The sequence below is a fragment of the Homalodisca vitripennis genome, chromosome 8 (genome assembly GCF_021130785.1).
Source record: "Homalodisca vitripennis isolate AUS2020 chromosome 8, UT_GWSS_2.1, whole genome shotgun sequence".
NCBI classification, from domain to species: Eukaryota; Metazoa; Arthropoda; class Insecta; order Hemiptera; family Cicadellidae; genus Homalodisca; species Homalodisca vitripennis.
The window spans coordinates 103,181,957-103,254,045 of NC_060214.1; the positions used below are offsets into that span (position 1 = coordinate 103,181,957).

Here is a 72,089-nt window from a genome sequence, read left to right on the forward strand (position 1 = left end):
GACTTTACAATAATTGAAACTTCAAGTAGAAATAAGTTTAGCTGGGTCATTTGACTGCGCAAGGATCAGGCAGAATAAAGAGTACAAGGTACTGATAAAAGGTTAAAAGGTTATAGAGGATTTAAACCTGCGGTAACTTTAACTCGGATCCAAATGTGTCAACTGAGACTGACTGGCAACCAGCTCTCCACTTACACGAAAATTACAGAACCTTTCAGACATGAAAATCAAGGGGTGCCTTAGTAAGTAAACAAAGCTAGGACAAACAGAATAATGATATGAAGGTATTTATATGGATGGACCAGGGGCATTGGACGTTCTAAGGTGAAAATAACCGGAATTGGAAAAAAGTTGTTATACATACAAACTATCATTTCCAAAATACTTTAGAAAGAGTTTAAGTAAACTCGCTCAGAATATGCTGTTCTATGCTGATGCTCATCTAATACTGTTGATGGATGAGACAATGGGTCCTGATAGCATAGTGATGTTCAATACAGAACCATCTGTCTTCCTGTCAGGCATCGTCCAATTGTTTACGGTTCATTCTTAGAGCACGGGTCCTTTTTGCGTTCTTTGGTTTTAGCACGGTTCCTTTTTGTGTTAGTTTTAGCACGGTAATTTAAAATTATTTTCTTTATACTAATCGTTTTAAACGAATTTTATCCTATTAAAACAGCAACGCCTCTTTACCAATTACATAATCTTCAAGTTCTTCCCCGTATCTATCCTAGAATACAGAATTGGAGAAGTAACAAAATTTGAATTTTAGTTGACGAAATACTAGTTTTAGGATCACCAGTGTCAAAAAAAGGGGTTTGCTCAAAATAAAATAGTGGAAATCAATTTGATTTCCAGCAAAGTCCTCGATAACTCCTATATGGTAGTTTGGAAGTAACCATTGAGCGTTTGGTCCTTAGATTACGTGATCCAGAAGACTTGATTTTCTAGTTAAAGAAGGCATTCTTAAACTTAAAACATTTTTTCTAAGGAGAGGCCGATCCCCTTTTAAGCCTTATTCTGCCCGTCCTCATAGGCTACTGGCCTGTGCGAGGACCTTATCAAACAGAATAAGGGGGAGAGTCGATACAGTACAAGATCAGTGGTACTGATAAAAAGTGCAATGGTCACAGACAGGATTCGAACCTGCGTTATCTCTAACTCACACCCAAAGTCCAGCGACTTAAACCGCTCAGCCGTCGGCACTCCCTGAATTCATTGTCTGTTCATTTTATAATTGATCTCGCAAGCGGAGACAATAAAAATGAATCACAATTAATTGATAGTGTAAAACAATACAGCAACATTTGAAATGTACAGAAATAAACGTATCTTTTTATCTAAGATTGACACAGATTAATTTTGGTAATTGTGGCTGGCTCTCAGAATAAGACACTTACAAAAAAATTGTCTACGAAAAGTGGAATAAATCTTGAGATGTTACACTTTATAACTATACTTATTTATATTTAATTTTTACTACTGCAGACGAAGACTATCAAAATATAAATCAGAGGTCTTAACAAAAAGATGTGTCCACAGTTTAAGTGTGTTAGAAGGTGAAATGCGTAAGTTGGAGATGTAACGCATAAGTTAATTATATCAAGTACACAAAAAAGCAATTTTTACTTGTTACCAAACTTTTATCGCAGGTTACGTCAGATAAACTAAAAAATGTGCATTACATTCTTTCAAATTAAGCTATCATTCAAACAGTGGAGGAACTGCTTAAATTTGGTATTTTTAGTGGATTTGTCAAACAAAAGGGATAATTTTGAAATCTATTCCTACGATAAACAACAGAACGGTGTGGTTTAATCCACGATTTTTTACGGAGTTTATATTACTATACTATTTGTATTTATATGTGCACTCATTTTGAAAAAATGTTGAGTGAACATTATATTTAGGAATACCAAAATCATCCTACACACCTTAAGGAAAAGTTAGGTGGCCAAATATATTCATGAGTCAAAATACTATCTATTAAATCATTTACTCATATCCATTCATCGAAATTTTAAGTAATATTTTGCCCTCTAGTGGTCAGAAAAAAATACTCCTACTTATCTCTTTAAATCCCTTGGATTAAAACAATTCATAAATTTAAATATATTGTTATGTATTATCTAAAGTTATACAAGTAAATTTACACTTATATTATATTAGCTACTAAGTCAATGTGAAATAAATGTTAATATATTAAGGGTGTTTAGAAAGGAAAAATAAGATTTCCGTCAAATAACCTTCCAAATCGCTGTAAGATGACCAACCTAAACTTTAATGGTCAAAATTACCAGAAAGGTCCAACTTAAAGGCTTAGCGAGAACAAATGTTCATCAGTTAATCAGTGTTAATTATAGCATCGGTTATCAGTAGAGCAGTAGCCAGGGATTATCAGGGGGCAGTTTAACCCACCACCCCCTCCCCCACTACCCTCACAGACCAGCTTAACTCCTGGTTATTTATTCTAAACCCTCGCCAACTACCCCTGTAACCCGCCTTAAAATGGTAATCCTTTTAAATCTGAGAATAATTTAATCTTAAAAAATGTATAGTCTTCAGTGAATAATATTTAAATGTATGTCTAATGTAAAATTCAAAATACGATTGTCAACGTGGTCCTGTAATCTAAGCATAGGCAAATCGGAATTTGAAGACGGTTTAAGATTGCAGTAGGTCTACATTGGCATTGGGTGCCATATTTAATCTTTTTTAGTATTATTGTCATTACTAAAAATTGCGAAAGGAGTGAAGTTCTAGCCTGAACACATTTATCAACCAGGAGATTATTTATTAGCGTACAAAGACGTAGTACTCACACGGGGATTCGAACCCGTGTCCTTGAAGTGGCAATATCTAGCTACTTGGGACAGCGAAGTTTCGTTTCACCTGAAAATCACTAAATGCTTCGACTCTATGAATATCGTGTTTTTCAGTTAAGATATTCCTCTTGTCAAAATAAGTGAACTTGTATCAACCAACTCCTTAAGGATAGTAAATTTGAGTGTAAATCCTGTAGTAATAAGTTATTCTTTAACCTCTAAATAAACTGGGACATTCAAAATAATTAAGATTTTATGTTAGTTTATTTAGATCTTTTCGTAATTTTAAGTATTAATTTCCAACCTTTTTAGACTGAACAAGCGTGGAAATCATTTCAAATGTTTTAAGATACAAAATATGAGAGATTAAAAGAGTTCAATTTTAGTTTCATTTATGAATACAATAGTAAAAATTAACTAAAATCAAGTTCCAGTCGAATAAGCTGCTTGCACTGTAGACGAAAGACCTAACCAATATAAAAATAGTTTAACTTTATTCCTAAAAATAGTTTAAAACATTAAAAACAATATAAAACTGGCCTGTTTTTTGTCTGCACTTTGCGTATAAGTTAATTTGCTATAGATTTTAATTGATAACGGCAAATGTTTTCATTATCATCACTTTACTATTTTTACAAATTAAAACTTATTTTGTAAACCGTCGTTTTAAATAAAGTTCAAACGACGAAAATGAAAGGGAAGGTAACCGGCATCTTTCAAACAAATCCAGAAATATTTACTCGTTTTATTAACTGTGGTTGGGGCTATCAGAGGCAACCAGACGCCACGATATTCAGCCTGGGATTATAAAAACCAATTAAGTAATCAAAGAATTAATTTCACTCATTTTAGCCCTTTAAATCCATTCTGAAGTTTAGATTTAATTAACAGTACTTCCCCTCAGTAGACTGTTACAGTTAGCGCGTTACTTGATGATTTGATATTCTTTTTTTATTTAAAAGGACATCTGAAAGGAAAATCAATTTAATTAATTTAATAGACAATTCTCAACTGTTTTTCTCGTGTATTGCTTATTTAATTCAAATTAAATAGTCATAATAAGTGGAGTGATTAAAAAGTAGTTATTGCTACCACTTCAGTATTTTATAGTTAGAGCTTCACTTAATGTGATTAAAAAAGAAGCTAGAACTACCCCCTGTAGTTGTATCTTAACTTTTCTAGAATAGAAGTTGTAACTTCACTTTTGGTGTGATTAAAGTATAGTTACATCTACCTACCTATAGATATATCTCCATTATTTTGGAGTCTGTAGATAGGCACACTTCACTTTTATGTCTTGCGTGACTTTTAATGGCGATGTTTATGCAAGTACGGGAAAGAAGAGTGTACGGTGAAAGAAGAGTATTGACTAAGTGCAAGGAGCTGATGCGGTTTGAAAGTGAGAATATAGACTTTTTAGCAGAACAATTTCTACCGCCTAGTGACGAAACTCGGGGGAAAGCACTCACTCCAAGACAACGATTGGAGATTTTTCTTCGTTATACAGCTGATCCGGGGTTTCAAAGTGGTGTAGCAGAAGATATTGGAGTGGACCGTTCGACAGTTTGTAAGAACATTAATTATGTGATGAACTGTATTTTGGAAAACGCAGACAACTGGATACATTTTCCTTCTACAGTACAAGAAATAAATAATGCAAAGTTGATGTGGCAAAGAAATTTTGATTTACCAACTGTTGTAGGTGCATTAGATTGCACGCATATCGAAATAAAAAAACCATCAATGTTCGGTGATGAGTATATAAACCGGAAGGGTTTACCCCAGCATCAACGTGCAAGCAACATGTGACAGTCAAGAAAGGTTCACTAGCGTTGCTGCAGAGTGGCCAGGATCAGTGCACGATTCTAGAATATGGAGAAGGAGTCCTGTTCGGGATATTATTTCTCGTTATGACGGTGCTGCGTGTTTACTTGGTGACTCTGGCTATGGTATTTCTCCTTGGTTAATCACCCCGTTCAAACCTCCTCAAACCGATATTCAGCGTCGATTTAATCGTGTTCATGCAAAGGAAAGGGTGGTGATAGAAAGGGTGTTCGGACAGTTAAAGAAGAGATTCCCGATACTTGGCAACTGTGTTAGATTGTCTCTAGACAGAGTACCAAAAGTAATTGTCACCTGTACTGTGCTGCACAATGTAGCTAAACACCTCAGAGATCCTTTAAATTTTGAAGACGACGCGAATGAAGATGGGTGTAACGAGGATGAAGGAGGCGAAGAAGTGTTCGAAAACCAAGCAACAAAACAACGTGGCGAACAGAAGCGGAATGAAATGCTGGGTTTTATTTAAATGTAAGTAAATTGTACAAAAAATAAAATTGTTAAAAAGTAAAGAGACTTTTTTGAAAACCTAGATTAAAATACAACCATACAAATACAAATAAAACCATAGGCCTAGTACAAATGTGCAGGGCCTTTGACATAACCCACAGCTCAATGAACACTGTTGGCAGGCATGCACATAACGTACGTGGTGCATTCATGCCATGTAAGCTATAAATCTTTTTTTTTTTTTTTTTTTTTTTTGTAGCTGCATCTACACTAGAGTTGTATCTACCCATAGTTGTATCTATTTTTATAGAATAGGGTAGTTGCAACTACGGAGTGTTAGCGCGTGTTTTATCACTCCAGTTTGAGATAAAGCTATCACTACACTGTAGTGTCTACTATGAAGTTGCTACGTTTTAATCACTTCACTCAATATATTACAGTGGGATATGTTGTAAGTCATATTGAAAACTTTTGTTTGCACACCAAGTACATTTTTAATTCAACGATGAGTCCTAGATTCCTTGTAAAAGTCTATTTTACAAAAAAGTAAAACACTTACTCGTAATCGTAAGTCATTACGTACTTTTAGGACTACATCAATTATAATTTTTTTACGAATCACTATTGCAATAAAATTTGGTTAGGCAATTCTTTTAATTTAAAAATCTCAGCTCTTTAAGATAATTTCCCATCCATTTTGTGTGTGTGTGTGTGTGTGTGTGTGTGTGTGTGTGTGTGTGTGCGCGCGCGCGCGTGCTGTGCGTGCGTGCGTGCGTGTGCGTGTGAATTTTTGGAGACGAAATTTTAAAATTAAGTTTTAATCACAATCTTTTCATAAAATATTGCTTTTGGACATTTGTACAGATTAAAATTGTTATATGCTCCAGCTAAAAATTCATACCTTTATTTTTACTTATCAATCGTTTTCCTTTGAGCCTGGTAATAAGATACCTTTAATGAGACTTTAAATGCCTACATCTCATCGTGGAACTACAAACAAAATTTTAATAGTTTTTTTGTCTTCAGAAGAGGAAAGAGCTTTGAAGTGTGGTGAGCTCTTCATTCAAATTCATCCCCACCACAGCAAAGTCCTAGTTAGGCCACTCCCATAACTATACAACAGTGAATTGAAAATGCACAATTTAATGTTCTTACCAGTGTCGCTATCTGTGGTAGCAAGAGCGTGTTTGATTCAGACAACGTCGGCCATCGATAGAAGCAGGTCTCATCGCTGTAACTCTGTAAGTAATTTGTTTAATTTCGATACACAATCTATTTGTCTTGAGATACATACACTGTACATTTCGATTTATTTCAAAATTATAGAACAAATGCTTCCCTGATGAACAAAAAATAAATGCTGAACGTAAATAAACCATTTTAAACCCGTGAAACTTGCAATATTTGTTTCAACCTATTATTTATTGTAATTTAATATTAGACAGTGCTATGTTTGTACGTATCTTACAATAAATATAAATTGGGGTATTAGGTGGGGTTTGGGGTGATCTGGTATCACGTATTTCATTTTCACGTTTTCTTGTATTTTTCCCAGCTTTGAGAACACGAAAGAAGACGGTGACACTTCCTGTAGCAATTTTAGATAAAAGTAGGTATAATTTTTATTTTAAATGCTTAGCCGTAGTGGGGAGGAGAATTGCGTTAAGAAATTTGTTAAGAACATTGAAATATAAAAACAATTTCCTTGAAGATTATAAAGCTGATTGTTTTAGTCATACAAGTATACAGGAAGACAATGTTTTAACTGTAAATTGCAATTATGCATTTCAGTAATTGTGTGGTATGGGGGACTATAATAGAATATTTTTGTCTTTATAAATAATTACTTCTCTTGTCACCAATTCTCTCTGTGTAACGATGGCAATATTTTCGTATAAGTTTATTTAGGGAGAACCGCTAACTCTGAGAGAATTAATTTTATGACAGTGATTGTGGGGGGGGGGGGTGTAGGACTTGATTGTTCGTGTTGAAATTGATCACTTACTTTTCAATTATGAAGAAATCACATATTGCTTAAGGTCTTCTAAATTGAGAAATTAAAAGATTAATTGAAATCAAAAGTTAATGGGATAGTGAAAATGAGGAGCAAACATTCAAACAGTGTATAAAACATTCTTTAAAAAAATGATACATTTGAAAAATATATGATAAATTACAATGGAAACTGTAGTTTATTCAACCAAATCGTGTTTTATCAAACTATAAAATACTAAGAAATGTTGAAGTTTTGATCAAAGAGTGATTTCTCTGGCTGCTCCTTTTATCAAACCATACCTTTTCAAACAACTAATAAAAAACACTCTCATTAGTAAAATTAAGTCTTGTTTTTTCTATCCTTACTAGGTTATGTTCAGAGTGAATTTTTTGTAAGAATGGAAAAAAATCAACCCTAGATGTTTTTAATTAATACAAACATTATACGAATTGCTTGTCAGTGCTGAAGATAATAAAGTTCAATATGATTGCTTGGACGATTATATCGTTTTTAAAGTTTTACAATTTTACAAACACTTATGTATTTTAAAAGGTTACATACTATGAGTTATAAATCGTACGACCTAATTTTTAATTTTATTTTAGAATTTTTTTAAATTTGACATGAAATATTAATTGAGATCTGATTGGTGAATATACTCTTATAAAACTAATAATTTCATGTAATAGCCCCATGGAAGGTTTTATATATATATACATATATGTGTATGTGTGTGTGTGTGTGTGTGTGTGTTTGCATAAAATAAGGTTGGAATTAAATTATTTACAATATTTATTCTTTATGTAAACTAAACAGTGGGCCCACTTATATATAACATTATATGTGTGTGTGTGTGTGTGTGTGTGTGTGTGTGTGTGTGTGTGTGTGTGTGTGTGTGTGTGTGTGTGTGTGTGTGTGTGTGTGTGTGTGTGTGTGTGTGTGTGTGTGTGTGTGTGTGTGTGTGTGTGTGTGTGTGTGTGTGTGTGAAAAATAAACATTGTTACTGGATTCCTGCACTCTGTAAATTAAATCCGGATGCATAGGCCACACCCATGAGATGGATAAAGTATAAAGAAAACTCGTTAAAATAGTTGATTAACTTTGGTCATCGTTGAGAATGTAGCTCAAAACACATTTTTAAATCCGCTTTTGACACAAGTTCAAATATTTATCTGTATCTTACCATAAAAGGAGTGTTTAGTAACAGACCTGCGATAGGCGTGTATAAATTAGACACGCCTAGAGGTATCGTCACACAACTGTTATATCCTGATGATCCTTCATGTTGACCCCGGAAGACTTATTCCCTCGAGTGGTTTTGAAGCCCCTTACTTAGCCTTCCTTTGAACAATGAATCCTCAGTCTCTAATCTCATGAGATAATAAGTCCATTGTCTCGCATTGTCTGACAGCAGGAGATGAGCGGGAATCTCGTAAAGTCTGGGATTACAGACGACAGGCTGCTCCTGCTTTATTGTCAGCCCCTTCTTGTCACGTGACTGGTCTGGTTCTCGTTTAAATCTACATTACAAATGAGACTGCTTAAACAGAACATTTTTTTCGCGAACGTTATCAATATTTATTATTTGTACATTGTAATAAGTAAATATACAAATGCACATAGTGTTTATTACAGTCTTTATATATATATATATATATATATATATATATATATATATATATATATAATATATATATATATAATAATATATATACAGTGCTGGCCAAATTATTAGACTAAAGTACATTTTTGTGTTTTTTCTTCTCAATTTTTACTAAAAAAATTTTTAATTTCATTTTGGTACATGTTAAAGTATATACCCTCATTCGTGTGTTACTTTAGAATAGTATTAGCAGAAAATTTGGTCATTTTATGTTGGCGGGTGGCAACACTACCTGTTTTGTTTATAATCTGCCTTTACAAATCTACCAGCTCCATAACCACAATCAAGTTACAGTTAATTTTTCATGTGGTTAACATGTTTTAGGTTCAGTAGATCTTTCTATTAGTGTGTTCTGTTATTATTAAAGTAAGTTTAAGGTCATTTGTGAGTGTATGAAACCACTTTTTTACTTCCTTATTGGCTATTTATAAAATTATCAGGAAATGGGTAAAAAGGCGGACCTTTCACCAAGGAAATGTGCTGTGGCCAAGGTTCTTTTGGAAGAACATCATTACACACAAACTGAAATAGCACACAGACTAAATATTTCACAGAAGTCAGTTAGTAGGATCAAGAAAACACTTGATATCAGTGGTATTTATAAATCCAGCTGTATCGGAAAATGTGGACGGAAGAAAGCGTTAAGTCCAAGGATGGCCAGAAAGTTGAAAAACATGACACTAGTCAATAGAAAAATGACCAGCAAGGTTCTTAGTGACCAGTTAAGAGATTATGACACAAATGTTTCACCCAAGACCATCAGAAGAACCTTGAATGGACAAATTCTTCGAGCATGCAGGCCTACAAAAAACAACAAATAACACCGGCAAGGGCTAAGAAGTGATTGGAATAGGCCAAAGGCATTCAGTTCACTGATGATGATTGGAACAAGGTACAGTACTCTCAGGATTCAGTAGAGAACTGAATCCCTTTCACCCATTCCAATCTCTTCTTAGCCATTGCTGGTGTTATTTTTTATGTTTTTGTATGCCTGCATGCGCGAAGACCTTGTTCATTCAAGGTTCTTCTGATGGTGCCATAATCTCATTTGTGAGTACAAATGACCTTAAACTTACTTTAATAATAACAGAACACACTAATAGAAAGATCTACTGAATCTAAAACATGTTAACCACAAGAAAAATTAACTGTAACCTGATTGTGGTTATGGAGCTGGTAGATGTGTAAAGGCAGATTATAAACAAAACAGGCAGTGTTGCCACCCGCCAACATAAAATGACCAAATTTTCTGCTAATACTATTCTAAAGTAACACACGAATGAGGGTATATACTTTAACATGTACCAAAATGAAATTAAAAATTTTTTTAGTAAAAATTGAGAAGAAAAAACACAAAAATGTACTTTAGTCTAATAATTTGGCCAGCACTGTATATATAAAATATATTATATATATATACACACAGGAGGTGTGTATGTCACTGAACACCTCCTAAACGACTGGACCTATTTTAATGAAATTTTGTTGTGTGTCTTCAGGTGGATTCGAAAATGGTTTAGATTTACAATTCGGTCCGATTTAAATTGTTTATTTAGTCAATTTTTATTTCTAAACTGTTGTTGATTTTGGAGTGTTTTATATTGGATCCGACAGACTGCGCTACGATACAATACAACGTGAACTGATACCTAACAGCTGTTAACACTTTCAACTGAAGTTCATTAAAGAGGCAGACAAAATAGTTTACATTACAATTTTATAATTTTTTTACTTTTTATTCTCATTTAAGCCTTAGCTCTTGGCTATGCTGACTTATTTTGGGTCACTGTGGCTATTATTCCTACCATGATTGGACCTCCTCGGGATTTGAACCCGTGATCTCTCAGTTAGAGAGCCTTGGCTGTATCCACTAGTCTACGGAGGACAAATTTATTATTGTAAACTGCTTGATCAGTAGCGTAATACAGATTGCAAAGACGAAGTTATTATCCAATTTTGATTGCGCCAATGATCAATAAACCATCTAATGCCATGGAAATGCTATTTATACGCTGTAACCAAAACTACCTTATTGTACAAAGCTGTGAATTTTTGCACGTAAGGTAATCGAATCTGGTTAGCTCCTTTGACATTTTGAATAGCTTTTTTTCTGTAGTTAAATAAAATCAAATGGGGAACACACTCTTGCCCTTATACTAGAAGCATATGCCCCTTATAAATATTTATTAATCGGTGAAAATATCAAAATCACTTAAGCACCAAAATTGAATCTAAGTTGGATTCCGAAACCAACATATGAGACAATTTTTTTTGTTAGTGCAACAGCATAAATCAATTGTGGAACCGTAAATAGATTACACCGGAAGTGAATTTAAAAGACCGGAACAGACTCATATTGACCGCAGCGACTTTTTAGATGTGCGATACACTATTGTCATTGAGACAAAGAGGCAAGCTGTTATTGTTATTGAAATCGTCGAAGAACTTCAATAAATTATTATGGCATGTTGGAGGGAAATACGAATCTTATGAAAACTGTTTCAATATACGACTTCAGGATCCCAAAACACTGTTCTTTAAACTTAAATCTAAAATGGATCAGGAGATTGGAATAGCTTTGAATTACTACCGATTATCTCAGAACTGTTTTTTATGTCATAGAAAAAGAATACTTGAATGTATTGTCCGGTTTTTCAACAAGAAATTGCGTGCGAAGCCGCGGGCAACTGCTAGTAATTTATAAATATATTATGTGTATAATTATTTAAATAATAGTATTAAAAGAATTGAAACACTGGAAGAAATACAACATGGGGAATGATAAAATGTTAAAAAAATTATTTTTAATAAAGTTGTTTTGAATTTGAATTTAAACAACATTGCGAATTCAGTTTTGAAAATTTTTTTAGCCAGCACAGTTTTGCAAATGACACAATTGTAGGGATCATTACGTCCATTACATAGGCTACATGTGTCATTATTGCAATCAATCTGATTGAAATTCATTTACCATGCCGTTTTCCCATTACCATCATCATGGTAATATACAACACCAATGTAAAGATGTTCAACAACACTTATACAAATCCCGTGGATGTCAAGTCCATCATCAAACACAAGATATCGTGCACACAGACAGACAGACATTTTTTCAATCCCTCCAGTGATGCTTCACCAACGCTCAGCCAATAGTGAGTTGTGAGGCTTTCTGGTATGTACTATAAAACTTTTGCTGTATTTGTAAGCACCTAGTGTAATAATAATAGTCTATGTATTTACTATGATCATTAACCATGCATAAGTAATTGGAATCGGAATAAATATTATAAAGAATACAATGAAGACGTATAAATATGACTAATTGGGTATTCCAAAAGAATATTCTAAATTGAAATTTTTTTAATGTAGTCTAAATGAATATTTGTTGTATTCCTGATCATTTAAGAATCTATCAATGGTGTAGTAAGATTTTAAATTAGTAGTTTTTGAAAGGATAACAGTTTTTTGAACATTTGTTTGAAGAATATAATAATGCTTTATAGTGAGAATAGAGAGATAACAAAATGACCAAAATCTGAAATCTTGTCATCGTTTCAAATCATCTACTGTCAATAATTAGTTTTTACACAAATACAGTAATTTTGTTAGTCATCTTGTAAGTTGTGTAAAATTTTCTTCAAGTTTTAATAGTTTGGAAAGTTTGTTAGATAATAATATGTATATAAAACTTTTCTTATAAAATATGTCTAAATAAGGATTGTAAAATATTTTCTCTAGCAACAACATAACTGTATTCTTTGTGTATTCATAAAAAATTAACAAAATACAACTTTTGTTAAACAACACTTCATTACTTTAGTTGTTAAATTTTCAAAACTCAATCCTATATGACTCATTATGAAAATGGAATTGCATCAGCAGTGGTCCCAATTGTATCTGTGCAAACAGGGATGGTTCGATTACTCCAATGATCGTTGGCCCAACGACCCTCCTGGAAGAAATTTAATTTGTACAGAGGGTCATTGGCCCAACGACCCACTTTATAAAGGTATAGAGGTTTGATTACTCAATGGCTCATTGGCCCAACGACCCTGTTTGTTTCATTTCTGTAAATTGTAAAAAAGGTTTGTTGGCCCAACGACCTGTTTTTATTTGCAACAACCCTCTTATTTAAAACACTAATGTTAGGGTCGTTTGGTCAACGATCAGTGGAGTAATTGAACTAGACCCATGCAAACTAAGGCCAGATTTTTTTACCATATTATATATAGCCCAGGAGCATGCAGCCTTGTTTTTCTTGAAATTGATAAGGGAATTTTTTCTAAGAAAGAAATCGATCTTCAGCCACTCTTGTATTGGTGGACGTCACAATGGGGTGGAATCACAAGGGTTAAAAACATGAAACCATAATATTTCTCATATTATAGTGTTCTCAACTTGGTCCACTTAAAACCGATTGTCTGAAGTATAAATAATAGCTATATCACTGTCAGACGACTGGATAAAAACACTAAAAGTCACGACTAGAAGAGTTTTAACATGGTCAGCTGATGCTTATTTAAATATACAAGGTGATTATGGTAGTGTTACCAGCACTTTCTGAGCTTATTGTTCTATAAATAATAACGAAAAAAGTTCATATAAACATAGGTCCGGAAATGCTTTGTTACTGAGCAACAGCCAACAAAAGATTTCACCCACAATATAGTACCCGAGGTTAAATGATCATTTGCGGGGAGTTTAGGAAGAGGGATTCAGAGACAATAAATGATTCTTTCTAATGATTTTGACATGATTAATTGAATAAAGTTTGTTCCATAACTGTATCTCTCGTATTATTTAAGATGTACTATGTAAAACACAAAATAATTTGAAAAAAGATTTTTTATGTTTAACTTGCAATTAGTTTGTTAAATAAGTAATAAAAACATACATATTTATACAGAAACTTGTATAAAATTTAATACTGAAGAAAATTATGTAAAATAAGGCAACTACTGTACCATAGTTCAAATTCATTTATGCTGAATCGCGGTAGGAAGTAGGCTTCTTATTAACTAGACGCGGGTGCGGGGACTTTGTTTGTTCAGTTGGACCGGCAATCAGCTGATCGGTCAGTGACGTATCGGGTGATGCGTTCCTCCGGCTCGCTGGAGGATTCAGTTCGAGTCTTGAAGCCACGACGACAAGGTCCTGTTGAGAATCGCAGCTCTTCCTCTAACCCTATAGTGTGGGATTTAGAGTAATTCCATTTTTTTATCGCGTGTAAATTTAATTCAAGTTTTTTAATTTTTCTTCAGTGCGTATTAAATCCCTATCAGCCTCCGTAATCTTCAAAGTAGTAAGTCCCGTACCAGCGTTTAGTTAATATCTTTGATTTTTTATAATGTTGTAATTAAAATTTCTAAAGTTTCCATCTTTCAGAGTCTGAGAATTAATTACATTTTTTGAAGTATTGTGAATTAAATTTTGGTCATAAAGTTAATATCAAGTTTTGTGTTATATTGATTTTGAGTATTTTGAGAAGAGAGTATTTTTATTTTATTTGTTAATTTAAACCATTTTTTGAGAAGTATAAATTTTTAGTTTCATTTTAATTTTAATTCATTTTTAATCAGACTCTTAATTAGATTTGTTCGATTGTGTGAAGTTTGAAGAAAATCGAATCAAAGTTTGTAAACTTTGTTAATTATTTTGGTAAACTTGAATTTCGGAATATAAACCAAGTATTTCCGAAAAGTTGTTTAATTTATAAAGTATTAGCTCCATATAAATTTAAAATATGTGCTATAAAAACGGTACATAATTTGCGCCAATCTGCTATTTCTTTTTGAGCATAAACTTGTACAACAGGTTATTTACAGGAAAGAACTTGTAAACTTGCATAAACTTGTCTGATACCTGTAAGTGTGTGTAACTTGTATAAGACTTGTATGAACTTGAACATTGTGTGTATAAACCTGCATAATTTTGTGTAGTGTGTAAGACTGAGGACTTAGAATAATATTGTGAGTTTGGAATATTTGATTTATTTTAAGAAAAATTATTTTAAAATAAAAATGGAGGCTAGCGCATGTAGATCTGTTGCTCAATAAGGAATTAATATTTGAAATAAATTTTAGGGGCGGAAATGCTTCTGAAAGCGGACACCGTCTAGAATCTTAGAAAAATGTCGAGGTCCCTTCGGAAGTTAAAATATAAGGGCCAGTGCTAGTAACCGTAAAGGGGTTATAAAATAATTATAGTTATTGTAGAAAGGGTCAAGAAACAATAAGGGCAGGAGATAGGAATATTGTTGAGAATTTCCTGTGTACATTTTAAAAAGGTCCGGATGTGCCCAAGCCACAATAGCCCAGCCCCTTGTAAAAAGGATTTGTTTGTAGAGTCCGTATCGTAAAGTTTAATTACAAGTGAACCCGATAAGTGAAAGCGAAGTGACTCTGATAAGTGAAAACTAAGTGGGCCCGATAGTGAAAGAGTTTATGACACGGCAGTAAAGAAAGGACTGGGCAATATGATTGAACTCACTGATATAAATGCTTATCGGAGGATAATAATGAAATATCGATCCTGGTTAAATGTGTTTTTTTTTTTTAAATAAAGATAGGTTGTTTTTCTTAAAAGGTGAATATTTCTAAATTTAAATTTAAATTCGAAATGTGAAATTTTAGAACTCAATAAACATTAACTCCCCCCCGGCAAAGGTCAGTATGTTTTATTTTCAGGACAATTATATTGTTGAAAAGGAATTGAAGATGGGTCTAAAAAAAACAATAAAATGACAATATAATTTATTTCTAAATTAACTTCAAGAATTGATTATATAATTATGTATTAATTTGGCCCAAAACACAAAACAAGTTAAGTATGAGAGTCCAGTAGCTTATTATAATAGTAAAAATAAATAATGGAATATAAAAGGGTGATGTGACGACGTTTTTATTTCAGCACAATTGTATGGCTAAGATGAGAAGTCATAATATAAAATGCCAGTGTAAGTGTGTAATAGAAGTGTTGTTGTAAACCATGTAATTTTCAGGGACAATGAATGGCATTAATGGTGTATAAAGTAAATACACAGATGTATTCTGATGTATTGTGATATATCATGAGATATATTTCTTCCCTGTTCCTTCAAATGTAGAAGGACAGGGTAATTTTGGTAATGTTGTTGTTCCCTGTTCCTTCCAATAGAGAAGGACAGGGTAATATTTTTTGGTATACAATGAGTTGTATTGATAGTGATATTTCTTCCCTGTTCCTTCAAATGTAGAAGGACAGGGTAATATTGTTTTTTTTTTATCACTATATGAGGTTTATTGTGTGTAAACAATTGATTATTGTGCCATCGTAATCCCTGTAAATTGATTGTATTGTAATTAACAACATCTGGTAATGGTTTACATTCGTGACACTGGCGCAGGCGTACAATAAGAAACACCGTGAAAGACTGACAGCCATACAATTATACGGAGGGAATATTTTGTAAAAAGGAATGTCCTCCAAGAGCTCAATGCCTCGCTGGCTTGAAATTGTTATTAGATTGGAGGAGCAGGTAGCAGTGCTATTAGCGAACCAGAGCCAGCCAACCACGAGATCAACGAGGCCGCCGCAATCATTGGAGAAGCTACCTGCCTCTACTCCTCACCTACCACATCCCTCTGCGATGGCTACCTGGGGACCCACACTGGACGTCGGACACCTTCTACCACATCACCCCTCGGACTACACATCACAGCCTCCACGTAGTGATAAGTACAAAAGAATTGTTATTTTAAAAAGTGGTGCATGTGGAGGGATATTATTGTACTTAGTCCGGGATGAGTGTTTAAAGGTTTAGGTTCCTACCGTGATTGCAGCTTCGGGCTAGGAAAATATGTACCATAGTTCAAATTCATTTTATGCTGAATCGCGGTAGGAAGTAGGCTCTTATTAACTAGACGCGGTGCGGGGACTTTGTTTGTTCAGTTGGGACCGGCAATCAGCTGATCGGTCAGTGACGTATCGGGTGATGCGTTCCTCCCGGCTCGCTGGAGGATTCAGTTCGAGTCTTGAAGCCACGACGACAAGGTCCTGTTGAGAATCGCAGCTCTTCCTCTAACCCTATAGTGTGGGATTTAGAGTAATTCCATTTTTTATCGCGTGTAAATTTAATTCAAGTTTTTTAATTTTTCTTCAGTGCGTATTAAATCCCTATCAGCCTCCGTAATCTTCAAAGTAGTAAGTCCCGTACCAGCGTTTAGTTAATATCTTTGATTTTTTATAATGTTGTAATTAAAATTTCTAAAGTTTCCATCTTTCAGAGTCTGAGAATTAATTACATTTTTTGAAGTATTGTGAATTAAATTTTGGTCATAAAGTTAATATCAAGTTTTTGTGTTATATTGATTTTGAGTATTTTGAGAAGAGAACTTTTATTTTATTTGTTAATTTAAACCATTTTTTGAGAAGTATAAATTTTTAGTTTCATTTTAATTTTAATTCATTTTTAATCAGACTCTTAATTAGATTTGTTCGATTGTGTGAAGTTTTGAAGAAAATCGAATCAAAAGTTTGTAAACTTTGTTAATTATTTTGGTAAACTTGAATTTCGGAATAAACCAAGTATTTCCGAAAAGTTGTTTAATTTATAAAGTATTAGCTCCATATAAATTTAAAATATGTGCTATAAAAACGGTACACTACAATGAAATAGTAGTTTTTCAAATCAATTTTACCATCTTACTATGCTTTGCATTCTCTTATTGCGTTTTTATTATTTGCCTGTCTCTGTGATTTTTCAATTTGATCATGCACTTAAATAAATACGTCAGACTATCGTGTACCCTGTAGGTTGCACGACTGCTTAATTTTTTAGGTACCTTTTGGGGTACACAGAGAAGCATTGAAAAACATATTGAAATTTTTATGCAAAATTGCGAAGCTTAAGTACTTTTCTCATTAATACTTAGATTTTTAACATAAAAAAATGATTATGGTTTTTGACATTGTTATTGAAAAATCTGACGGCATATATCAGCCAGGAAAATAGTTGTTGCCGTGAACGTGTTAGAAAAATGTAATTTTTTAAACCAAACACAAAAAGAAAATGTAGCGTTTTTTCAAACAAATATAAACAAAAAGATATGTTATTCCGTCTAGCCATCTTCTTCCCTATAAACATAAAAATTCATACATTCTTATTTTTTTTTTCTTTAAGCTTGATTTCAAAATTCCTGAAAATACTATGTTAAATGTCTACAACTCTTCTTAAAATCATAGCTTCCACTCTTCTGTCTTTAGAAATGGTAGCTAGCTTAAAGAGTGACTAAAACCGTTTAGACATTAGTTCCTTTGCCCTGTAGGGTTTGTTAATGTTTTTTACAAAGTGTCTGACGAAAAGGTTAAGGATTTTTTATTGCACACATTTTATTTTCTTGACAGTTATTTAACGCAAACAGTATAACAACATAAAATAGTCAGTCAAATATTCCAAAAACTAAGTAAATTTCACAAAAAGAGATGATTTTTCAAAGTGAACACCATGACTAGTGAAACAGTGGAAGCAATCAGATAGGCATGGTAGGGGGAGCTGCATGTATGCAAATAGACTAATAACATGCAACATAGTCTTGTCTTCCCCCTTACACCACCCTTCACCTCCCACCACAACCAAATTTTAGTAGGCAGTGAATTAACATATCGTGTTTGACTAGCGTAAGTGTTTTAACTCACTTTCTGACACATACAAACGTATGTGATTTTAACATGGAATAAGTAAAAATAAGTTAAGGATGAAAAAGTAAACTAACAAGATTAAAGTTTTAAAGATAATTAAATATTTTTTATGGGTAGCCACTTCCCAAAAATAGGTGCTTCTTGGATACTCATTATTGAATACTAGTTTTTACAAAAAATGCTATTTTAATATTCACACCATTATTTCGACACGTTTTAATGGAAACCAATTTGAAAAAAACCAATTTTTGGTTGTAAAGTGAACTCTATATAAAAAGGTTGCTGTAGTAATTAATATACTTTCAAGAATGTACAGAGTTAAAAATGACTTTTTATTTTGCTACTATACAAATTATTGTTTAAACATGCACGCAGAAAAGTATTTTACTACATGTTATTTATTGCATTTCTGCTGATATTCTTTGTTTGAAGGTTATTTTTGACGATGGAAGGATTGTGAAGGAAACAGGATTTTTCCGGACATTTGCCATCATTCAGTGTACTGGTATTGATGAAGACCTCTAAACCGCGTTATCTCGACATTAGCGGTTAATTTGCAGTCCTGGACATCCATCATTTTTACCGTTTAGAGATTTTTATTACGGTTAAACTTTTTCTAATGTATAATGATTTTCGGTTTAACCGATTTTAAGGACAACAATTACTAATTTTCAGGATTTAGGAGTAAAATGAAAAACTATACTAATAAGTAAAAAAGCAATTTATTTTCGAACTTTGTACAATTGTTCCTACATTAAAAACGTAAAAATAACAGCTTTAAATTCAATTAAAATTATCTTTATAATATTTAAATCAAACTTGAAAGTTACTTACATTTTTCAAGCCTTATAGCACTAGTATTATACTGTCAACTTTAACTCACAAACATTGCTCCATTAAGTTCTTTTAAGAGTTATACATTTTTGCAATTAATCCTAGTATTTTACACATTAGATTAATATCACTAAGATGACTACTAGCAATAATGAATCCATGACTTGAGAAAGGGAGCCCAATCACATAATTTTATGTGGATGTGGAGAAATTCTTCCCCTTTTTTCAACATTATGTAATTCACATACAAGATGTTAGAAAAATGTTAATCGTGAAGTGGTTAAATAGATGTTTTCAGCAAAAAAGGTTTTTCTACTATTGCATGTTCTTCTTGACAGAACTCAGCAAATTGCAAAAAGGTTATCTCCCTAGCAAATACTGCAATACTAGCATATTTACATTTGAAAACATCTCTAGTGTTATCAACTTGGTATTGGGTTGGTTGGGAGTAGCCTGTGCACATTTATCACTCATACAATTTAGGACTGACAACTTAAACCTTGCATGAAGTTGGACATTTCGTCCTTTAATTTTATTAATTATGAAAAAATTATTACGTACAAGTCGTAAGTACTAAGATGACAACATACGTTTATAGATAGTACGGATACATTTTGCTAAGAGATGTTATTATATCAGGTGATTTGGATGAGGACTATCCTCTTTAACTACATATTAACTAACAATCCTATTTTATGAATGTAATATAAAGTTTGAAATAATTAAAATAGTAATTATCTCAAAAACACCTATCATATAAGATATTGCACGTTCTCTATTAATAAAAATTATAGTAATAAAACAATTCTTTTTTAGAAGTTCATTAAAAACAGTGCTTTTGTGTTAGGTCCATAATTGGCAAAAGATGATTTAAAAGGGTTTTACAGCCATTAAGTATTGCGTTTTGGCAAATTTCCCAGATATCCTTTATAATATCAATGACATTTTTCTAAAGTAAAACACAGCTGAAAATTTACATATTTTGTGAATATTCTTATGAACTATAACAAGAAGTTATAACACTGTTTCAAGCTGCATCAGCAATCAAAATTTGTCGGTTGATGACATCAAAGGCCGTGTAGTACTGGTAGAAAAATGCGCCACCTAGAGTCCAGGTGTTATTTGCCAAACCAGTCGCTGGCCGGAATGCTGACAGACAGATGGTTATTCCAGAATAGGACATCTGCGTGAAACAAATTTTAGTTTTAAAGCCAAATCCACTTTTAAATTATTTTACATGGATAAATTAAAAGAATCAGACTTCAAGAAGATACTGCCGCTGATAATGTAGCAGGCACAAAGTACAAAGGTAAATAGAGCCCTACAAAAATAAATCAGATATTAGTTGCGTTAAGTATGGACAAAGTTTACTACCAGTCTAATTCAAAAGGATGCATAAGAATTGTTTATTCTCTTTCAATACCAATTTTGAGAAAATAATTGTTTCCTTTTGGCATTAACGATCAATTACAATGTTCATCAGCTGGAAATTATTAACAGGTGCTATTTTATAGTTTTTGTAAAGAACTTTAAAAAAATCTTTTTTGAAGAAAATGATGATTTTTAAAAACCTTATTAGATTTGATTAGGGACAAAATAAAGGGTGATTCACGAAGATATGCAGAAACTGTGGGAGATCATTCTATATGTAAAAATAATGAAAAAAGTGTATATAAACATGGATCCAGAAATGCTTCATTACCAAGTTATGGCTAGCAAAAGGTTTCACCCCGATTTCAGCTCATGATGGTAAACAAGGCCATACTAAAATTCTAATAAGATAGATTGAGGGGCGAATTCAATAATTTTTTTATGGTTTTTGGACATGATTAATTAAATAAAACAAGTCCCAGAACTGTAAGTTATGCAGTTTTTTGACAAAACCTGTCTCAAATGCAAAAAATGGTTTGAAAAAAAAAACACATATTTTCCTCTTTGGACAGTAATAACTTTGTTATCTCACTCAGAAATAGATCAAAACGGTGTAAAGAACCGAATAGTTGTTTTTGATTAAGTGAATTTTTATTCACAACAGTACAACATGGCTTTTACATTTGACTGATAATTTATTATCAAACTAACCCATTAAACAAATTAAATATCTACTAGGACATTGTTAATTTCAATTTTAGAAGAAAATTGTGGTATATAGTCACTGTATTTTCTTTCTGATCATCACATAAAGTCAGTCACACTGCTCTAGACGGTCCAAAATCCAGCATGAATGAATGGGTGACATAAATAAACAAAGCACCTTGTCAGGATGATCTGTAGCTTTTGATGGAAGTGATGGAATTAAATAGTAAAAGACTTAATGCTTTCACTACAGTGCTGCCAACTGCAGGAAGGGTAATTTCTCCTTCAGAAAAATTCAGCTTTAATTTAACCCTTTGCGGTCGGTCGTCGACTATAGGTCGACCGCGGCAGTTTCGCTGAACGCTCGCATGTCGACAATAGGTCGACCGGATAATGTCACTGCTTGTTTGTCCATTTCTAACCTATTGCTGTTCGGTATTTGAGTTATTTGGTACTTTGGACTTCTATTTTGGTTACGTGAATGCTACGTCGATCTTTATTCACGATATAGGAGGCATTGGAAGTGAAAATAGAAGACCAATACAACTGACGTCTGCACTTGCGCCGTGTTTACAAATATGGCTGGTACAAGTACAAGTTTTACTGACGATGACGAAATATTAGATGAATTAGATGATTGTGATAGTGTTTTTAGTGAAATTAGTATCCAAAATGAAAAACAGATTATTGAAGAAGACCGTGATAGTGATTGTTAGTTGAATCATGAAAATTCTTCTGAAAACATTGTGGTAAATGACGGTAACCTAGTCGCCGGTAACCTAGACGACGAAAGTGATGTGTTTAGATTGAAAACTAGGTAATGATGGGGAAGAATTTGATCAATTCGTGGATAATGTGATAGAAGTAGGACAAGGAGATGCAAATAATACAGTTAGGCCTAGGCTACAAACTAGTAGACTAAGAGGAAGAGCTAGACATGTTACCCAAAGTAGGCCTAGGGCTGGACTAAGGCAAAATTATAATATATATAATGTATTATATATAATATCATATAATGAATAACATGTATCTGATGAGATCCTAGTGCCTTTTCACCTGTATTCATGTAATTTTGGTTTATTACATCTTATAAAAAAATAAAAATTATGTTTTTATATTTTTATACTTCTTTTTTATATTTTTTAAATGTTACTTAAAGTTATAAAAAAAAATACTATAAAATAATATAAACATTCTTTTTAGGTTATTTACATTGATATATAAAGAGAAAAAAATAAAAAAGTTGCAGAAAAAGGGATTTAAAACTTGCATTTGTGTATTGTCAAAGAACTGTAAACTAACAGAAATTAAATACGACCTGAGGACAGTCGAAGCAATTTTTATTGAGACCTCAAAGGGTTAAATACCCAACAATTTGGAAACTATTCGACCTTAAGTTGAAAGCAATTTTTTTTAGTAGGTCCAGCTACTACCACTAATTCAGTAAGATAAGAAGCTAATGTATTATGAGATATTGTTTTGCTGACTTTCTCCCTACAACTCCCCCCTCCTCCCACGATTGTAATTAAACCATTCAAATGATCTCAACACAACATATATAAGCTGAATACACAATGAGTGCATAATTAATTATGATCCCTTGTATAAATCCTGGTTTTCAACATCTCCCCCTGGTTCTTACTATATATATCGCTAATAACATTAAAAAAATCCAGAGAAAAAATAAGTAGAAGAGGAAAGCAATGATGAGATATGCGAGTTTTGTTACCCAAATATGAAACTTCTGATTTTTCCAACTCCCAAATTTTGGATAGGTAGATTCCTTGCAGCCAATGCAACCAGCTGTTCATATAATCTAACTAAGTTTATAAAACTATAACAAGTTAAGGGTCTTGGAGAACCTTAATTGTAATTTCTCTAAGCAGTAGAAATTAAAGGCCAAAAATTCAGCACTTCAACCTTTTTAGGAGCAGCCATCACTACATTGTGATGGAACATACTTATTTGTTATGAAAGTATATCGGGATAATACTGATTCAGTATTTTTAATTTTCAACTACCAAATAGTAAGATATATCATTGATTCAAATTCAACATTTACAACAATACAAATGCAGTATCATCCTTGTTTGCAGTGAATTTATTTATAAACAGATGACGAAAAATAGTACCGGTAATCACGCTGACACTGACTGTATACATATATATATATATATATATATATATATATATATATATATATATATAGTGTTATTTTGTACACTTTTGTTCACAATATAAGTAGTAATTCATCCATCACGCAATTTCATATAATTCATTCTAGACTATTAAAAATATCTAATATTATCTTCACTATTGACATGTCAAGTATGTTTTTTATATGTTTCTTAGTAAAAAAACAAAAAAAGGATGGAATTGTTTTGAAATTTAGAATACTTAAAAGAAAACAAAAAATATAAACATACTTACTGCAGTAAAACATGCCTAAAATACCTTCAAATTAAAAATATTTTTTTACATTTTTTAATATTTTCAGAATTTTTTTAAAGGTTAAATTTTTACATTGAAAGCAATTCATTTGTGTACATTTTGGTACAGGTACCAGCTTCTAGTTTTCTACTGGGCTCCTAGTTTGGATTTTTCAACTGCTGACCTATAAAGTTTTGAGGCAGAAACCGAAAATGGTAGTGTGCAATTTCAGGACATATTCATTTTTTGGTCCTGGTCCCAAAAGCATCAAAAAACACCTTCCACAACCTAGACAACCACAACTAGTAATTTACGTGAAAAAGAAAAATACTTACTTTTTGGATATAATCTCTTCCCTTAATCATATACTCTTGATTGTTAATATTAAACACAATTTTTGGTCCTTTGTACTCTTGGGTGCACGGAATCTACAAAATAAACAAACTAATTGTAAACACAACAAATGCCATTAAATGCCTAAATATGTCATAGAAGCAAAATATTGTTAATCCACATTATTTGAGATACAATAGACAATGTTCTATATTAAAAATGTCTTTAAGATACATTACAGTGTTACAAAAAGTGTATAAGTTTCGGGTAAAAGCAAAGCTCATAAATCTAGGAGTAAAATTTGTGTGGTGTATAAAAGGCCAGATTTACAGCCAATGCTAAATATCCTTTGGTTCACTTTCTTCAGATGCTCTGGAAGCTTCTTGAAAAGTTTTATTCGAGCATATAATGTGTCTTTCAGATAAGGCAGTTTCTTTGGCAGAATGTCTGCTTGCCTGGTACAGTGACTATGCCTTGGAGGATCCCTGGCTATGCAATACATGACTGAAAGTGCAGAATGTAAATGGATGTAACTGTCTGTAAGTTAGAGCGTTTGAAAAGTGTCTTACAACTCTTTCTAGGCCCTATTCCTGCCATAATTGTAACTGCTTTCCTCTGCATAACCAGAACTCACCATACACTCTTGTCGTTTTGTATAAGTCTCTGGTTTTACCTGTTCTGGAGTATGGATCGGTCATTTGGTCGCCCTACCAATTCAACCATATCGACCAACTACAGAGTGTCCAAGAGCGCTTCATCAGGATGCTTGGCTCCAGGTTGGGTTTCACTTACCGCACAACTCCTATAAGCGAAGTCGAGAGTCAATTTGACCTCCTACCTCTACATAGAAGACGTCAGCTCACGGACCTGATAAATCTTTTCAAACTGGTGAATGGACTGCTTGACTGCCCAGGTCTCCTCAGTGGCATTGACTTCTCCATCTCAAGAGGAACTCGTTCGATGACCATCTTCCGTAGACGCTACCATCCTACTTACTACGCTTACCACAGCGGTCTCTCTAGACTTCTTAGAGCTGGAAGTGATGCTGCTCCACATGTTGACTTCTTCAATGAGACTGTCGCATCATTCAAGAGAAAAGTGGCTTCCCTTGTAAATAACTAACTAGTAGCCTGCCCCCTCTTCCTGTCAAGTGACATTTGTTTCTTCCTCCATTAAGAACAAGATAATTTTTAAATGCATATTCTTGGGATGCTGTCCAATTTAAATTCATCGCACAGAATTGTTTGGTAACAATGCTCCTTTTTTAATCTTAAATTTAAACATAGTTTAGGTTTACCATAGGTGGATTAGTTTTAGTAAATTATTCTATTTCATGCACTAATTGTAAAAAGGTAGTTTGAAAAGCACTTGAGTGCCATATAAATTCAAAGGTTTTGATATTTTTTCATGTCATGTATATTTTTTACACACATTTTACTTATGTAAAATGCCTTACTTAAAACTGGCGATGATATTGCTAATTCCTTACTGTCTATAATATATTTAACAAAGTCAACAATTGTTGTGGTCATTTATTTGCCAGAGATGTAACTAAGTCCCTTTGTCCATGGATATATTTATAATTTTACCAGAGTTTTTATCAGCTCATCTACATAATTTGATTATCCTTGATAAGACATAATCTGTTCCACTGATATTGAACTTTTCATAGATTTATAACTTTTCTTATCTCCTCAGGTGTTGTTCATTGCACAACAACTGATAGATAGATTTTCTCCTGGAGGTGATTGTTAAGTTGGACTGGTCATTACTGAATTATTAGTTACACTGTTTGTATTAATTATTTTCTAAGCTACATTTGTGAAGTCACTGAAGCAATCTACTATAATTTTTGTATCTTTCATAAACTCTCCTTTCCTCGTTCTGAATTGCAGTTTTATTTTTTTAATGTTCGGATCATCCTTTTTGACCTCTTGTTATTTGTGGTGTTCCATAAGGCTTTAGATTTATTACTGTATTCATGTATATAAGCATCATTTGATCTTTGTCGGTTTGCTTTCATTTTTGGTCATACGAATTGTTTATTGCTTAGGAAGCCTTTTCATTTGTTATTTGCTTCTAGTTATCTAAAACAATCAAATAAAAAGGCTACTAAAACTATTTTTATTATTTGCAACCACTTTTAATAACTAAAATAGTGTTTGAAAACTTATTAAAACAATTTAATATTTCTGAGGTATTTTAAAGTCGTAACTTAAAACGTATTTTGAAGTACTTTAAAAATCAAATATTTTTTATCAGGATCACCACAGATAACCCGTAATTGGATAAGCTATCAGTGGATAATCAAGGTTTACTGTATAGAAAAAATCAATCCTGACGAAAAATATCTTTTAACCACAGTACAAACAACAGTTTTAGAGGCTACTGGTGAAGGTTATGACATACCAAGTAGCGGTCGGAGAAGAAAATTCTCTCAGCACCAATGAGCTGGTTTATGACCTTTATCTCAGCGGGAGGGCCCATAATTCCATTAGTGCTGGTGTCAGCCAAAGCGTTGCATCCATTCTTGCACACATCCACTTGACTCTTCTTGCTCATCACAACAGAAATCCTGAGAACAGTTAAATCAATCAATAATTGGGTAAACACCTTCATCACTAATGTTATATACATCAGCCAAAGCGTTGCATCCATTCTTGCACACATCCACTTGACTCTTCTTGCTCATCACAACAGAAATCCTGAGAACAGTTAAATCAATCAATAATTGGGTAAACACCTTCATCACTAATGTTATATACATCAGCCAAAGCGTTGCATCCATACTTGCACACATCCACTTGACTCTTCTTTCTCATCACAACAGAAATCCTGAGCAGTGAAATCAGTCAATAATTGGGTAAACACCGGCCCTCTTAACCGGCCTCGGGTCAACCGGCCGCCGCTTTAACCGGCCACAAAGCAAACGAGTCATCGATTGGTCAAAACTCGAACGGCTATTTTTTAACGGTTTAGACAATGCCTGTTCAGTTGAGCAGGTGGTTCTGAACGTGATACATACAGTTAGTTGACAGTTTTAAGTTGTGCAGTTTAGTGTTGTGTTGTAGAGTTTTTAGGTGTGCAGTTTTTATTAAATAAAACTAAAAGTTCGAATGATTATATACTTTTATTTTGTTTAAAAAATGAGTAAAAGAAACGTAAAAGATATGTTTTAACTGTGAAAGACAAGCTCGATGCAATCCAGCGAATTGACAAAGGCGAATCAGTGAAAAAGATATGTGACGAACTTAACGTCGGGAAAAGCACCGTCAATGATTGGCGACGTAATCGCAAATCCTTACACGATTTTTGCACTAGTGTCGAAACAGAAAAGGTGTTGACGAATCGGCCCAACATTAAAAACAACAAATGAGATGGTTGACAATGCGTTATGGCTATGGTTTATGCAGGAGCGGCGAAGAGGAACTCCGATAACTGGACCACTTTTACAAGAAAAGGCAATGTTTTTTCATTAGAAACTAGAAAAACAAAATAACGCAGAGTTTTCAGCCTCAGCCAGTGATGGATGGTTAGAAAGATAGAAGAGGCGACATAGAGTAAATTCTGTAAACACTTATGGGGGAAAAATGTCCGCAGATATCGTAGCAGCAAACGAGTTTGTAATCAAACTAGGAAACATAATTGACAAAGAAAATCTTTCACCAGAACAGGTTTACAACGTTGACGAGACTGGTCTGAACTTTAAACGTCTACCACAAAAAACATTCTCTGTTTGGAATGAAAGTTCAGCTCCTGGATTTAAACTTAACAAAGAACCAGTTACACTCGCCTTATGCACAAATGCTGTAGAATCACACAAGCTCCCACTTTTGGTCATTGGGAAATCCCAGAAACCACGAGCGTTTAAAAACCCAGCTGAAGATGAAAATGAACAGCCCATTTTAATAATTGAAGAAGATAACAACACAGCTCTACTAAACGACTTAAGAAAATTGAGTACTAGTGATGATCATCTTGAAGAGAAAAATGTAATTGAATGGGTGACGACGACCTTGGAAAAGATTTTTTTAATGACGATCAAATCGTAGAAAAGTGGTTGAGGAGGCAAGTGAACAAGGCATTCCAGAGGACTCTGACGAAGACGATCAAGCAGAAAATAATCAGTCACGAAGAGGGGAAAAAGCACTTCAGTTGGCCGCAATGTATATTTAGCAGCAAGACCTGTCGACAGCTGTTATGTGATGTTCATTAAAAGTGGAAAGACTATGCCTTCATAAAGACGATGGGGAAGAAAACACAAAAGAAAATAACAGATTTCTTTTAGCATTTACCCGATATTTAATGTACTTTTTTGTTTCGGTGTCTAAAATTACCATACTTCGGAAACAAAACGTAGGTTTTACTTATATATTTTCTTATACAATGTATTACTCTATTGTTATTATGTATTCTATATGCCACTGTTCTTTAAAATATTAAAAGTAATTATGTTTTTAGTAAAATAACCTTTTGAATTAAAGTTATTGTTTACATATTAGTTTTTGTTTACTGGTACAGTATTACGTAGTTGGTACGTATACAATATACCAATTAAGATGTTCGTCGGATTAACCGGCCAAACCGCTTTCCGGCCGGGGGTTCGGTCCTGTAATGGCCGGTTAAGAGGGCGTCTACTGTATTGTAATCTCTTAGATTATAATTCACAAGAAAATAAATTGTAGTAAAAATTAACTAAAGTATAATTTTCAAATATTTGCATTCGGATAAAATATTTGCTTATTATTGTTTTCTAAGGATGGTGAAAGAACGTGTTATTTCCTACCTTATAAACAATAACATGGAGATGAAAACTTAGCCGGAAGCTTGACACAGTCAAACAACAATATCTTGGTAAAGCTATGAAATATAAAATTTGTTACAACGTTAATGGAAACGTAAAATATATACAATAAAAATGACTTTTGGGCTTCAGATCATCTCAATGAGTTAAAGTTAAAGTTACATGGAATTATTAATAGAAAAAAGTAAAATTATATTCTTTCATTAAAGTAATTTTTAGCCTAATTGTTATTTAGTATATAAAATTGAAAACGTTTGTTTCTTAAGTTAGTAAAAAGAAAATATTACACTGAAATTCTGATCACAGCTGATGATAAACCTTTAATGTAATCAGCTGGGAGGCACGACTCTTATTGTAACTTGGCAGTGGTTAGGTTGTTTTATCCCATTTTTATTCATTTAAATCGTGTTAAACATGCAACTAATATAAATATTACTACTGTTTCAGATTATATAGTAGTAAGGTACATAATTTTTCTGGATTGATTGGGATTGGACGTGATCCACATGATCTGGATAATCCAGAAATACAGGAAAACCCCAATGGAGCTGATTTATCATTTAGTTTTTTAAAGTTTAATTAGTGAAATGAAACAAAGTTTAAATTATAAACAAGTGATGTTTACTGTTTAAAAAAAAAATCTAAGTCAGCTTCTTTAAACTTAGATGCACTGCTTTCGTGAAGTATGACCACGCGGATCATTTCTACTGACGTCATGTCAGGCACCCTCAAAATAAATTCTCTTGTTGTGCCACAGCAATAGAATGGGTCATGATATCTTCTGGTTCTCCATTATTAGAATGGTTTGTCCTCTGTTATCGTTGAAGAACAATCTGCTGATGCAATCTCAAAATTGATCATCAGCTTGCTATTGTCAGTGTGAAAAAGTCAATAACAAGTTTTTTTTTTACATAGAGGAATGCATTTATGCATGAGTGTGGGGCTCACTCCGTTGAACACAAGGAATAACCACTAAACTCCCTACAGGCCGCTGGGATCCAGGCCGGGAACCATTTACAGGATTACTTTTGTCTGGCCATGTCTTGCGCCTTGACAGAGCCATGCTACTTTTCCGGGAGCCTAAGGGTCAGTCAGACAACCCTCTTCTCATTTTACGCAAAAGACAACATGAACAAACGAGCAAATGCCCTTCAACATATCCTTGCTTCACAGCATTATCCCTATCATGGTTTCTGCAGAGATAATCATAACACTGAAGACAAATGGTTTGTGTTTGGTGAAACGCCCACGAGATATCCATAACACTGGAGACTTATTTTGTATATGGCTGTTTCCTTCACACGTGTTCAAATAAGCCAAAAAACATGTGAATGTAACGATTCCCATTTTACTAGTATTGGGCCTTCTGTTCACATGCTCATTTCCTTCTTAAATACGTGTGAAGGAAAGTTAAATTCTAATAATATTATAAATGCAAAAGTGCCTTTGTTTTGTTTTTGGGGATAAACCATTCGACCGATTGTACTGAAATTTGACATGGACATTCTTGGGGTCCCTGGGATGAATATAGGCTTATTATTTCAAAAATCCACTGGCCTGCGCCCCAATGGTCTTTAAAGCAGTGAAAAATCCCATCTTGGTCTTTAAAGTTCCATAACATGAATTAAAAGAGTATCAACTATTCTGTGTAAACATTTTATTATGACAGCTCCACCATATGTTTAATTAATTTAACAAATATTCTCAATTTTTTTTTACATTTATGGAGTGAAAGCGTAACAAAAGTAACAACACTTCTTATTTCAAAAACTAAGGGTCTGAGCATTCTCTTAATTCAACAAACCATTTGCTCCGTGCCTAAAATTTAAGAAAACAAGCGAGCACAGTGAGTCTGTGATTATAGCAAGTGGACTCACAAAGACACGAGACACTAAATGCAATTTTTATGGCAGAGAATCGTTGAGGGGACATCACGTTCATTACTTACTGATTAGGTATATAATACTGATATAATTTCTACATTCAACCAAGAAAACACTATGATATTGCAAACATGGATGCGGAAGCAAGAATGTCTACTTTACTGTAATATCCATCATCTTAAATATGGATGACAACTGTCAAAATGTAAGTATTGAAAGGTATTAGTATTATTGATGTTGATTTTAGTTTTTTATTTTCGATAAAAATACCAATATCAAAATTATGTATTTTTAAAAATGATTGTTTTTGTTCTCTTGGGACAAGAAGCTTATAAATTACACTTTGTCTCCTATAAGAACCTTAACGCTGCTTTCGGAGTAATAGGATATTCAGGATGGGTAAGGTTAGGGAGTGGGGGCCACCTCCTATGGAGATCCATGTGGAAGAATTAGGGTACTAAATCTCTAAGTCATGTCTCCCTGGAAGAAGGGGAGGTCAGCTCTGAACCAGCCTCTCTAGTCAAAGTAGGCAGGGGTGGCATATCCTTGTTGAGACTAGCAAGAACCTCTGAGGTTAGGGAACAAACCTTACCAACTCCAACAGTCATCTCCCGTAGTAGACTAGACCTATCGAATTGCCCTTGAACCCCAGAATCTCGACATTTGCGGTTAGTGATGTGCCGCTCCCAGACATCCATAACGCTGCCCAGATTGAAGTGGCACATCGGTTTTTGCTGTGCCCAGTGGTAGGTTCAACTGGAAGGTATAAACCAGCCAAAAGAGATTCCTGCTGCGTTAAAGAATTAGTTATACTGAATTAATTTTAATATTACACAACAATATATTTTTATTTAGCTAAACTTTATATACCTCTTAACTATATACACACTTTTATGAACATTTCCAGAAACCTAGAACTACATAATTGGAATATAATAACATTTAGCTAACACTCACTTGGTCACAGGGAATTGCCAGTATACATTTGAGTTAACGTTGATTGTGGAAAAGGCAGTCTTGTTGTGCTTGGGATCTATTCCGCCAAAAAACAGAGATCCTCCCCTGGTAGTCGTTGGGTCTCTGAAATGTAAACCAACATTATTTACAACTCATGACAGTGTATTTTACTATAATATACTGATAACTCCCTAGGTGATGTAAGAGGAATTGGGTAAGCGATGATGACGTAGATATGCTCCTCGTGATTTTCATATGAAAACAAACATCGTATTTTCAAGCCTGATGTATGAGGTGTGTAGGAAATTTTCATCTATTCGCTACTAAACGTTGTGGTAGCAACTCATCCTTTGTTAAGGGGTGGAGGTGAGAAGGGGAAAACAGACTGATATGTGACTCCCATCATGCATCATCAACTGTTGCTTGGCCTCTGATATTGGGTTGTAATAAACGTACCATTAACCATTGAATTTATCATTTGCTGGTATCGTTGTGAAAATGTTCCGCTCTTCACCATCTTCTTTCTTTCTCGAGCACTAAACTGTGACAAAACCTGAAAAACATTATCTTTGGAACTATTTTTCTTTTATACTGTAATTTCTGCAAGTCCACCACTACACTATTTGTACTTTACTTGTGTTACTATCCTACATGAGATAATAAAAATCAATATCCCTAATAAAATAGTTTTTTACTCTATTTTTGTGTTTGAACAATTGTTTTGATTCCTCTATAAAACCCCACCCATCATCACCAAAGATTCCACCTGAATTTCAAAACATCTTAAGCTTCCTCAGATAAACCATTTTGTAAATGAAATAATAAAACTTTACAAAATTACTCCCCCCCCCTTCTTTTAACTACCACACACCCATAAAAACTTGAAAATATAACATTTTATGACAATCATATCACAAGTTGAACATATGATTTATTTTAATTTTAGCTGGTATGTGAGAGAACTGGGATAAAAAAACCCAGCCAGAGTACAGTACAGCTCTGAAATAAGCCAGCACTTATAGGGTTAATAATACATACTCATCAATGTAGAAAATATCTTTAAATTATAGATATCTTAAAATTAAGTGTCTGTAAAACAGTTTATAGTTGGTAATGTTGAATGCCCAATCATTTAATACGACGTGACACAAATTTCTTATTTAAACGGCTTACTATATTTTTATTTGTTTTATTCTATCACTCCCTCAAACTATGAAAATGAAATAATGTAAAATTGTTGAGTTGCAATTTACCACCTTGTTTAGTTATCTTATTTCAATTTTCAATAGTATTAATTCTAAATTATCTAACTCTGAGTTTTATTTCATCCAAACTGTTGGACGCTGATATAAAGTAAAAAGGGAATGAATTATTTCTAGTTATCTTATTTCAATTTTCAATAGTATTAATTCTAAATTATCTAACTCTGAGTTTTATTTCATCCAAACTGTTGGACGCTGATATAAAGTAAAAAGGGAATGAATTATTTCTATTTTCAATCTCTTTATGGCTGAGTCAAATGTTTTTTGAAAGAGATGCCAAATTGTTCATCCTTCTACAAACTTTATACTAAATCTTCCTCTTTGTAGGCTTATTTGTACTTTTTTATGTGAAGATAACAGATCTTGGTGATAACAAGTACAGTTTTTACTTAGCAATTCAGTCGAAAAAACAAAAATTAAAATTTTTGAAAATACCAAAAACTGACACTTTGACAACTCTAATCAGAACTAAGACTGATTTTGAAGAGAATCAAGGAATTCAATACCAAGATAATATGTAATATACTATTAGTTTCTGGAATAAAAATTTGTTATAGTTTACTGTTACTAAAAAAAAGCAAACTACAATCAAACTCATAACCAGGGCTGGACTCGGCTTTAGTGAGACCTTGAAAAGATATTCTGTCAGGCCCCGTCACGTTCTACCACCACTCCCTCATCACACTGCTTCATTACACCATTGACAACATTTTATCACTTTTAGTTTGAGCGGGCCTGCTCATAAAGAAAACCAAGACTTACCTACTAATGTAGAAAGAAAATATATAAATATTTAAAAAAAAAAACAGACATTGTTACGTCACAAGCAAACTACAATATGAAAAGCAGAACGAAAACCTAGACGTACCTGTTAATGTAGAAAGAAAATATATAAATATAAAAAATAGACATTATTACATCACAAGCAAACTACAATATCAAACAGAACGAAAACCTAGACGTACCTGTTAATGTAGAAAGAAAATATATAAATATAAAAAATAGACATTATTACATCACAAGCAAACTACAATATAAAAAACAGAACGAAAACCTAGACGTACCTGTTAATGTAGAAAGAAAATATATAAATATAAAAAATAGACATTATTACATCACAAGCAAACTACAATATCAAATTCAGAACGAAAACCTAGACGTACCTGTTAATGTAGAAAGAAAATATATAAATATAAAAAATAGACATTATTACATCACAAGCAAACTACAATATCAAACAGAACGAAAACCAAGACGTACCTGTTAATGTAGAAAGAAAATATATAAATATAAAAAATAGACATTATTACATCACAAGCAAACTACAATATCGGAAACCAAGACGTACCACATTATTACATCACAAGCAAACTACAATATCAAATTCAGAACGAAAACCTAGACGTACCTGTTAATGTAGAAAGAAAATATGGGTTCTTTGAGTCTATTTTGTCTTATCAAATTGTAGAAGAATGGAGTCGCATTATGCGCAAGCTCTTGGAACCCGAGGCCAATTGTTCCATCACTGTCGTACATAGTGTAGATCCATGGGAGGTGAGTCAGTTCAGCAAATCCCTGCCCTGTTGTATTCATCTGTCCTACCTATCAGGATAATATCGGTTAGTAACAGTAGAAAATCATTTTTAATAATGCATAAAGAATGTGATTAACTAGATTATTGTAAACCTTCTCGAAATTACTACATGAAAAATTCTAACTTGTTTAAACACTTTTATTGCTCCCTGGTGTATGGACGACAAGTGATAAACTTCTAACATTTAAATATTTTACATTAGCAAACGGGTTTCTTCATCAAAATATTTTTTTTTCATTCAAATAGATTTTTAAGTCTTTCTAAATCATATGGATAAAAGTTTCTTGACCTACAATGTTTTATACTGTAATTTGTTGTAATAATGTACTTGACTGAAAAAAATCTTAAACAATTTTTAGTTTTTATGTAGAATGTTCATTTAATAAACATATATTGCATTTTCTGTCTTATTTTTCATATGTGTTGATTTAATTGAACATTAATTTTTTTAACTTTGTATTTGTTTATTATTGCCTTACTTTACATCATTCTCTTCCAAATTAAATTATTTAGATGTTTTTGTATACAAATTTGCATGTGTATTGCTCATTTAATAGTTAATATACTTCAAATCTAGAACAAGCATGTTATTTAAGACAGAATTTTGCATATTTTGTCTGATATGTACAATATGGGTAGTCTTACAAGCATGAAGCGTATTTTATTAAATTTTTCAGTTCATTTAACATAAAATCCAATAAATTTAACACCCAACTTTAAGCCATAAAACATCAGTTTCGCTTTATGTCCGTTCTTTCCCAGAAAATCAAGTGAAACCTTTTGCTTTTGCTAGTCTTAATTCGCTAACAAAGCGTTTCCAGACATATGTTTATATTTACTTTTTTCATTATTTTGATGAGAGATAACCACTTGAGAAGTTTGTCAGGTTACTCGTGGGACACACTGTAGTATAAATGCAAAAAAGTCTTTGTTTGTGTTTTTTTCAAGTGTAAACTACTCAACTGATTGTACTGACATTTTACATCAACATTCTTATGGTCTTACTTACATTAAAACATAAAACCAATATTTAACACTTTTATTATTTTGTGAGGCCTTTCGATATCAAAGAAATAATGAGTTTATTCCTCCACAAAAATACAGTTTAACAACAATCTACATTCTAGGAATATACACTGCCACTTCATCCAGTAGTGTGGCAGCGCAATAACAGAAAAATAATGTTTATTAGCGAGAGTCCAAACTCTTCTTTATAGACTGCTCACTCCGTGCCGCCTGCTAATCACTGTACTTAATCTTATCAATACAAATTGCCTTATTTGACTAATGTACTTTCGATTGATTAGATATTAAAACTTTGTCTTGTTACTATATTAAGGAAACAAACATTTAACAGCAACAAATATAATACACATATACAAATAAATAATATAATAATGAGGTAATAAATAAATACACATACTATTTACAGTTTAACAAAATAAATATAACGACGAGAAACCAATAAATAAGCCAACATACAATAAATAATTATACAAGAGTATTGTTTAAGAAACTGATATTACTATTTTCAAATAACCATTTTTTCAACTTAATACTAAACAATTTTACTGTGCTACAGTCTTTAACTTCTGAAGGCAGTTGATTAAGTATTTCGGCCCAACATATTTAAAAGAATGTCTAAACAACAATTTCTTTACTTTAGGCGTTCTAAAATAGTTTTGTACTAAGTTTCTCGTTCTATACATTAAATGGATTGTGCCTGTATTACCACTTCTTAAATAGAAGAGCCTTAGCACCTTAAACACAAAAAGATGTTGTAAAGGTAATAATCTTAGCTGACAGTATAGGGGAAAAGAACTTTCACGCTTCCGTTTTTGTAAAATTATTCTTAAAAAATGGTTCTGAATAACATGTATTTTTGTTATTTTATATTTAAAAGTTCCTCCCCAGCATTGTATCGCATACTGCAGCCTAGAGTCAACTAGTGCAAAATATAGTGTTCTCAACAGCTTTTCACCACAAATATTAAAAAAAAAAATTTTCGTAATGATGATTTTAATTTTTTATATAAATAATTAATATGATTTTCCCAAGTTAGTTTTGTATCTAAAAATACTCCAAGATATTTGAAGCTGTCTACTTTCCCTACACTTAGACAGTTACAATAATTAGTTTCAGGACAGTTTAGGATGTGGTACTTCAGCTCAGATTGGAAATGAAAACTTCTAAAATCAAAATTTATATATTTAGTTTTGCTAACATTTATTTCCATTTTATTACTATCGCACCAGATTCTTAAAATTGCCAGGTCTTATTTGTCTCCAGAGCGGTAAAATATTTTTTTCAGAATAAAACAGAGCAATATCGTCCGCGAACGCGCTAGGGACGCCATTAAAATTAGACCCTAAAAGGTCATTAATAAAAATAAAAAACAGAGTAGCCGACAGGACAGAGCCTTGCGGCACACCTGATTTCACAGAAAGGTGTGAACTAAAACTATTTTTAATTTGTACTTGTTGGGTTCTACCCTGTAGAAAACTATTAAACCAATTTAGGGCTATTCCTCTTACTCCCAGTGCATCTAGTTTCAGTAATAGTATTTTGTGATTAACCAAGTCAAATGCTTTTTTGAAATCTATAAATAAACCGGTGGACTTGTTTCCTTCATTAAGGATTGTGTAAATGTAGTCCGTAACCTCAACAAGAGCATCCTCGGTGGACTTCCCTTTCCTAAAACTGTATTGTCTACTGCTAAAATAATTTTTATTATCAAGATCATTAATGAGCCGATTTTTCATAAGTTTTTTGATTATTTTGGAGAAAACTGACAACATTTTTACTAAAGCTTTTTTTAAAAATAGGAACAACAACACTGCTTTTTAAAATTTCTGGAAAAACTCCCTCCGAAAAACTCAGATTTATAATGTAAGACAATACCGGAGAAATAACTTCCGCGATGTTTTTTATTAAAAAGGAATTAAAACTGTCAAAACCAGAGGATTTCTTATTTTTATTATTATTTATTATATTTAAAATTTCGTTGGGGGTTGTTGGCATAATAAAAAAAGAATCACAACTTTGCTCTAAATTTAAAGTAGGGACTGCACTATCTTGAAGGTCAACACAGGAATGTACCAAGATAAAGTATTTGTTTATCTCTTCTGCAACTGTTTGTGGGTCTGAAACAGTTAGCCCGTTATCTAATTCTATTTCACTAACACCTACTTTCGCATGGTCACCACTTAACTGGTTTATTACCTTCCACTGCCTTGCAATATCGCCATTACAGTTTTCAATTTGTTTAGCGTAATATCGATTTTTAGCGTTATCTATTTCATTAGCTAATTCAGTACAAAACTTCTGAAAATAGTTTTTGAACAAACGATCGTAAGGCCCTTTATTGTAAATTTTATAAAGTTGTTTTCTTCTCTTAAATTTATTTCTAAAAAGATATCTTCTTCAGACACATCACAAAATAATAAAAGTGTTAAATATTGGTTTATGTTTTAATGTAAGTAAGTTATCAGTACCAATATAAGCTCCATCTACAACATTCTTATGGTCCCTGGGATGAAGATAGGCCAATTTTTATTTTGAAAATCCCTCCGGGCTACACCCCACTGGTTTTTAAAGTAGCGAACAATGTCATCTTGATCCCATAAGTTGTGTAATATTAACTGAATGAACCTGTAAAATGTAAACAACTGTTCTGTGTAAACATTGTTTATTATTTTCAATTTGTTTACATTTATAGTGAGTGAACTGAACCGAACCGTGGAAGAAGGGGTGGTTCCCCACAAGGTAACTTCTGAAAAAAATGTCCCAATGACTACTGGAAAGCAGAAGCATCAGTATTTAGTATTCACTTTAGTGCTGGGAAGAATGGTACGTTCGCTGAAGTGTAGTAAATGGAGTCAAGTTGATAACAAGTAGATGAACAATAAAGAAGATGTACTTGGTCAGCAGATTTTGAGGATAGACAGCAAGTCTAGATGAGTGAAGCGCCTAGCGTAGGTCCTTCAGCAATGCCCTAGAATGTCTCAGTTTACATTTATAGTAAGTATAAATGTATGGGTATCTAAAGAAAAACCATAACTTTCCAGTTTTAGATTTCGGCGATTAGGTAAGTACCTACTAATGTACCTTATAAAATGTCCTAAAACATAAGAAGGTCAGAATTTGACTCCAAAGACTCCCTTTGAAGCAGTTGACAAGAACTATGGTAGATGAAATTTTGCTGGACTGTTCTTTTGAACTGATTTACCAATTCCAGCTCTAAATGTTCTTAAATGCTAAAATACTTTTACTCTAATTTTAAAGACTGATATAAAACCCATCTTAGTTTTCTTTTGACAGAAGTAGGCTTCTCTTATCTTTGATATATATTTACTTGATCGGGAAACATAACAAAATCAACGAGGGAACAAAACATACTAGGAAAAATCGCCATACCTATAAACTTTTGGACGTATTTTCTTGATTGTGGCAACAAGGCAAACTCATCATGGGCGTCGGAAATAAAATTCAGTCGAACTAGCAGTGATCATAAACGTGCATTAAATTGCGTGCAGAGTTGCAGGTAACTGCTAGCAGTGCAGATACAAGAGGCGATGTAGTTTAACTTTTACTATAAATTTAAAGACCGTCATGAAACTAATCTAAGTTGTCTTTTGGCAAAAGTAAGCTTCTCAGAGATATATATTTTCTTGGCCGGGAGATAGGCAAAATCAGCTTAGGAACAAAAAATACTAAGACCGAAGTAAATTAAAGTAACTATAAATATACACCAATTAACATATTTTCTTGCTTGTGTAAAGAAGTCTAATTCAACATTGGTGTCGAAAATTATAATATACTCAAAGCAGAAGTGCTCATGCAGGTGCGAAACATACGAAATTGTGTGTGAAGCCGCGGGTAACTGCTAGTAATCTATAAAGCAATTCATTGTTTCATAATAAGACATCTAGATGTATATTAATAAAGTTAGTTGATGGATACAGAATGTAGAACTTTGTGTGAATTATTAGACATTAAGAGCTTAAATGACAAATTACTACTCTAAACCATTACAATTTAGTATAATTTACATCCTCGATGACAGCAATTTGGTAGGATGTTCTTTGCTTTAGTTATATTGGCAATATATCCTTTCACTCTAGGGGGACTTTCTACAATTGTTTTATAGTCGTGCAATGCATTTTTTACGACTTTTTGTATTTATTCCGGGAAAACATAAACATAAAGTAGTAATTTTGAATCATTATGTGCATTTACTAAACAAAATATGTTTACCTCTAAGCTGACAAGATGACTAGACAAAACCAAAAATTTAGGCTAAAATTTCTATAGACATTTACTTCGAAGTTATGAGTTAAGTTTACTAACCTCGATATTTGTTTTAGTTGTAAGCCAAACTATTTGTAGTTTAAAATAATATGTAATTATTTTCTTATGTGATTATTTTTAACTCTTACTATCAGATTTGAATGATCAATAGTGAATTTCAAACAATTCCGAAAATGTACGATACACAACCTAGGCGAACAAACTCGAACATTTCAAGTTACTTGACAATTTAGAAGTCATTGGAGTGTAACAGAAGTTTAGTAATAGTAGTAGGTTCTACTTTCCATCAAATATCAGTCCTGCTTGGTGCAGATGAAATAGGCCTTCATCAGGAATAAAAATAAAAAATTATTATATAAATTAGCTGGAGCGTGGCATCGTTGAATCACTTTAAAACTTTACAAACACACTCCACGAACATACCCACCAAAAACACATATTTTATGTAATAATTTTGTATCTACATTCCTGAAACTATCGTGACAAAACATGTAGATTTTATCTGTATCACACAGGACTGATATTTGACGGAAGGTAAAAACGAATTATTAGTTGATTTGTTCAACCCAAGGGCTAATAATATGTTCATGATGTTTAGTTTAGCTCTAATTCATCTTCTGCTTAGTGCAGCGTCTGAAAAGAGCTGCACTAACAGAAAAGAGCCTTGTTTAACCCACCAGTCATCCAGTGTAATCGAGATGAAGAGGTATTAGTCCACAGCGCTTTTGGATTGTGTCTAAAACATCGTATTGCACTCAATTGGGGACCTGAAGAGACACTGAGAACACCTCTGCATCTAGATTACACTGGATGGCTGCTGGGTAAAACAGACATAGCTCTTTGGTGTCTCTGATGTCGAAACGATGAAAAGAGTTTGTTGTGAATGTCTCTGCCATTTTTTGGTTCTCTCTAGATTGACGTGCACGCCAGATTCCAGAAGTAATATCTGTGAATATGTCGGAATTGGGCGATGCCATGGAGCTAAACTAAACAATCATAATAACTTAGAAATACATGCAACATAAAGATGCTGGACGTTAGTACATATGACATACTAGATACTTAGGTTATTAATAGTAGAGTCCTATACATCTCCAAATAGTATGTGTATTTACTACATACGCATTCGTATATAGCTTACATGACCCAGTATAATAATCTATACTTACAAGGAACACATCCTTGCTCATGTAACCCATAAATTCGTTGGACACATTGAATTCTCTTCCATCTGGTTGGTATGTGGAGGATGTTTTATGGTTGTAGCTCTGGTGCACAGCTGAAAATAAGCCACAGAACATTAAAAATTTTGTCACTACAAACTAGAGAATTTCCGTTTACAAAAAAAATGGCAGGATCTTAAAGGATAAGTGTTACAGTCACAAACAATAGTTGAACCTGTGCTGTTACTCGTTACTAGTTAATATAAGTTACATCTGATGTTCTTGGAACTAAATTATTGGTGGATTAATAATAACCTAATTGGCACACGTATTAATTTTTTCTCTTGTGAACTTTGTAGCAGCCAAGCAACATCTCTCGTGCCCCATGTCCGTAAGTAAAATTTATATTTTCGTATTATACATTAGCCCTTTCATACGAGACATCTAATTCTACCTGTAATGTAAAGTAAAGATGTAAATATTTAAGTAACAACTTGGTTGATGTTTTATTTGGCAGATTAATATTGATAATAGTTTGAGGATGTCATTCTGATGAGATCACGTTGTCATGAATCGATAAATGACTAATACTATCGTGATTTTGCTTTAGGCGAGTTCTTCCAGTCTCTTATTTTTTTAACTTCTGAGTCTCTGAGTTTGATTTTAACTATAAGTACAACTTCTAATCTACTAATCTTCACTTTTACCGACTACAGCTGCAATTAAGGCTAAGGTGCTGATGCGCGCGCTTGTAAGTCAACAACGTGAAGGGAAGTTAATTTTAAAGTTTTAAATAATTATTAAGTTTGTATGCAAAATTCCCATAGAACATTGGAACTATTAGGCCCACCTCTATGATATCATTTAGTTCATTACCACTGTATTTGGCAGCAATGTGGCAGTACATTATTTTATGTTTAACATCTAGAAGTGGTGCTTTTATGTTTATTTGCCACAGTTAAACATATAAGTAAACTTTGCAAATCGAGTATTCATTACTACGACCTCAGCTGTATCCAACCCCATGTGTTTTGTTCGTTCGGTACAGGTTATGGCTCTGTAGGAGACGCAGAACTGACGAGCAGGTGGTCGGAGTTAGACAAAGGGTGCTCCCCTCCCCCTGCCGCAGAGTGAAGATTGTTTATAAATACTTCCTTGGCAACCACAATAAGCAGGGAGCGTGCACCGGGCATTTGGAAGGCCTTTTGTAAGCTAAAAGACTCTCCAAGAGACATAATCTATAATATTGGATATAACTGTATAACTTTGGCGTTTTGGTCAAAGTCTACCATTCTTGTATATCCCTCCATGACGAGGGAAGGGTTCATGTTTTAAATAAAGTTCGTTATAAATTTGTAGAAGTCTAGTGTAAATAACACATATACTGAATCTCCATATACTCCGATTCCAATTCCAAGAATGAATTAGAGCTTTTAAAAATTTACACGCAACCGTTCGGCTTACTTACCACATGGTAAACTAGTCCTGGGGCATTCAGAAGAGATGACCCAGCTATATGCCCAAGCGGTATCCATGATCATTTTGAAAGTCTTCCCAGGTTTTCCAATATTTACCAATCCGTAGTACTCGGACTGTAAAGACAACACATATTTTGGTTAATTTCTGTCTGTACAATTGTTTTAAGCAAAAATAAAAATCACTATTATATTGAGTATGTGTTTAACTTAGGATTTTTATCTAGACCTAACCAAAAAAAATTGATTTAAAACAAAGTACAAAAGACCAACCTACTCTGGAAATGTATAATTTGAATCAATCTAATTTACAGGTAAAGTGGAGGGACTGAATTTAATTTGGGATAAAAAAAAAATCGAGGAAAAATATGTATTAGTTATAAATGCACGATATTAAATTGATATAGGATACATATAAATTCCAAATCAATGATCAACTGATTTAAAAGTGAAATTTGATTGCTATTTCATAGCTAACATTTGTTAGATGCTAATTCTTGAGTAGGGGAGGAATAAGAAGATAAAGACTTTAATACATGTTTGCATTTCTATTTAAATTTTTTTTTTTTAATTTAAATTCTTTATTGAACATATTCTTAGAGAATAGTACAATTTAAAAATTCATTTATCGTGTAAAATGGATGGTCTTGAAGCCAGAGTTTTAGTTTGTGTCCAAACTGCAGCCGGTCTCTCCTCTTCAGTTCTAGTGGGAGGGCGTTCCACAGCTTTGCTCCGACATACGTTGGCTTCTTCTCCGTGGGCGCTAGGCGGTGAGCTGGAAGATGGTAGTTTGCAGCATGCCGAGTGTTGTAGTCATGTTGCTGTGCTCCAGTCATCACTTCATCGGGTGATTTCAGGTGTACGTAGGTCACAGCTTCTAGGATGTATAGGTTGACCACAGTGAGAATCTTCAGTTCTTGAAAGGCTTGCCTGCATGATTCTCTTGTGCGTAGGCTTGCAAGGATCCGAATTGCTCTCTTTTGGTGTATTAGGACCCGTTGCAGGTTGCCTAGTGTGGTACCTCCCCAGACTGCAATACCGTATCGAAGATGTGATTCGTAGAGAGCATAGTATGCAGTTTTAGCTGTTCTTAGGTCGCTGATATGTTTCATCTATTGAACAGACTTGTGACTCAGAAGCGGAAAGACAATTTGACTTATTTGCACACAAACTAGTTGTTCCTAAAAGTGATATAGGAATTCCCCTTAAGGAAAAAACTGATCATTAGCTGCACTTGTTTTCATGAAAGGTAAAAAAAAATCCAAATTATAGGTCTACATATTTTCTTATGGGTAGGCCTAATAAATTTTAATAGGTAAATATAACAAATGTCAGATACCTGTTATTAAGATAAAGAGCCTGAAAAAAACAGCTTTTTTTAGCCAAATAGCAACTATTTTTTCATTGGCTGGTAGTTGGATTCTATAAATGTGTAAAGGTTATTATTTACTCTCCCAATAAACCTCCCATTTCGACTCCAATGAAAATCATCACGGTTGACATTTATTCCTTCCTTGGGAGAATGCATACATTGATTTAGCGAAAAAGTAGGTTGTGTTCTTATACAATGCAGAATAACATTAGGAAAAATCCTGTAAATAGCAGATTGCAAGAAATGTATTTTAAGAAAAATAAACTACAAAAACTGTCACTCAAACAAGCTTCAAAATACTCTTTTCAATCAAGTGTTGCAGTAATGACTCTTGAATTCCTAACCTTAACATACTTTTTAATTATATTCCCTGTGGTAGACAGCTTACATCAAAGTATTTGAAGAGAGGGAGAGTGTCATTGGTAGGCACAAACTTGCCGTCTTTCAACACCAACTTGGAGCCCTCAGCTCCTTGACGAGCCATCTCATAGATCCCCTCAATCAGTTTGATGTCTGCTTCCTGACGTAACAATTTCTCCAGACCTGTTTCCATACGCTGTAGTGGTATCCTGGACAGAAAACATCAAAATATAGAACCATTGGTTATAGAAAAGGAATACGAAGAAGTGTAACGGTCAATGATCGTCCTTTTTATTTCAGCCACACCCAGTAAAGTTGTAAGATAGGTTAATAGACGTCCTGATCCTGTACATCCTCTGCAGGAATGATTAATTTCTAAGGAAACTCAAGTCTTTAAAGACAGGATTTTTTCATTATTCAAATTTGCCCAATCCAAAAAGTAAATAGAAATAAGTTTAAAAATCAACTAGGAGATGCTACACAATGTGTGTGAAGAAAAGTATTTCTAAGTCAACTGACATACCCTAGGGTTTGAAATATTACATATAGGGAAGTTCCATGAGTTATTTTCGATAACATTATTTTTTTTTGGAAGGCAGAAACAAGAACAGTTCATCATAATGACATAACATTTTCACAGCAAGTCAAATCAAGTCTGTTCTTTCTAATAATTTAAGTTTTTTTCAGTAATGAAACACTTCCAAAAATAGTGGCCTCTGGAGAATACCAAAGTACCAAATTGAATACATCATGGTAGGTAATCCATTACAGTAGGACCTACCATCTGAAAAACCTACTTTAATGTTCATCACTTGCATTCAAGTTTATAGCTTAGTAGGCTTTGAACTAAACCCTTTTGACTGAATGATTACAACATATATACTACACTAGGCCTACCAATATAAAGCAGAAGCTAAATAATCAGTGTTTTGTTTTTAAAAGAAAAAACACAATTACACTAGTAGTTACTCATGGCTTCACACACAATTTTCAAAATCAAAGGCCATAGCTTTTTTATAGTGAAAGCATTTATGGTATAACATAATGGAGCCCTGCAATTTTTTTAGACATAAAAATATTACATATGGTACATATTATTTTAGTATCCATGGTTGAGAGATGCAAAACGTAAATTAAATGCTGACTGGTTCTATTCTAGGTTTTAGTTTTATGAATAAATTTATACATCAAACAACTAATTTGGTCCAAAAGTTTCAACTTCTGTCTGTTTAGATTAATTTTGTATCTACATATTTCAAGTGGCATAGATTAGTTTGACTAGTGCCCTGATCAAGAAAATATATAACCAACATAAATCAACTACAATTAAAACCCGACTACTTTAGGCTCTTTTAATTTACTTTCTGACTATCTTTCAAGTCATAGTTTGTTTTCTTTGTCCATATAAAGAAAATATGTTACTGCGGTCCAAAAGAGTTGGTGATTTTGCTTGAAGTGCAAAGTGCACCACCAAAGTGTGCTTATAGCCCGCAGTATTTGTGGTGGTACCTTTCCGTACTCAGATTTTGTTAAAAGATTTAAGTGACATGAGAAACTACTGTTAATAAATAAACATGGTCAGTGCAGCGTTCAGCGTCACCTCACATTTCCTGAAATCACAATCCAACATTCCTCGCAGTAGTATATCTAAATTCAAGCTTAGACCATGTTAGGACTCTGACTTTGATGGGTAATGTACGAGAATAAACTAAATAAGGTGTTGTTAAATTATCAGTCATATATCAATAATAAGTATCTACCTTATTGCATATACAGTTAATAGATAGGGATAAAGGATTACTTTGTTTGTTTTTAAAGTTCAAAATTTATAAATTACTATTTTCAGTTTTCTCGTTTCTCCGACGTCTATTATAATGGTTTGAAATACTTTAGAATATTCATTTTGTAATATGTTGGATTAAAATTTAAATGCTTATAGTAATTAATTGTAGAGAATTATGGTGATCCCCCATTTCCATGATAATATTTTTGCAGGTAGGTCAAACTAAAAATAGGAGTTTTGTGTGTGTCACACAGACTCTAAATAACTATTCTGTGCTTGGATTTTAATTTTAATTGAATTATTGTCAAATTAATTGAAACATTTTTGACATGTTTTGTGTGGTTTTCTAAGGCCAAACTAGAATAATTGTTTGAATGTTTAAAATTTGTTGTGTGGGTACTATAGAGAATACACATAAAAAATACATTCTGTAAACTGATTTTGCCAATATCGGTCAACTTTTAAAAGTGCGGGTTCATGGAGCTCCTAATAAATTGTGCCGAGAGTGAGATGGGTAAATGTGATCTTAACGGCCGGAGTGGCAAAATACGAGTTTCGCATTATTAACCTACTGCTATTGTCTCTTTAACAAACCAATAAAAGGTATCAATGGGTGGAACATAGAAAGATCATTTAAAGTAAAACTACTTTTCTGGTACAGAATAATATGTCATTGTTTTATGTGCGTCTCGTGGTCTTGTGATAGTAATAACCACGTATTGAATGCTGCTGACATCAGCTGTTATGCTATCTTTGGATACATAAAGTGACAATAATGCTAAAATCGGGGGAATTTGACCCAAAAGACGTTTTTGTTAATTTAGACATACTAAGAATAAACGTCAATATCAGCCTAACAATATTGCCTCCGGCCATCAGTGCAGGCTACAGCAGCACTAAGACAAGCTATCAGGAGCAGATAATGCTGAACATCATGGATGACAAGAAACAGTATACAAATTGACACTTACATTTCAATTATTAAAAAACAAAGTTATTTGAGATCGTACCCATAATAAACAATTTAGCCTTTCATGTACTTTGTGTGATTTTTGCAATATATATTCAAGAGAACCTGCACACCATTATATATTTTCTGAAAGTAAATAAAATGAAGAATAAATTTGCTACCTCCGATTCTAATATTTATATTATTATCATACTTTACCAGGGGCAGACCCACCACTTAACCTTCGAACTGGCAATTAACATTAAATGTTGATCTGGCACTCATGTGTTTTGACAGTTCATATAGTACATATATCAAACATTATCACCACTTTTTAATACCATTTCAAAGACAAAGAATTGCTGATTTCAATGGTGAAATTTGTTTTGGCAAGTGAAGTCATAAATCCTGCCAGAAAGACCGTCTTCATCAAACTATTTTGAAAATTGGTGGTATATCTATCATGGGTAAGGTTTGTAATGTTGCTTACAGCTTGTTATAGGTTTGTTTTAGGCTGTGATATACTAAAATTTTGTATATTTAGTGTAAATTATACTTTTTGTTATTTTTTCAAATAATTGTACCTACAATAACAAATTTAGGTAAGTTACATCCCACCATTAAAAAAAAAAAATTAAATTTAACTATCAATTTATTTATTGTTTTGCAGTGCATATAATTCTCGAAATTTTGGTATATTTTGCAACCATTTAGTGTAAGAATGATATTTATCATTAACCCGGGATTACTCGCGCCCGTAAAACTCCCGCGATCGCTCGCGCCGTTAGGGCGCTCCTAACATTTGACATTCTTCTACAAATTGATGTATATGTTGTATATACACATAGTATAGGAAATAAATAAATTGTTAACACATCTCAAATCACACATTAACATGTTTTATTTTAATTTTTAACTTATTTGTTTATAAAAAATGCATTTACGAACAAAAATTTCCAAACTTTTACTTTTTCCAAATCACCTTATTTTAAACAATATAGAATATAAAAAATTTAGTATAATATAGAAATAATGTAGAATTAATAATTGTTAACACATCTCAAATCACACATTAACATGTTTTATTTTAATTTTTAACTTATTTGTTTATAAAAAATGCATTTATGAACAAAAATTTCCAAACTTTTACTTTTTCCAAATCACCTTATTTTAAACAATATAGAATATAAAAATTTAACATATTGAGCCATATTGAACAAAACACATCCACGCGTCAGAAACACAATCACCACACGGACAGTTCCGCGATCACTCGCGCCGTTAGATCTGGGCTAACACTAGCGGAGCACGCTCCTTCCCCCCTCCACTGTTACCATCCCCAACACACTAAAATTCCCCAACTACTGTGGTGGTTGGTTAGGCTACTAACGAAACCATTATTCAACGCTCAGTCACATATATTCATAATTAAAAAAAATTTCTTCAGAGGAACTAAAAATGTTAGATTCAATCTAATAGCGCGAGTAATCCCGGGTTAATCTGAGAAAATAATCATAACCATAGCAAAAATTCTTCTTTTGTGTACTATGGCCTATTTGTGGTTCTTACAATATCTATCTATCTATATATATATATATATATATATATATATATATATATAGATATATATATATATCGTTTGACAGGTATTTGGTCTTCCGATCATATGTTAGTTTGCTTATTTAAACGCATATGTGACAGATACGGCCAAATACAAAATAATTGAATCGGAAAAAGTGAGCGCTCTGTGGTGTAATGGTAGCACATTCACCCGGCAAGTGAGAGATCCGGGTTCGACTCCCGGCGGAGCAAGTACTTTTTGCGATTCAATGTTTATTGAAATTATATATATATATATATATATCTATTATATATATATATATATCTATTATATATATATATATATATATATATATATATATATATATATATATATATTGTACTACCTATATAATTATTCTTCAAAAGAACTTAGATACCATTATATATTTTCTTAAACTAGGCTAGATAAAATGAAGAATAGATTGGGTATCTCCGATTCTAAGATTAATATTAGAAAAAAAATTATTAATATTATTCCACTTTACCAGGGGCAGTTACACTAATTTGAAAAATTGTGGTCTTTTTTATTTTATTGATGGTTTAAACACAACAATTTTATACAATAATTATCTCCACTTTTTCCAGAAAACATATACAGTAATTCATATGTATTACACATATGTTTATAGTAAAAATGTTTTTAAATTTGTGACTATAAAACACACATAAATGGCCTGCCATCTGAGAAAAAATTACTCCCAGTTGTAGGCATTAGAGAAGCTCCACACGATGAGAACAATAAACACATTGCTGCATTTACAATAGCCTACTTGTTGAAATTATAATATTTGCCTTTCAAATGTTGGGGAGGGGGAGGTTTTCACCACCTCTCATATACGCCCCTGTTCTATAGGTATTTTATGTACAAACAAATCTTATAATTTTACATAACAAGGCATATTTGGTCTATTGAGAAAGTCCTACCAATTGCAGCAATATAGTATCTACTAAAAGCAAATAAATGAAATATAAAATCTATTGACAGTTATTGCAACTCGGTTGCACAATATAGTCAAGCTGCCAACTACCGGTACTTTTTTTATCATGAACATTAGGCTTTTAAAAAGAAACAATAATACTACTTTTACTCACCTGACAATACCATCATATTCAGTAGAGAAAGAACCGTGCAAACAGGCGAAAACCAAGATTAACACCAAATTGATCTTCATGATTAAAAGCTAATCAGTAATCGGTCCAATTGAAACAATCAACCATGCATCAATCAATTCCAGAAAAGACGCAAAGATGCAATGCCGGTGCCGGCTGCTGCAACACGGAGTGAAAAAGTACCAACACAACACTGATCAAACCAGAAAGTCGGTACAATAAGATCTAACAGCTAAGCGCCTGATCTATTGATGTTTGGACCCGGCAACAGCTGTACAGCGACTCAGACTGTACTAACCAATAGGCGGCGCCAGATATGCGTCATTCGGCAAGCACCGATTGTTTGACGTTCGGCGAACTAGTTGTCTTGCTATTTGACCGATTAACGAGCAGACGTCTACCACACATGTGAGGTTTTCCGAGCACGTGTTCGTTCTGGGAATAGCAAATAATCGTCAACATGGATGTCGATGTTGATGATGTCTTCTTGCTTATCACGCTTTTATAATTTTAACTGGAGGATATTTACTGCTAAAAATGAAAAGGAAACCTAGAAGAAGGAGATGGTGGGCGGTATCCGTAAATCGTTAATAGAAGCCAGTAAGTACCTTGTAATAATAACTGAATTTTGTTTGTTATCCCTGGGAATGTTGGGGACACTTCTCATTATATATAAGTAATTGCACTAAGATTAAGCTATAATATATTGTAGAACAGCTTACCCAATGTTTTGTATATTTAGTTAGGTATACAGTTTTCAGCTAATACGTTTTAAATAAAAAAATACCCCCGTCGCAACTTACGTACTAAGCATATTTAATATTTTCGATGACACACACACATACACACACATGTATTTATACATGGTTTTATATATATATATATATACACCATGTTATGATAACTTTATATATATATATATATAAGTTATCATGATCTTGGGCTTAAGTCTTACCATGCCACCTACAGTAATAATTAACACTTTATTGCATGTTTCTGATTTTCAGGTACAGCGGTACAAACTTATTAGCAGATTTGTTAAAAGAGCCTTCTGGACAGTTCCAAAAACTTCTGTAGAATGTCTAATGAAGATTTTAGTTCACTACTAGCAAAAGTAACACCTTTGATTGCTAAGAAAGATACAAAGTGGAGGAAAGCAATACCACCGAAATGAACGTTTAGCCATAACCTTACGATTCCTAGCAACAGGAGATAGTTTTAAAAGCCTGCATTACTTGTTTAAAGTATCACCCCAAATAATATCAGAGAGATAATTCCAGAAGTATGAGCTCAATAATTGAAGTACTGAAGGATGTTATTAAGGTAAGCATAATAAAATTTTCAAAACTCATTTTATTCGTCACGTTGTACAAGAACATTTACATCATTTACGTTATTATTGTTATTAGGTTTAGCATTTAAACAATAAGTATATATTATTTAGTAACATATTAAGTAACCAATTATTTAAATTTGGAAAAGTAGTTTTCAAGTCCAACATTTGGAGGATGTTCACTATTTTCAGCATCAGAACATACTACAACAGTTCCAGAGAGAGCATGTAATTCGTTGGAATCACTTGGAACTGTGTACAATGTTAAAGTTTCATCAGGACATGGGATGAATTTACAGAAGCTGACGAGGAAGGTGATGGTTTGCATGAAGTAGGTGTTGCCCGATGTTGCAGGTCCTTTCACCATTCTCATTTCAAAAAGAACGTTGTCAATCCGGTGCATACATATTTCCCTTGTAGACTCGTCCATCGATTTTTAATTTTGCCGCAACTAATTCGCCGTATATGTACATAAGTGTTTTTCTTTTTTTGGTTGAAGTGATTGTAAAGTAGTAAAACGCAGCATCCATCTTCTTTTTTATCTCAATTTCTTCAGCTGTTCTGGACTTTTTTCGTGGTGGAGGTTTTAAAGGAAGATGAGGCATAGTTAGGCGAAGTTGTGGGAACAAGCAGGTAGAAACAATAGCTGAAAAGAAACATTACAATATAATGGAATAAAAATATATATGCAAAGCACAATTTTGTATGTCATGTTGTAAAGTTACAAAAAATAATTTAAAGACAAATTCATTAAGTATCTTAATATAACTCCAGTACTACAACGGTGCAAATTATGGGACTCCCACACGAATTACGGTGATGGATAGTCAATAGAAAAAAACACATTACCTTCGTTTCTTTGTTCAGGCTCTTCCCTGCTGGCAGATGGTACATTATCTGATAAATTTGGCAAATCTATGTTCCTTTCGGCTTGGAATTGCTCTTCATTTGGAGGTGGAGCCAACCTGAAATCACAAATGTAGTAACTTTGTATAATGTAAAAGTATTACAATGACACTAATTTTAAATAACATTTTCAGCTTCCTGCTACTGCGACTGAGTGGAGAATAATTAGTCGGCATTTCGAGGAACTGTGGAATTTCCCACACTGCATTGGTACTATTTGATGGGAAAACACGTAACAATTCAGTCACCAATCAACAGTGGATCCGAATTCTTCAATTATAAGAAATACTTCAGTATTGTACTCATGGCGCTGGTTGACGCTGAGTATTGTTTTATGTTCGCTGATTGTGGCTGTCAAGGAAGACTGAGTGATGGTGCAGTTTTTTTTAAAAACACTGTACTCTACAAACAAAATAAAAGTAAGAGTTTGAATTTACCTAACGATGAGCCGCTACCAGGGAGACAAAAACTGATGCCGTATGTATTTCTTGGTGATGATGGCAATTTGCTTTAAGTAAAGCGACTCATGAAGCCATTTCCAAGGTAGCCATGAACAAGGTAGCAAACCCCGCATTTTTAATTACCGTCTATCACGGAGCCCGAAGAATAGTAGAGGAATACGTTCGGAATAATGGCTAGTGTTTTCCGTGTACTAAGGAAGCCAATGCTTACTACAACCTGACAAAGTGGCACTAGTTACTATGACCTGTGTTTATTCTGCATAATTTTTTAAGAAGAAGCAGGACATCACGATCGATGTACACTCCAGCGGGAACCTTTGATTCTGAAGATAATGGTTATGGTTACAGGAGGGTCGTGGAGGGAAGATACCGCTGATATGACATCTATGTTACCTCTACAGAAAGTGCCTAGGAAGCCAGGTACCGCAGCAAAGGAATACAGAGAAGAGTTTGCTGAATACTTTATGAACAATGGAAAAATCCCCCTGGCAAAATGACTACAGTTAAATACATGTGTACCTGTACCATTGATTTTAATAAATAAATATAAATATTTTACCTCTGAACTAAGTGTCTCTCTTGGCAGGTTCTTATCTTTGAGAAATCTTTCCATGATTTCATAAGCAAACCAATTTGGTTTGTATATATCATCAGATCCGGCTCCACTTTTACAGCTTTCCTTAACCTTTTTCAAACACGTTCTAAATGAAGCCATCAGAGAGTCTTTTTTCTTTTTCAATTCGGTGACAGAAAAACTTGTTACCATCTTGCTTTCGATTCTTTTCCATGCATCGTATATTTCTATTTCTATTTTTGTGATTGGGATGAGGAAGGGTTCCAAATAAAACTGGTTCATTCTCATAGTATTGTAAGAAATCCAACACCAACTCATTAGGCCACTCCATACCTTAAAATAAGAATAAAATTATTGTTTATGTTATTTTTCTTAAGTTCATAAAATGTTAATGAGTTAATGGGGAAACCCGGTCAATAACTGTATAGGACATGAAAACCCTTAAAATTGTAACTTTAATCATGACAAAATATTAAATATTTAATATTTGTAGGAATTTTTAAAACATTTAAAGAATTCAGTTTATAATTCAGTAGCCTGGTCATTCACTAGTTTTCAGCCAAATAAGAACTACTTAACCTCAATTTAAGAAAATAAAATTCGTCTTACCCAATAGTCAATGAGGCTCTGATGACAAAATTGGAAACCGTGAAACAGTTTCTTATCTCCAACCACAAAGCGAATGTGTGGATGAAGCAAAGTTTGCCTTTTCCCAAATATTCGTCCACTTTGATGTGTGCAAAAGACCGACCACTGAACGGGAAACAACGAGCACTAATGTTTGCTGCTTGCCGAATAGACAAACAGACATCCACCACTGCTCGCGATTCGGCGAGTCGCTGCTCGGTGCTTGACGAATTGACGCATGTCTGGCGCCGCCTTTAAGAGTAAGCGATTGACCTTGAGTTGGTTTTCTTCTCTAGTAGCCGGACTCTACAGTACAGCTGTGTACAATACAGCTACATATAAACTCCGGTTCGCTAAATGGTTCAACCACTGTAATTTCACTCACAACAGACCACAACCACAACCGTACTAAACGGACGGACGTTCAACGTTAACGGTTTAATATTTGAAGTTAGAATGGTGTGTGCCAACTGTCCGAGACAAGATTTCTCTTTCTTTCTGTTTTTACTTACCTTGAGAACTGCCTGAGACAAGATTTCTTTTTCTTTCTGGTTTTTTATCTTGATATTTATATGGATTCATTCTTTATGTTCAGTATTTCCTTATGCATTTCTACTGAACGATTTAACATTTTAGATACATTTTAATAGCTGCAAAATTGGAGATGATAGTCTTATGAGGAACTAGGGACCTAAACGGAGAGTTTAATCGGTGCCCTTCAAAATTCGTACCTACTCGATGTAAATCAAAGCAATTTTATCTTATTTATTATTTTAATATTGGAATTTGGAATACACCTCCAACCATTTCGGTGACAACCATTTCTCCTCACCTTTTGTGAAGATCCAACTTTATAAATAAGCTAAATATTTACACACCATAAATATTTAATGCATTTTTCTTAAATGCATATGTTTATCAAATATTTCATAAACTTAACCCATAACGTGATTTTTATTTCTTTATAAAATTATACGACATTATTTGGTTATGCTAAAGTAGTTTTATATTTTAGTAAGTTTTATAATTATTTTTATAAAGTAAGTTTTATTATTAGGCCTATGTACTATAAAGTGTAAGTAACCATACCGGTAATCCTTTAACCTTTTTTGTGCTGGAGCATAATAAAAAAGTTCATCAAAGAAATGCCAGAGATTTTCCTCAAGGTATTGCTAATAAATGCCAAACCTATTTCAGCGAATTTGTACCATTTTACTAAAACATCCATACAATCAAAACTATTTTACATAGGCTCTTAGTTTTTGTAATTTTCTTTACAGAAAAATTGTGTCTTTACAGAAAAACGCATAAAACATCCATATAATGCTAATGTATTACATAGTAAAACACAAATGGGACTTACCACAACGTTTTTGAACGTTGTTTCTAGTTTCGTATGCAAAACGGCATTTACAAAAATCCTCAACACAACTAATACTACTATGTACAACTAAAATTGCACACCATGAGATTCCAATATAAAACAGCATACTAATAATAATAAAATAAAAAATTAAACTAAATACAAACATAAAAAGTTTTGATTCATATTTTAAAAACCGTCAAAATTATGGTTTTAGAAAGCTATACCTTCACCTTGTTGTGTTGCCTTACACACAATTTTAAACGAAACTAATTAAACTAAATTATATTTAATCTTCAAAATAGCTATAATTTTTTATTTGGTTCATTCTTATTGTATTCCAACAAACTTGTAATACCTACGCAAAAAATTATCGCGGTAGAATTTATAACGGGAATGTCCTTATAAACGAACGTTTGGATTCTTCTGTAGTTTTCGAAACGTACGGACGTTGGCACTAAAAGGGTTTATCAAAATTTCAAATTTAGTCTGTTTATAACTATTATATTCTTTTCTTTGGAATATGGTTTGTGACGTTTCAAATTTTATCTAATCGGCTACACCGAATTTAAAAAATGATTGATTATCATAAAAGTGGTTTTGGAATAATAATGTTGTTCTTGCTTAAGGCACGTAATTTTGTAAAAATTATTGCTGTTGTACTTATTATTGTAAAAAGCCTTAAGTTAAGCAGTCAATGCAAAACAATAGAATAGCGATAGAAAGTAGAAACAGTTTGGATTTATTGAAATGTTAGATTATGTCTTCTGCTCTGCTGCCACTGTCTCTGAGTCACAAGGCCAAGGTCGGGACACACCACACCCGACACGTGAGTCGGCCATGTGTTGGTGCGGGCTCCAGGCTTCAGCAAAACATGTCCGTATGCTGCCCGAAAACAAAAATCTAACCGTTTATTTATAAAAGAGCATATTTCTTTCGGATGTTACAGTGATATAAACTTTAAAAAATCATAAAACTAAAAATTAGTCATATTTTAAGTATTTTCATAATAATTGGTAAAATAGTAAATATTTGTAAGAGTATAATGTTTTTTTCGTACTTTCAAACCATATTACTGTAAATAAAATATTTTAATTTTAAGACTTTATTGTAGTGAGAAGTATATACTAAATATATAAAATGTCATATAAATATTGTAGATCTGATCCCTACAAAATACCGGGAAACATTTTGGCAAGTAATTTCAATACATGCAAAATGAATTGAGGTTTACGAAAAAATTATAGGCTACATATATAAAAAATTATATATATATATATATATATATATATATATATATTTAAAAATATACTTTATTTTAATGGTGTTGTTCTAAAATCACTAAGTAACAACATATTTTATAGTTTTCTAATTAGTCAAAACCATTAAAAATGCCATCTAGTATATTGTATAGTAATTTTAGTACAGTATGAAAACTGTAGTTTACTATAAAAAGACTTCCTCACTTATTCAATAAGTTTCTCTACATCCACGATAGATGACGCTCTTAGACCGCAGTGTGCCCGTCAAATTCAAACTTAAACTAACGGTGGCGTTGCAGGCACGGCGCGGACATGTTGGTTTGGGGACGGTTCGATTACTCCACTGGTCGTTGGCCCATGACCCTCCTGGTAGAATATTATTTGTACGGACTTTATAACGATATAGAGGTTTGATCACCCCACTGGCTCGTTGACCCACGACCCTAATTGTTTTATTTATTTATTTTGTACAACTAGGGTAATTGGCCCAACAAACCTTATATATTCAATTTACTGGTAATATGTTCGTTGGGCCAACGATCAGTGGTGTAATTGGACCATGAATTAACATCAAGCATCAATAATTTAAATGGGTCGTTGGGCCAACGTACCTAAACTAAATAAATCATACAATGTTTATAAAAGGGCCGACCTACACAGCGGCATTAACTGATTTAAGCGGGCAGAGGGTCGATTAGTCCACTAGTTCAGTCGCCGTCTCCTTTCTCGGCTCGCTTGCAAGAAAGACAATCTTTTACTTTTTTAGCATTCCAATTAATACCTTATTTAGTGCGATTCTCTGAATACTAATGTGTGCAAAAATATTTAATAACTGATAAAAAAGGTGGACGGTTCGATTACTCTACTAATCGTTGCCCAACGAACCTTCTGGAAGAAATATAATTTGTACAGAGGGTCGTTGGCTACACTAATGTTTGAGTCGTTGGGCCAACTATCGGTGGAGTCATCGAACCAGATCCTCATGGATTTGCAGGTTCAATACCGCGCTGCAATTCTTTCAACACTCAGCTAATTCACGTGTTGGGCGCGGTGCAGGTATGTGTGACTCGACCATTGTCTTTTGAACGCAACATCATTCTAAATCGGTGCCAAGTCATGGGTACCGTTGTGTCCATCATTCATAAACTAGAGTATGTAGAATAAACGTAAGTACCATATGTCGTTGTGTTCTTAACATTCGGAAATAGAGTATTATTTTTGATTGTTTCTATTGTCATATTATCTAAATAAGAAACTTGTTCTGCGTTGCTAGTTAGAAAGCTATACTTCACGGTTTTAGTTCATTACATTAGGCGGATTAAGGTCAGATTCCGTTATATGCCCCCAACGCTTAAACCTTTTTCAGTGAACTTAGAACGTTATAAAACGATGTAGTTGAGTAACAGAACTAACACTCCATCAATCAACAAGCATTTCCAGGTATTGCGATCGGTATTGTTGTCGCTGTTATCTTATCTTTCTCGAGAAGCCCAATTAAGGCAGGCCGCGCGGCATCACAAGATTATTTAAGTTTTTTGGATGGTACATAGTTGCCTTTCCATTACAATTCAATTTATATTTTTGATCAGCTCCTCTGGAATTTGATATTTTACTGATAGGTACTATCTCGAGGGATGTTTTTTCGTTGACATCAAAGGTCAAAGGTTGACCGAAGGTGATGCCGAAGCCCGCGCTGATGGCCGGAGGCACTCGTATTTTGGGTGGCGGAGTGTGATCAAGAAGAAAAACAAGTTTTGTGTGTTTTTTTTCAATAAAGAGTTTATTTTTTGTTTGGTAATGTTTGTTTTTGTTGAATTTTTTGTGTTTGGAGAAATGTAGGGGTGTGGTCGATGTAATACGTAAGTACACTTTTCTTCTTAGCTAGTAACCAATTGAAATTCATTATAATCATCCGTAAATGAAAAATTAGCGTTGGGGGCATAATGTTAGTTCTGTTATTCAACTACATTGTTTTATAACTTTCTAAGTTCGTTGAAAAAAGTTTAAGCCTTGGGGGCATATAACGGAATCTGACCCGGATTAATATAGCTTTCGGTAGACTACACAGACAGACATGCCAAAATGTTATTGTATATGTTTTTCAAAATAGACATACCTGTGTGGCTTGCATTGGATTCTTTGACGTCATTTTTACAATTTTATTAGTTTGACCAGCACAGCAAGGACGTAGTACGCAAGAAGATACGAGGGATTCCTCAAATTTTCATTTTTTTAAATTACTTTTTTAGTATATTATTATTATTTAAATAATACAATACTACTGAGATGTATTTCTGAAAGATCGTTATTAACAAAGACACGGGTCAAGAACTTTTTAAGGGGCAAAAATGGGGCCTTAATCTATGTTTAAAATGGGAAAATATCAGTTGTTTGGCCCCAAAACTTTTTCCTGGCTACGTTCTTGCAGCACGGAGAAGTTATTAATAACTTTTACAGTTAATCCTACAAACTGCTTGCCAAGTCAACGACAAACTACACAAAAATCTAACCTTTTTGCTTACTTCATCCAAATTTTTTAATACATTTCATTTTGAACATTTTGAACAAAATAAGATTTAAATCCTTAGGATGAAAATACCCATGGATAAGTTGTCTACTAAGTTATATGTACTTAGTTTTGAACATATGCCGTAATTTAATGGAAGAAAACTTAACATTTATAGAATTTATTATATTATTTGAACTGTTTAATAAATAAAAGATTTCTATGTCGTATCTTTGTTTACTACGTAACTGAGTTCGGATCATTCTCCCAAAACTTGAACCATACCTAATCAGTAGCGTAGCCAGAAATTTCGTTCGGGGGGGGGGGTTCGAAACCGGGGGATCCGGGGGACGTTTTGTGTGTTATTTGCCTATGAATTCACTGGTAAAAGGTAAATACCAAAAAAATGGAGCTTTATTAACTACGCCTTATAGAAAGTGGAAAGATATAATAGGCAAATTAAACTCTCACAGCAACTCTAGTACCACAAATTTTCTTGTATAGCTACAGAAACTTTACGAAGTTCGATTCTGGCCGAGTAGAAGGCACCAAAGTGATGTTGGATTTACTGGATAAGAAAGAAAAAGAACAAAACAGAGCTTCACTCAAGTGTATAATGGACACAGACACAACTATATTCTGTGGAGAAAATGAAATACCCCTTCAGGGACATTGGGCCACTGACGGCCGAAAACCCTTTAGAAAAGGAGGGCAATTTTCGAGCGTTGCTCGGGTACAGATCAAACTAACTGCCGGAAAAACTCTACTGGTTAGAAGTTACTTTGGATTGAGGTATTTATAAATGAGTTATAATGACAATTTTTTGTATCATTACACTGTAGACGAGTATATAATTATCGGAAAAAATAAAAAAAATCACTTTCGGTCGGAAATAAAATACACCTTAAAAACTCACCTTAAAAAATGATTAGAACTTCAACTACTTCAGACTTCGGTTATTGAGGTAAACGTGGTATTTTTGATTGAGTTAGGACGACGATTTTTTGTTATCATTAAACTGTACTCGAATACCTATATAATTATCGAGAAAAAAAAATCACTTCCGGTCGGTAAATACCGAAGAAAAGCTCTCTACTGATTCGTTTTGGCGATTTTGGATTTCACTGGTTGAGAGGTTGAGGTAAAAGTAGTACTTATAGTTATGTTAGGACATTGATTTTAGGGATTAATTCAACGCCGACTAATAAATATATAATTATCGAGAAAAAAACAAAAATAATCACTTCCGATCGGAATATACTAAGGAAAATGAAATAATACCTCAGTCAGTGAAATCTAAAGTAGTCGGAACTTCTTATCAGTAGAATTTTTTCGGTGCATTATCCGGAAGTGATTTTTTCAATTATTCTTCTATAAAATTATATAGTTATTGGTCGGCGTTCAATTGATACCTAAAATCAATGTTCTAACATAATTCTAAGTACCACTTTTATCTCAACGACTCAACCAGTGAAATTCAAAATCGTAAAAATCTGAATCAGTAAAGCTTTTCCTCGGTATTTTCCGACCGGAAGTGACTTAATTGTTTTTTTTCTCGATAATTAAAACTTATATATGTATTAATCGGCGTTGAATTAATACCTAAAATCACCGTCCTAACATAATCCTAAGTATCACTTTTACCTCAACCACTCAACCAATGAAATCCAAAATCGTCAAAACTTGAATCTGTAGAGAGCTTTTCTTCGGTATTTACCGACCGGAAGTGATTTGTTTTCTCGATAATTATATAGGTACAGTGTACAGTTTAATGATAACAAAAATCGTCGTCCTAATTCAATCGAAAACACCATGTTTACCTCAATCACTGAAGTCCAAATTAGTTAAGTTCTAATCAGTAGAGTTTTTCAAGTATATTTTCCGACCGAAAGTGATTTTTTTCGATAATTATATACACGTTTACAGTTTAATGACAGCTAAAATCAACGTCGTAACTTAATTCTAAGCAGTCATTTTACGTCCCCAAGACGAATTTGAACGAAGTGGTCGCTAATTTAAACTGTTCACCGTGTTACTTTTCAGGTTACTTTGCGACGTCACGTGACCGCGCCCTATAGAAATACCGTGATTACACTACTGACTACACTATCCGAAAGGCTGAGCCCAAAAGTATCGTTTTATACTTCATGATTTAAACGAAAGGACAATTATATTTTTAACAACGGTCACTTCTGTCAATTAAATCAATCAATTTAATGTTTGTAGACAAAAGTAATGATAACTGTCCTTTTTTTCTCCTGCTCCGTGCTTTATTTTTTAATATGTCTAAAAACTTTCGCTACGCCACTGCACCTAATACATTGAAGGGAGAGGGATGGTTCATTCCTTTCAACCGGATGTCTGCCAGAATATTTCTCCTTGCTTTGATTCTGTTGGTTACCAAACCTAGACTAGAATTCTTGCTTCAAGAAATACAGCAATGGAATAATTATTTAGAAAATGAAGCCACGAAAATTGTTCCAAGCAATAGAGATAAGTCAAATGAGCGCATTGATAATTTATATCAGTAAGTGTCAATTTATCTCAACCTTTCAAGTTATCTCGTTGGTGACTCATTTACAGAGAGATCACAAGAAGTTCTTCAAACTGATTGACCTTGAGATGATACTATTGACCTGTCACTATTATTAGAACTGCACCAATAGAAGTATGCCCTCTAAACTTGTCAGATAAAGCTACAATCGAGTACAAAGAAAATAAATGATGGCACTTGAAAATTTAGCTGAGTTGAAAATAAGTATCGTAAATAAATGATTTATTCCAAAGCTAAGAAGCGTTGAAATGAATACAAAACTGATAGTCTACTATTCGCTACTCACTGTATAGTAGACTGTATATTACTGTATAGTAGCGTTATAACTGAAAATCCATGTTAAAGGGCGCTCCAAGGTTGTAATCGTTGATGATTAGAAGATTTTTTTATCGTTGGCCTTAGGGATATCAATGATGGTAACGAGAAAATCACAGAATAAAAACAGGCTTGAGACAATCATGTGCCATTTTAACATGTGACATTTGGTAGATTGGTTAGTAGGATTTTCTTTACATTATACCTTAACTTTCGATACTCATTGAGTTTATTTGTGTATAGACGAGATAGAGTTCAATGATGGTGCATACTTCTCCATGGGGTTGGCTGAACTTTAGCAAAGCAAAGAACTGAAGGTGATATTTTGAGAATGAATAGGTTATAAACTTGAAATTGTGTATATTTTGATTAACCACGGATGATTTTGGCAACGTTCTTTTTCTGTCTGTCTATCTGCTTTTGTGTTTATCGCCGAATAACTTAAGAACGAATTGCGCTATGGATGTGAAATGTTACACTTAACGTCATTTCTACATAGGAAACAATGTTTGATGACGGGCAAATAGCTGAGCCTTTACATTGCGTAAATATCCGCAGGATATCTCGAGAGCGGTATTATCCGTAAGGCTTGGGATTTAACTGAGGTCCAAGAGTATAACAATAGGAGTTTTAATATTTTACATAGTGACATATGTAGTCTAATTATCCACAAAAAGTTTGGCTGGTACAATGTCTCTTTTGTCTGCTGAGAAATGTAAACATATATTTTCTATATAGTTAATTGTCTGTCTGTCCATAGGGGACAGTTTTGCATGCAACCTCAGTGAAACCTGTTACGTGACAAGTGACTTAACGTTTTACTACTTTGTTTATTTGTACACTAAACTGTTCAAAAGGAAGTGAAATACGCTATTTCACTAATTTAATATCTCCTTATCAGAGTAAAGAAATGTAGTACGTTTTAAATGATCTTACTTTTAGAGTTTTATTTAATTTAGTACTTGGTAAGTTATTTTGTAACAGCTACACATTCTTGAAGTATTCTTATTTTCGAAATAATGAACTCCAAGAATTTAATATTCCTTTAAAATTAAAACATTAGCAATAGTACCGATGTATTACGAAATAAAAAATGAAATAAACCGGCATAGGTAGTCTATTTGTATTTCGATTCGAAAACCTTTGATGCGTACAACCTTCGCTAGTACCTTTCACATTATTAAAATATACTATACAGGGTGTTCAAAAATAAGGAAAATATTTGGGATTTTGTTAAATGAGTAAAAATAGACTAAATAAAAATCCTTTAATATATGGTCAATTTTGTTTAGTTGATGTCTGCTTACCTATCGGTTTTTTTTTAAATATTTTTAATATCACAACTCAGGATCGATGTGTTATGGCGTTGTAATTTTACATGTTTGTGTCTCTTATTAGACTATTACTTTTTGATGAAAGAAAATCATCTGCATTTTTAGTTAATGGGACCTTTTCGACAGTTCAAAAATGATTAACATTCTTAAAAGTTGGGTCGTTAAAAGCCTCAAAGTCAATACCTTTTGTTATGTACCTCAAAGATCGCAAAGTGAACTCTTTAATTGTTTGACATCAGAAACAGCTAGACTGCAAAATATAGTGTAATCTAGTGAAGAGGTATTCTTATCGCATCATCAGGTGCACAATTGAGTGGACTACGATGTTTTAGACACAATCTCTAGGCACAGTGGCGGACTGAGTTTTCTAAACATAACTTGGGTATGGTGGAAAGTATTGATTCGATGTGAATGTTGAGTTAAGCTTCAATTCACCTTCCTTTTTTGGATATCTTCAGAGGAACATCGACTTCAAATTCCAGACGCTGCACTAAGAGGAAGATTCTGTTTATTTGTATCTTTTTAACCATATTCCAATATATTTGCCAACATATTTGAACGTCCTTTATAAATAGTCTACATTTCATTTAATAGCTAAATGTTTTACCATGGAATGTACTGGTAATAGCCCAGGAGACGCAGGTATCAACTCTATAAGAGCAGCGGTGTACAGCTACTAGTACCTATAAGAGCTCGTAAGTCATCAAGGTCAATCACAATTCTACCAGTAGCAGATGCCAGACATGTAGAGTTGCGTCGATTTCAGGATTAATCTCTTGAGAGTTTTATCTAATCAGACGACATGTCCGCGTTGCCCAACCCCTAGTGCCTCCATCTACCACTGCTTAAATCCCTGGTACAATGGCGGCTTTGACGTTTTCCCCATAAGAGCCTAAATGCACGTCCAGAAGTTATTTAGTTTTTTGTAAATTGTTATTTGTTTAGTATATAAACGATGAAGTACCTAAAAGTTTGAGATTTTTTCTAGATAACCTATAAAATTACAGAACACACTAAACGAGCTTGGATGCGTAATAATAATATCTTGTAAATAAGACATCCCCCATAATTCTACGATTTACAATAAGGTCGTAAAAGTGCATCAGGTGTAGCATTGTTTTAATGGGACTACAGTCTGGATGGTCACCAGTGCAGTGGGACTGTTCTTACGGCATTATCCCTTACCCTAGAGACTGTTCCTCAAAAACAACTTTAATAACTTTTTACTATTGATATATTACTTCTAATATGTAATTGTATCTGTCTTGGTATTCATTTAGTTTATAATAGATTTTTACACCGATGCTTTGGATTCTAACATTAAAAGAGTATTAATTTAGTTTTTGCACGTTTTCAAAAATTTTGGTTATACTGATATATTTCTGGCTTGCTCTTTTTGACAATATAAAATATTTAACGACATGTGTATATTAAAGGAGTATTTGCAAGAATTAAATCTAGATAACATTTTTTTTTATAAAAAGGAGAGGCCGAATCCCTTTTAAGCCTTATTCTGTCCGTTTTCATGGGTCACTGACCTGTGCGAGGATCTTATCAAACAGAATAAGGGGGAGAATCGATACAGTACAAGGTAGATTGTATTGATAAAAAGTGCTTCAGTCACAGACAGGATTTGAACCTGCGCTATCTCTAACTCAGACCCAAAGTCCAAGGTCTTATTCCACTCGGCCATCGGCACTCCCAATAATTTGATAGTCTGAAATTTGATGCTGATTGTCACCGCAGTGGGTTCAAAATCCAGTCAGTGGTTTTCTTGTATCTATTAGGATGCTGATGGAGACTCAAAATAGAAAGGTAAAAGGATTGTCAAGATGATATCATATCAGATAAGTAGATTATAACAAGTGTCTGATAAGAAACCACAGTTGCTTCTTCAAGCATCACGGGATCCATCTACGACTGTAGGCGAATTGTGGCTGAGCTGGTGCTTGAGTGTCTGCACAAAGCTGAAAGAGATACCATCAATATTCGTCCTCTATGTTTGTCTGACGCGATAGACCAGTCCAACCCCAGTTAGTGATGGGGGAATCGAATACTTAAAAGGATCGAATACAGTGTATTCAAAAGCACCCTTATATTCGAATATGTATTTGAATACTTTTTCAAACAGACAAGTCTAGACTTGTCTTACTTCCTTCCCGTACCGCATTGTTTCTTGGATATTTGGAAGTGCCTGAAACATATATTTATTGACCCGCTACTCCAGTTCCGTCTGAAAGATTCTTTTCTACTGCAAGTTTTGTCACCAATGATCGTAGAAATAGATTGAAGCCAAAACTATCAATCATATTTTGTTTTTACACGACATGAAATAAACATTCTTTTTTGTCTTCATTATTTAACAATGTATTTATTAATTGAATATAAATGTACAATTATACATTTTGTCAAGTTTGAAAATTTTTAATGACTTATTCCAAATTACGAATTTCCCCTTAATTGTTCTTTTCATAGTCCAGATATATATATATATATATATATATATATATATATATATATATATATATATATATATATATATATATACTAGCGGGCCCGGCGCGCTTTGCTGCGCATTTCAATAATTTTTTGCAAAAGTTGCCCGCGGCTTCGCACGCAATTTCCCGTTGAAAACAGTACACTATATTCACTTATTCTTTTTCTATCACATTCTAAACATTGCTGAGATAATTGATAGTCGTTCCATCGTGAGCCTCTTGGGCGTATTATGAAGGTATGTACCATATTCCTGCCTCTATCTAGCTGTTACCCACGGCTTCGCACGCAAATCTTAAGAACCGAAGTCCTTATATTACTTAATAAATTTTTTTTTTACTATAATAAATTTTAGATTAAATTAGTTATATCTCCGATGCCACGATTGAGCTTGCTTTGTTGTCTCGATCGAGAGAATATGTACACACGGAGTTTTGAGAACCATACTTCTGTCAAAAAAAACAACTAAGGTTGATTTTATAACATTCTTTATATTTGTAGCCAACGTAAGATAGTAATTATGATATCTGCATTACTCTTCTGATCAAGCATGAGCATGGTTTATATTAAATAAATATTGCAGTTAAAGGTGAATTTTTACGTCAAATTTGAATTGTATTATCTGGATAGTAAAGTCTATGTTTAACAGTGATTGCAAAAACAGTTTAAACAAAATTTGTCGTTTCTCTTAAGCTTACTCTATGCTTTAAAACTATAAGTGTAATATATGTTTACAAAGAACAGCTGATTAAAAATTTGAAAAGACGTTAACATATGTTTGCTGCAATGCATTTCTTATGGGTATTTCTGTAACCAGTGGGGCGGAATCCTGAATCGGGAAAGGGATGGGCATAGCTTATAAACCTTCTCCGTGGAAAAATACATATACGTACAAATTTTCATCATGATCGGTCCAATAGTTCACGATTCCATAAAGGACAAACATACAAACATTCATTTTTATATATATAGATATATATATATATATATATATATATATATATATATATATATACCTATATATATATATATATATATATATATATATATATATATATATATATATATATATATATACAGTTTTCGTAAAGTTACTGTTTTAAAAATCCAAAAGAGTTCGAAATCATAGTAGTAGCTCCCAAAAATGTTTAAAAGTTATAAATAATTTGATTTTGATTCTGACGAAGACAGCCACCCGCTGACGGAGTATCGAAAAGAGTTATTAGTATCACGGTTAAATTAATAACGTAATAATCTTTCAAATTTGAAATCTCAATAGTACCAAATCTTTCTGTCAAGGAATCTTGCAGCACTGACACGCCCCTCATGGAAGTGTCAACCCCTGATGGTGCAATGATTAATTGATGTAATATGTCTTGCTCCCTTCGCGGGCGGCTCGTCAATAAATAATCCCGATCCTACCACCTCCTGCGCCTCCTTAAAGGTTAATGAATCATTAACACCTCTGTTAAGAAAGCTATCTTCTCTCGCGTATAGTCTAGTTTGATCAATGTATTCCCAATATTATTTGGTTTTGGATTGTGATTATTTTGAACCGATTAGGTGGTAATACGCAACACATATTTTATCTATAAAATAATAATTATTATCCAAACAGAACCAAGGTTTGGGTTTTATTGGTAACAAAAGGTGATATTAAACCTTTTTCGCCTTCTCAATTTTGGAGGAAATCTTGATTTTACATATCGCTATGGATTTGAAAAAGCACAACCCGTGACAAATTTTAATGGCTTTAGAAAAAACCTCCCTCTATTTCTCCAAAAATTAGAACGTAATGGTAAGCAGCTTGGAAATTTTAAAAGAGAAAATATATTTCATTTATCAAACGATTTCAACATTAATACACAGTTAAACAAATAGTTCATGTATTTGGTAACGGTATTGCAACGAGCAACAGTGTTGAGACCAATACAGCCACAGTTATAATATGAAAACACATTAAAAAATAAAACAGTGAAGAAAATTAACATTAGCTGAGAGACCGTATCAATAAGTGATATATTAACAATAACATTTCCGAAATTATCACCTAGTATTAACGCAAAAAAAATACTAACAATAATAAGGTTTGTGCAAAGGTTTATACAGAGTGTTCAGTAAAACTGTTCCAATACTTTGGGATTTTGTTTTATACATAAAAATGAGCAAAAAGGTTTATGTGCAGGTATGTCCTAAAACCATTATTTTTCCGTCTGTCTGTCTCTATGGGTGTTTTATAAAAAAATATATATCTTTTGAACCAGTTAAGATAAAGTTATGAAACTTGAGAATAGTATTGACCTTTGATAGATCTTTGCAAATAAAATATTAACAAAATACTTTTACCCGTTTCAAAATGCCGGACGTTAGTAGATTTCAGTTATTTTGATGGAATAATTTAATTGTCCGCCATTTTGAAACAGGTGGAAGGATTTTGTTAATATTTTATTTTAACAATATAAAAAATAAGCCATTCAAGACATATATAAGACCTAGTGTAGGCAGTTTTCAAAATAAACTTTATGTACGTCTGTCAGTTCGTGTACAAGAAAAATTCATGCCGAAGATCACAGCAACCTGTCCAGCGTTTGACCCCAGTTTTAGACGAACAGACGAAGTGCCAAACTAGTGAAAAAAATGAAGAACTTCATTAGGTAAATTGCCCTGAGAAAATAGATTCCAAGTACATAGACCGAAGACATTTTTTAATGACAGATTCAAACATTTTAAACAATTCTTTGTTACATAAACGTAGTATGGTTACTTACTATTTATGTAATGCATTACGGAAATGTACTTAGACGTTTTAAACGATGATAAACCTAAGTGATAAGCAGAATCCGCTTAAAACCACTATCTCGAGCGTTATCTGTCCCGGAAGAAATCCTTGATAACAGAGACGCTAGCTCAAGTTGAGTTGACGTTCGTAGCCTTACCAATGTGGAATACTGATTAGTAAATCAAATATCAAAAAGAGCCGTTTTCGTAAAATTAAATGTAATTTATACAGATTAGACCCTCAGGAATAAATATGTCTCCTACAAAAATTGTGACAGTATTTTTGCCATTTTTATTGTACTTGTAGCTGATTTTTACCCCTATAATACTAATTCAAAGTCAGGACATAGCATCTTTTACATCTTTTTTATCAAGCAGTTTTATGTTTACTGAGCACTTATCTCATGACAGAAATCGCGTTAGTTAATAAAAGTATTCTTATACAGTTGCCTTCTTCATATCTTTTGGCGGAATTCAAGTTTTCAATACTTTGTAGGTTTCCTATATAGTACATTATAAATGAGAAAGTTTGTGAAGGTGTTTGGATGTTAGATACACAAATACACACAACCCATGTGGCAGATTTGGACGAAATGTGGCATTCAACTATGAAATGAAATGAAAAATGTCTATTACATAGATTAGATATTATTACATAGATATTACATAGATATTAAAATCAAACATGGGCATATTTTTATTCTAAAATACCATTCACAAATATTCCTAAAGTAATTGAAAAATTGTATTTACTGTATTTTGTATTTGCATTTTATATATATATATATATATATATATATATATATATATATATATATATAATTTCAATAAACATTGAATCGCAAAAAGTACTTGCTCCGCCGGGAGTCGAACCCGGATCTCTCACTTGCCGGGTGAATGTGCTACCATTACACCACAGAGCGCTTACTTTTCCCGATTCAATTATTTTGTATTTGGCCGTATCTGTCACATATGTGTTTAAATAAGCAAACTAACATATGATCGGAAGACCAAATACCTGTCAAATGACTTTTATTTACGTTAAATTGTATAAATGGCAATAGCCTTATTTAATTTCAATAAACATTGAATCGCAAAAAGTACTTGCTCCACCGGGAGTCGAACCCGGATCTCTCACTTGCCGGGTGAATGTGCTACCATTACACCACAGAGCGCTTACTTTTCCCGATTCAATTATTTTGTATTTTGTATTTGGCCGTATCTGTCACATATGTGTTTAAATAAGCAAACTAACATATGATCGGAAGACCAAATACCTGTCAAATGACTTTTATTTACGTTAAATTGTATAAATGGCAATAGCCTTATTTAATTTCAATAAACATTGAATCGCAAAAAGTACTTGCTCCGCCGGGAGTCGAACCCGGATCTCTCACTTGCCGGGTGAATGTGCTACCATTACACCACAGAGCGCTTACTTTTCCCGATTCAATTATTTTGTATTTTGTATTTGGCCGTATCTGTCACATATGTGTTTAAATAAGCAAACTAACATATGATCGGAAGACCAAATACCTGTCAAATGACTTTTATTTACGTTAAATTGTATAAATGGTCAATAGCCTTATTTAATTTCAATAAACATTGAATCGCAAAAAGTACTTGCTCCGCCGGGAGTCGAACCCGGATCTCTCACTTGCCGGGTGAATGTGCTACCATTACACCACAGAGCGCTTACTTTTCCCGATTCAATTATTTTGTATTTTGTATTTGGCCGTATCTGTCACATATGTGTTTAAATAAGCAAACTAACATATGATCGGAAGACCAAATACCTGTCAAATGACTTGTATTTACGTTAAATTGTATAAATGTCAATAGCCTTATTTAATTTCAATAAACATTGAATCGCAAAAAGTACTTGCTCCGCCGGGAGTCGAACCCGGATCTCTCACTTGCCGGGTGAATGTGCTACCATTACACCACAGAGCGCTTACTTTTTCCCGATTCAATTATTTTGTATTTTGTATTTGGCCGTATCTGTCACATATGTGTTTAAATAAGCAAACTAACATATGATCGGAAGACCAAATACCTGTCAAATGACTTGTATTTACGTTAAATTGTATAAATGTCAATAGCCTTATTTAATTTCAATAAACATTGAATCGCAAAACTACTTGCTCCGCCGGGAGTCGAACCCGGATCTCTCACTTGCCGGGTGAATGTGCTACCATTACACCACAGAGCGCTTACTTTTCCCGATTCAATTATTTTGTATTTTGTATTTGGCCGTATCTGTCACATATGTGTTTAAATAAGCAAACTAACATATGATCGGAAGACCAAATACCTGTCAAATGACTTTTATTTACGTTAAATTGTATAAATGGCAATAGCCTTATTTAATTTCAATAAACATTGAATCGCAAAAAGTACTTGCTCCGCCGGGAGTCGAACCCGGATCTCTCACTTGCCGGGTGAATGTGCTACCATTACACCACAGAGCGCTTACTTTTCCCGATTCAATTATTTTGTATTTTGTATTTGGCCGTATCTGTCACATATGTGTTTAAATAAGCAAACTAACATATGATCGGAAGACCAAATACCTGTCAAATGACTTTTATTTACGTTAAATTGTATAAATGGCAATAGCCTTATTTAATTTCAATAAACATTGAATCGCAAAAAGTACTTGCTCCGCCGGGAGTCGAACCCGGATCTCTCACTTGCCGGGTGAATGTGCTACCATTACACCACAGAGCGCTTACTTTTCCCGATTCAATTATTTTGTATTTTGTATTTGGCCGTATCTGTCACATATGTGTTTAAATAAGCAAACTAACATATGATCGGAAGACCAAATACCTGTCAAATGACTTTTATTTACGTTAAATTGTATAAATGTCAATAGCCTTATTTAATTTCAATAAACATTGAATCGCAAAACTACTTGCTCCGCCGGGAGTCGAATTTACCCGGATCTCTCACTTGCCGGGTGAATGTGCTACCATTACACCACAGAGCGCTTACTTTTCCCGATTCAATTCAATTATTTTGTATTTGGCCGTATCTGTCACATATGTGTTTAAATAAGCAAACTAACATATGATCGGAAGACCAAATACCTGTCAAATGACTTTTATTTACGTTAAATTGTATAAATGGCAATAGCCTTATTTAATTTCAATAAACATTGAATCGCAAAAAGTACTTGCTCCGCCGGGAGTCGAACCCGGATCTCTCACTTGCCGGGTGAATGTGCTACCATTACACCACAGAGCGCTTACTTTTCCCGATTCAATTATTTTGTATTTGGCCGTATCTGTCACATATGTGTTTAAATAAGCAAACTAACATATGATCGGAAGACCAAATACCTGTCAAATGACTTTTATTTACGTTAAATTGTATAAATGGCAATAGCCTTATTTAATTTCAATAAACATTGAATCGCAAAAAGTACTTGCTCCGCCGGGAGTCGAACCCGGATCTCTCACTTGCCGGGTGAATGTGCTACCATTACACCACAGAGCGCTTACTTTTCCCGATTCAATTATTTTGTATTTGGCCGTATCTGTCACATATGTGTTTAAATAAGCAAACTAACATATGATCGGAAGACCAAATACCTGTCAAATGACTTTTATTTACGTTAAATTGTATAAATGGCAATAGCCTTATTTAATTTCAATAAACATTGAATCGTAAAAAGTATATATATATATATATATATATATATATATATATATATATATATATATATATATATATATAACGCACAATATGGTATGATATTATTAACGCATAATACATTTTTATTCATACTTCTGTCTAATAAAATGAACACGCTGATTTTTTGAATACA

At 33.3% G+C, this 72,089-nt stretch overlaps 1 protein-coding gene across 1 annotated transcript; it reads right to left on the reverse strand.

Moving 5' to 3' along the window:
- Positions 1-19,154: 19,154 nt before the first annotated feature.
- LOC124367824 (lysosomal aspartic protease-like) lies at positions 19,155-50,047 on the reverse strand. Its single transcript, XM_046824958.1, has 9 exons — positions 49,731-50,047; positions 44,333-44,513; positions 42,566-42,689; positions 41,104-41,213; positions 34,439-34,632; positions 31,769-31,891; positions 26,534-26,699; positions 24,127-24,219; positions 19,155-20,468 (listed from the first exon to the last, which is right to left on the reverse strand). The coding sequence occupies exons 1-9, from the start codon at positions 49,808-49,810 to the stop codon at positions 20,313-20,315; spliced, it is 1,227 nt and encodes a 408-aa protein (XP_046680914.1). The 5' UTR covers positions 49,811-50,047; the 3' UTR covers positions 19,155-20,312.
- Between the last annotated feature and the right edge of the window lie 22,042 nt (positions 50,048-72,089).

Coding starts and splice junctions, on each gene's coding strand:
- LOC124367824 (XM_046824958.1), bottom strand. CDS start 49,810: ATGAAGATCAATTTGGTGTTAATCTTGGTTTTCGCCTGTTTGCACGGT. Junction 34,633..41,103: donor TGAGCAAGGATGTGTTCCTT/GTAAGTATAGAT, acceptor TTATCCTGATAG/GTAGGACAGATGAATACAAC. Junction 20,469..24,126: donor GAAGAGATTATATCCAAAAA/GTAAGTATTTTT, acceptor TGTTTCACGCAG/ATGTCCTATTCTGGAATAAC.